General features: G+C 39.8%; 3 pseudogenes; all 3 read right to left on the bottom strand.

Moving 5' to 3' along the window:
• Positions 1–28,678: 28,678 nt before the first annotated feature.
• Positions 28,679–29,610, bottom strand: LOC133240673 (olfactory receptor 5W2-like; annotated as a pseudogene).
• Positions 29,611–35,037: 5,427 nt separating this feature from the next.
• LOC133240250 (olfactory receptor 5W2-like) lies at positions 35,038–40,422 on the bottom strand (annotated as a pseudogene).
• Positions 40,423–66,457: 26,035 nt separating this feature from the next.
• On the bottom strand, positions 66,458–67,403 carry LOC133240672 (olfactory receptor 5W2-like; annotated as a pseudogene).
• Between the last annotated feature and the right edge of the window lie 4,686 nt (positions 67,404–72,089).

Here is a 72,089-nt window from a genome sequence, read left to right as displayed (position 1 = left end):
AGGTGATGGAATTCCAGTTAAACTATTTCAAATCCTGAAAGATGATGCTGTGAAAGTGCTGCACTCAATATGCCAGCAAATTTGGAAAACTCAGCAGTGGCCACAGGACTGGAAAAGGGCAGTTTTCATTCCAATCCCAAAGAAAGGCAATGCCAAAGAATGCCCAAACGACCTCACAGTTGCACTCATCTCACATGCTAGTAAAGTCATGCTCAAAATTCTGCAAGCCAGGCTTCAGCAATACGTGAACTGTGAACTCCCTGATGTTCAAGCTGGTTTTAGAAAAGGCAGAGGAACCAGAGATCAAATTGCCAACATCCGCTGGATCATGGAAAAAACAAGAAAGTTCGAGAAAAACATATATTTCTGCTTCATTGACTATGCCAAAGCCTTTGACTGTGTGGATCACAGTAAACTGTGGGAAATTCTGAAAGAGATGGGAATACCAGACCACCTGACCTGCCTCTTGAGAAACCTGTATGCAGGTCAGGAAGCAACAGATAGAACTGGACATAGAACAACAGACTGGTTCCAAATAGGAAAAGGAGTATGTCCAGGCTGTATATCATCACCCTGCTTATTTAACTTATATGCAGAGTACATCATGAGAAACGCCGGACTGGAAGAAACACAAGCGGGAATCAAGATTGCTGGGAGAAATATCAATAACCTCAGATATGCAGATGACACCACCCTTATGGCAGAAAGTGAAGAGGAACTCAAAAGCCTCTTGATGAAAGTGAAAGTGGAGAGTGAAAAAGTTGGCTTAAAGCTCAACATTCAGAAAACAGAGATCATGGCATCCGGTGCCATCACTTCATGGGAAATAGATGGGGAAACAGGGGAAACAGTGTCAGGCTGTATTTTGGGGGGCTCCCAAATCACTGCAGATGGTGACTGCAGCCATGAAATTAAAAGACGCTTACTCCTTGGAAGGAAAGTTATGACCGACCTAGATAGCATATTCAAAAGCAGAGACATTACTTTGCCAATAAAGGTCCGTCTAGTCAAGGCTATGGTTTTTCCTATGGTCATGTATGGCTGTGACAGTTGGACCGAGAAGAAGGCTGAGCGCCGAAGAATTGATGCTTTTGAACTGTGGTGTTGGAGAAGACTCTTGAGAGTCCCTTGGACTGCAAGGAGGTCGAACCAGTCCATTCTGAAGGAGATCAGCCCTTGGATTCCTTTGGAGGGAATGATGCTGAAGCTGAAACTCCAGCACTTGGCCACCTCATGCGAAGAGTTAACTCATTGGAAAAGACTCTGATGCTGGGAGGGATTGGGGGCAGGAGGAGAAGGGGACGACAGAGGATGAGATGGCTGGATGGCATCACTGACTCGATGGACGTGAGTCTGAGTGAAGTCCGGGAGTTGGTGATGGACAGGGACGCCTGGCGTGCTGCGATTCATGGGTTCGCAGAGTCGGACACGACTGAGCGATGGAAATGAACTGAACTGAACTGAAGAGTCATCAACATTAAGCACAAAATGTTCATAGTGCCTAGGTTTATTCTACTTTAAAAATTGCTATACTGTTATATCTGTCACAAACTTGTCAACAAGAAAGTATCTCTAAACAACAAGGCTAAAAAATGTAACTGTGATATGAGCTTTTAGAGAAACCATTCACAATAATTATACTCTAAAATATCTGTCTATAATTGTCTTGATTGAAGGCAGAAGAGAAGGGGATGACAGAGGATAAGATGGTTGGATGGCATCACTGCTCAAGGGACATGAGTTTGAGTAAGACCCTAGAGTTGGTGATGGACACGGAAGCCTGGCGTCCTGCAGTCCACGGGGTCCCAAAGAGTCAGACACGACTGAGCAACTGAACTGAACAATCGTTTCTCCAGGTTTTTTGGGTACCTGAGTTTCTATCCTTGTGCTAAACTAAGTGACGACAGTGTATTGAATAGCTAGGTCATTTCCAAATAAATTAAAGTTCTGAAACATTCACGACTTGAAAGGACACAGAAACAAAAGAGATTTTTGACTATCCATGAATAGTGTCTGGCACGATCCTGACATGTTCAGTGTAAGAAAGCAATTTTTTTGTGTTGTTTTCTTTTGTTCTTGGGGCCGGGGTGGGGTATTATCACTGATACGTATGTTCGCCAATCTATATAATGCCAATATAAAAGTCAGTTCTGGGTTACTTAAGGGAAATGTCTGACTTGTTATTAAAAGAAGGTATGTGGAATGAAATCGCATTTTATGAAGGAAACCGAAGTAGTTCTGTCCTACAGGTGGCAGTTTCAGGATGGGAGAAGCAAAGGAATGGGTACAGAATGGGATAAGGAGATTGTATGGAAAGTGGACCCCCAGAAAATTGTTGTCTGCCTAGCACAAGTTTCCTTGAGATGTTGAACTGCCGTTGCTAATAGATTTTAATTTTGTTTATCTCTTAAGTGATCTGTTCTAAGATGACCTTTGAAATATTTTGTTAGCTTTGGCTAAGTGGAGAAGTATTGTTTCACGGTGACTTATGTGATCCTACCTGACTGTTCTAAACGCTTTGTATATCTATGCACAAGCCTGTCTAATGATTGACTTCTAGCTAACTTTGGAATGCTTCAGAGGGCCCTGAGATCTCTCAAAGAGAGACATTAAACAACCTGAGTTCATTTGGCATGTGAAACTTCATAGGAAGTGCTCTCAGAAAGAGGGATGAATCTCCCCAAGTTATATTATATGCTGGATATTACAGGAAGGTATAGTTTGAGCCGAGGTAGAAAAGGAGGAGAGCAAGATGGAATTTGTAGTTGGGCAGGGGGTGATAAGTCCCACTGACTACAATCACAAAATGATATGCAATGGCCTTTTTCACAGAAAAGAAATACTCCTACTAGTAGGCTGCTAATATTGAACAGGACCTTAAAGGGCCAAGAAGACTCAGAAAGAAGAACACAGCTGGAGGCATCTTCCTCTCCGACTTCAAACTACATCATGGCCCTGTAGTAACCACCACAGTGAGGAACTGGCAGGAACACAGACACATGGACTCCAGGAAAGAAGAGAGAGCCCAGGAAAGACCTCACATGGAACGTGGTCAGTTCATGAAAATCAAACCAGGAATGAGCCAAGAGGAAAGGACAGTCTTCTGAAGAAACAGGGACAGGAAAACTGGCCACCTACTCGGAAGAACATCCGTGAAGGTTATCCTCTAGGCCATCGAACAGAAATCGAACTGAAAACCCGCCATTTGCACATGGAGCTCTCCTCACCACCCCCCACCCCCCGAGTGCTCTGAGATGGACTTCTGATCAGCGCTCAGCTGGACACAGGAAATGTCTACTTCGTCCTCATTTTCCCCTCTTGCAGCGCCTCCCTGCTGGCGGGCATTGAGGCAACCCCGCTCCTCTCAGCCGGGGCGCAGCCCCGTGACCCCAGAGCCCGAGCCCTGAGGGCCCTGAGGAGACAAAGGTCCCGCCAGGGAAGAGCGGGCAGCCCCGCACTCACAGACCTCAGAGGGCTCACCCACAAGCAGCTCTGACTGGAAGCCCAAACTGAAATGGAGCACAATGGCTCCATGACCCTCCTCAAAACACGGCTAAGGAACAGTCAGAGCCTGGATGGAATGCAGCCATAAAAAGGAACATATTTGGGTCCGTTCTAAGGAAGGGGATGAACTGAGAGCGTATTAAACAGGCAAGTCAGTCAGAAGGAGAAAAACATGGAATCGAGAAGGATGGGTCTGACGAATCTGTTCACATAGCAGCACTGGAGATGCAGACATAGAGGACAGACTTATGCACCAGGGTGGGGAACGAGAGGGAGAGGGTGACATGAATGGAGAGAGCAGCATGGATGCATGTACACCAACATTTGTAAATAGACAACCAGTGGGAATTTGCTGTTATGACTCAGGGAACTCAAACTGAGGCCCTGTAATAACCTAGAGAGGTGGGAATGGATGGGATGTGGGAGGGAGATTCTAGAGTGTGGAGACACATGTACACCATGGTTGGTTCGTGTGGATATATGACAAATCAAACTGATATTGTAAAGCAGTGATCAATCAACTAGAAATAAATAACTGTTAAAAAAAAAAAAGATGCAATGAACAGAAGCACAAACTTTGCAACTAACCGTGGAATTCAATTTAAAAAACTGTACAATTTGAGAAAACAACAAAAAATCTACATGACCTTTGGTCCGCTGATGAGTTCTAACACACACAAAAAAGCCAACTTACCAAATTAGGAATATACATTATTTCAAACATTGACTTTTACAAATTTATCCATTTACTGTGTAAAGGACCTTATTTGAGAGAACCAAAAGACACTGTTAAATGAACCAATGACTGCCCACCCTTGCCAGGCAACAGAGAAAACACCTGCAGGAGTCATCTTACAACAGGAGGTCCTGGTAAGGAACAAGGAACTAACAAGCTCCGACCAACAAATTGCAAATTGAGGTCTAACAGTTGAAGGCCTCTTTTCCTTACACTGTGGCATTCTATGAAGAAATGTGCATGGGTTTTTTTTGTTTGTTTGTTTGTTTTTTGTTTTTCTTTTTTTTAAGAAAAGAGTCTGAAAAATGAGGGAAACAGGAAACCTGGAGGTGCCCCTGTAGTTTGGAGGTCACTTGTAAATGCTGCTGGCCGGGGGGGGGGGGTGCAGATGGGCACAGAGCTGTGCAGGCTTGTCCTTTGCATGGATGTTCTTGTTTGTGGAAATCCAGCTCGGAGCCATCTCCTGATATGTAAGAATTTCCCAGACTAACCTTGAGCTAAGCAATGCATTTTTTCCTAAGGAAATGTTTGTCTTAAGCGATGTTAATATCCTATGTATTTCCACTAGACTCTGGCTTCAGGTCGGTTCCCCCAAAAGGCTCAGAAGCGACTTGAACAAAACAGTATGTTTTACTCCTACCTTGTTCTCCTAATCTATGTTAAGGAAATGATATATTTGCCTGGAATACTGCCTTTCTTCAAGATTCATGTCAATCATTTTTTGGCCCAGGATGACTCACCTGCTGCCAATGTTATCTCAATGCATGTCGTGGGTGAAGGGCCTGGTGCCATTCCCTGAGACAGTGCCTTTCTTTCCTTAGCAGACTGCAAGTGCCTGTATAATATCTGGCTAAAGACCAGCAGGGGGTAGTCTTACTGCCCACCCCACCCCCATCTGAAGACTATGTCAGCAGCTTTCTCTATCTCTGTTATACTTAGTAACACTTGATGACACAAAAGCTCTGAGTGATTAAGTCATATCGAATCTTCATTTCAGATTGAAGATGGATTCCATGGTATTGCCATCTTAAGTCTTTCCATCGCTATGGAATATCTGTCCATGTATTCAGGATATTTTTCAGCCATGGTGTATAATTTCTAGTGTGCCAGTCTTGTCATCCTCGTTACATCCATGCAAAGTATTTTATTCATGTTGACATTATTGAAAGGGAATTTTTTTAAATTCCTTTTCAGATTATTATCTGCTAGTGTATACAGATAAAATTGTGTAATCATTCATGTTTATCAGTTTGGACAGCTTGATAGTTGTCTTTATTTTCTTTACTTTCTCGTACTTTAAGATTACCCTGGCTCAGGTGAGCCGAGGCTGCCCTCTAGTGGCCCTGCTCTGGCTTCTCATTGCAGCAGTTGTGACACAGGGGCTCCACAGCATGTGGGATCTTCCCATAGCGAGGATCACAGCTGCATTTCTGGCACTGGCAGGCGGATTCTTTATGACGGAGCCACCAGGGAAGCCCTCAAGCATCTTTTTGTTTCTAGTTTTCCACACATGTACCTGGGGAGAGAGGCCAGGTTCGAGAGGCTTGGCCGCTGGGGGTCCTCAGCCACAGTTCTGGCTGTGCCATCCATAGCTCTGGGGCCTTTGGCGGGCTCCTCAGCTTCCCTGGGCTGTTTCCTCCCCTCAGAAATGCCCTACTGTTGGACTGTAGCCCACCAAGCTCCTCTGTCCCTGGAATTTCTGAGGCCAGAATACTGGAGGGGGTGCCATTGCCTTCTCTACAAGGTAGCATTTGGAAGATAATTTTCTCCTGGATTGTGGTTCTTGATGAAGGAAGGGGGATCCCTTCCAGGGCTTGAGAGTGGATTCGTGTCTGACATTGGAAATGAATTGTCCGAGGAGAGGAGAGGAAAGGAGTGCCATGCAAGTGACAGACTTCATTGGGAAGGGCTGCTGGGGCAGAGGGCAGGAGGGCGAGGGAAACAGAGAAAACTGCTCTGCCACGTGGCTCACCGTCTCAGGGTTTATGGTCATTGGGTTAGTTTCTGGTTTGTCTCTTGCCAGTCATTCTGAGTTGGGATACTTCCTGGGGGCACATGCATCACTCAGCCGAGATGGATTCCAGCGAGGAAGATCCTGGGAAGTTGCTAGGACCTCTGTACTGTAGTCTCCCATCTCTCCTTGACCTCTCCAGAATCCTGATTGGTGGGAGCTTGTTAGTTCCTTGCTCCTTACCAGGACCTCCTGTTGTAAGATGACTCCTGCAAGTGTTTTCTTTTCTCTGTTGCCTGGCAAGGGTGGGTGGTCACTGGTTCATTTAACAGAGTATCTTTTGGTTCTCTGGAATAAGGTCCTTCACAGAGTAAATGTATAAAATTGTAAAGGGCAATGTTTGAAATAATGCATATTCCTAATTTGGTAAGTTGGCTTTTTTGTTGTGTGTTAGAACTCATCACCAGACCAAAGGTCATGTAGATCTTTTGTTGTTTTCTCAAATTGTATAGTTTTTTAAAAGGAATTCCGGTGTTAGTTGCAAAGTTTGTGCTTCTGTTCATTGCACCTTTTTTGTTTTGTTTATTAAACAGTTATTTATTTCTAGTTGATTGATCACTGCTTTACAATATCGGTTTGATTTGTCATACATCTGCACTAACGAACCATAGGTGTATGTGTGTCCCCTCACTCTGGAATCTCCCTCAAACATCCCATCCATCCCCACCTCTCTAGGTTATTACAGAGCCCCAGTTTGAGTTCCCTGAGTCATAACAGCAAATTCTCACTGGCTGTCTATTTACAAATGTTGGTGTACATGCATCCATGCTGCTCTCTCCATTCATGTCACCCTCTCCCTCTTGTTCCCCACCCTGGTCCGTAAGTCTGTCCTCTATGTCTGCATCTCTGGTGCTGCTATGTCAACAGATTCGTCAGACCCATCCTTCTCGATTCCATGTTTTTCTCTTTCTGACTGACTTGCCTGTTTAATATGCTCTCGGTTCATCCCCTTCCTTAGAACGGACTCAAACGTGTTCCTTTTTATGGCTGCATTCCATCCAGGCTCTGACTGTTCCTTAGCCGTGTTTTGAGGAGGGTCATGGAGCCATTGTGCTCCATTTCAGTTTGGGCTTCCAGTCAGAGCTGCTTGTGGGTGAGCCCTCTGAGGTCTGTGAGTGCGGGGCTGCCCACTCTTCCCTGGCGGGACCTTTGTCTCCTCAGGGCCCTCAGGGCTCGGGCTCTGGGGTCACGGGGCTGCGCCCCGGCTGAGAGGAGCGGGGTTGCCTCAGTGCCCGCCAGCAGGGAGGCGCTGCAAGAGGGGAAAATGAGGACGAAGTAGACGTTTCCTGTGTCCAGCTGAACGCTGACCAGAGGTCCATCTCAGAGCACTCGGGAGGTGGGGGGCGGTGAGGAGAGCTCCATGTGCAAATGGCGGGTTTTCAGTTCGATCAGTTCGATTTCTGTTCGATGGCCTAGAGGATGACCTTCACGAATGTTCTTCCGAGTAGGTGGCCAGTTTTCCTGTCCCTGTTTCTTCAGAAGACTGTCCTTTCCTCTTGGCTCGTTCCTGGTTTGATTTTCATGAACTGACCATGTTCCATGTGGGTTCATTCCTGGGCTCTCTCTTCTTTCCTGGAGTCCATGTGTCTGTGTTCCTGCCAGTTCCTCACTGTGGTGGTTACTACAGGGCCATGATGTAGTTTGAAGTCAGAGAGGAAGATGCCTCCAGCTGTGTTCTTCTCTCTCAGAGTCTTCTTGGCCCTTTAAGGTCCTGTTCAATATTAGCAGTCTACTAGTAGGAGTATTTCTTTTCTGTGAAAAAGGCCATTGCATATCATTTTGTGATTGCAGTCAGTGTGTTTGTTGATGGCTTTGCTTGGAATGGACATTTGAATTCCTCATTGTTCCAGTGTTTTAGCGTGGTGTCGTTTTCTGTTTATTTGTGTTTTCTTTGGTTTCTTTTTCAGTGCTTTCTGGTTTTCTGACTACTGGTCTTTTATGTCCTTGATTAAGTTTGTTGCTAGATGTTTTATTCTTTTGGGTGCAATTATAAGTGGGATTTTCTTAATGTTTGTTTCTGTTTGTTATTAGTGTATAGAAACGCAAGTGATTTTTACATATTGATTGGGATTGTAAGTTGTAGTGTGTGTGTGTATATATATATATATATATATATATATATATATATATAAATGAAAGGAAAGGAAGAATATGGTCATTGTACAGATTTACATCTTAGGGTTCCCTCTTGATAAAAAAAAAAAAAAAAAGAGTTTCACAAGACTCTCATCCTTCTATCTGGTATATACCGAGGATTCCTTTGAAATGAGATTTCTCTTGTAAATGTGACTCACAGAAGAGCTGTCTTGAGCTTGGGTTTCAGAGATGAGCATTTGTCCTCTTAAAAAAAATAGAAAGTTAATTAGGTCCAACTAATTCTCATGCTGAAGAGGTATATTTTGGGGTAGCATTTGCTCCCCTTCACTGTGGATTTATCCCAAATTGCTTACACAGTCATCGCCCGAAGACATCCTGATATTTGAAAGTTTTTAGCTGTTAGAAGTAGAGCTGTGTAGAATTGTGTGATACTTTTTGTCTGGACACTTTTTCAAAGCTGTTTAGTAAGTGCTAGGCGTGTAGTGTTCAGGTCACAGGTGAGCCTTGTTTAGCTGTAGAAAAGTCCAGCTAAATTTCTCTGGCACGTGGGATCTTCCTGGGTAAGGGATCGAACTTGAGTGTCTTGCATCGTCACGCAGATTCTTTACCACTGAGCCACCAGAGAAACCCTGCACCCCCTCCCCCTTTTTTGAGCTTACTGGATCTAATAGGTGTGAAGTGCTACTTCACTGCTGTTTTAGATTGTAATTTCCTAATGATATATGATTTTGAGTATTTTTGATATGCTGATTTACTATCTGTATCTTTTCTTTGGCCAGGAGTTCAGATTTATACACTTTTAATGAGGTTGTTTGTTCCAGATATTTTGGTATATTCGGAGTACGATCCTTTATCATATATGTATTTTGTCAATATATTTTTCTGTGGCTTGCGTTTAAGTTTTGTGAATAAGCTTTTTCACAGTTTAAATTTATAATTTTTTAAAGTTCATGTTATAATTTTTATGTCCTTTTTTGGATAGACTTTAGTGTGTGTTTTTGTTGTTGTTGTTGTTGTTAAAATTCATAAGCAGAGCTAAGGTACTGTAGATACAGTTTTAAGCAAAGCTGAGGTACCATAGATACAATTTTGCCTTTTGTCTGTTGAGAAGTTTGAGTGAGGTTGGTATACATTGTAAAAATTTGACTACATTCATTTGACTGGATATGGCTTCCAATTATTTGTATAATTGGTTTTGGAGATGTCATGAGAAGTCAGTTTCCCCAAGGGAAACTGGGCGGGTTCTGTGAAACATGAACTGTCTTCGATCCCTGGGAATTACTTTCTATTTTTCTGGCTTTGGATTTGATTTGTTTGGATATCTCATACTAGTGGAATCACAGAACGTTTCTCCTTTTTTGGTCTGGTTTATTTCACTTAATATAATGACATAAGGTTCGTCCTCATTGTAGCACTGTCAGAATTACTGACTTTGAAGGGCCAAATCAGATTCCATTGTGTGTCTACCACAGTTTGTTTATGGAATTGGCTGTCCATGGACATTTAGATTGCCTCTGTTTGTTAGCCAGTGTGAATCATGCTGTTGTGAGTATGCCTGCAGAAATATGCATTTTTTTTCAGCCCCCTTTTCCAAACCTTTTGGGTACATAGCATGAATTAGAATTGAAATATCTGTTTGTTCCATGTGTTAGTTTTGGAGTAATTTCTGTAGTGTCTTGTGCAGTGGCAGAACCATTTCAGTTTATCTTTTTGTATGGTAGAATACTGTTCAAGCTTTTGAATATACCCTGTGTTGCATATTCATTCACCCACCGATGGACACTTGAATGGGTTCTACCTTTGGGCTATTGTGAATAAGGTCGCTATGAATATTTGTGTACCAGTTTTTGTTTGAATTATTAACAACTACATAGTACTATGTATGAAAGAAACCACAAGGATCTACTCTATAGTTTCGGAAACTGTATTGAGTATCTTATGATAATGTATAATGGAACAGAATCTCCAAAGGAATATATGAAAGAGACACAATACCATGATAAGTATTGTGCCAACACTGTGTATTTCTACACGCCACAAAAATATTCACATCCGTAAGTATATTTCACTGCTTGGTTGTACAAAAATAGAGAAGTCAAACAGAAAAGAAATAAACTTCCTGTCATTGCTCATCATCATTTATGCACTATTACTACCTGTAGCACTCATTGTATAAATAAGTGCTGGACTAGGAATTGGCATTCGTGTAAATCAAGAGATGGTGAAGGTGTAAGGAAGTTGAACTTACTGATTTCCTTAATGAAGGATTATGGAACTCTATGTACATGAAGTGAATGAAAGTCAAACGGTTTAATTGAGCCACATTCTTCCTAGAGTGATGAGCTTCCACCCCACCCAATGTTAGCTCACAATTAAAAATGAGGGAAAGAGGAAACCTGGAGGTGCCCCTGTAGTTTGGAGGTCACTTGTAAATGCTGCTGGCTGGGGGGTGGGGCAGATGGGCACAGAGCTGTGCAGGCTTGTCCTTTGCATGGATGTTCTTGTTTGTGGAAATCCAGCTTGGAGCCATCTCCTGATGTGTAAGAATTTCCCAGACAAACCTTGAGCTAAGCAATGCATTTTTTCTCAAGGAAATGTTTGTCTTAAGCGATGTTAATATCCTATGTATTTCCGCTAGACTGGCTTCAGGTCGGTTCCCCCAAAAGGCTCAGAAAGCGACTTGAACAAAACAGTATGTTTTCCTCTTACCTTGTTCTCCTAATCTATGTTAAGGAAATGATATATTTGCCTGGAAATCTGCCTTTCTTCAAGATTCATGTCAATCATTTTGGGATGACTCACCTGCTGCCCATGTTATCTCAATGCATGTCGTGGGTGAGGGGGCCTGGTGCCATGCTCTGAGACAGTGCCTTTCTTTCCTTCGCAGACTGCTAGTGGCTGTATAACATCTGGTTAAAGACCAGCAGGGGGTACTCTTACTGCCCCCCCACCCCCACCCCGCAGCAAGTCTATGTCAGCAGATTTCTCTATCTCTTTTATACTTTAATAAACACTTGATGACACAAAAGCTCTGAGCGATCAAGTCATATCGAATCTTCATTTCAGATTGAAGATGCATTCCATGGTATTGCCATCTTAAGTCTTTCCATGGCTATGGAATATCTGTCCATGTATTCAGGATATTTTTCAGCCATGCTGTACAATTTCCAGTGTGTCAGTCTTGTCATCCTCGTTACATCCATGGCAAAGCATTTTATTCATGTTGACATTATTGAAAGGGAATTTTTTAAAATTCCTTTTCAGATTATTATCTGCTAGTGTATACAGATAAAACTGTGTAATCATTCATTTTTATCACTTTGGACAGCTTGATAGTTGTGTTTACTTTCTTTCCTTTCTCGTACTTTAAGATTATCCTGGCACATATATGTACTGCCTCACCCCTAATCTCAGTCATGTGTTCAAAGAACTTCTGTCCTTTTATTTATTTATTTTTTGTAACATTGAATTCGTTTTGACTATGCTGGGTCTTTGTTGCTAGGTGGAAGTTGCTAGGACCTCTGGACTGCAGTCTCCCATCTCTTGTTGACCTCTTGTTGACCTCTCCAGAATCCTGGTTGGTGGGAGCTTGTTAGTTCCATGTTCCTTACCAGGACCTCCTGTTGTAAGATGACTCCTGCGAGTGTTCTCTCTTCTCTGTTGCCTGGCAAGGGTGGGTGGTCACTGGTTCATTTAACAGAGTGTCTTTTGGTTCTCTGGAATAATGTACTTCACAGAGTAAATGTATGAAATTGTAAAAGTCAATGTTTGAAATAATGTATATTCCTAATTTGGTAAGTTGGCTTTTTTGTTGTGTGTTAGAACTCATCACCAGACCAAAGGTCATGTAGATCTTTTGTTGTTTTCTCAAATTGTATAGTTTTTTAAATGGAATTCTGGTGTTAGTTGCAAAGTTTGTGCTTCTGTTCATTTCTTTCTTTCTTTCTTTCTTTTTTTAATAAACAGTTATTTATTTCTAGTTGATTGATCACTGCTTTACAATATCACTTTGATTTGTCATACATCCACACTAATGAACCATAGGTGTACGTGTGTCCCCTCCCTCTGGTATCTCCCTCCCACATCCCATCCATCCCCACCTCTCTAGGTTATTACAGAGCCCGAGTTTGAGTTCCCTGAGTCCTAACTGTAAATTCCCACTGGTTGTCTATTTACAAATGTTGGTGTACATGCATCCATGCTGCTCTCTCCATTCATGTCACCCTCTCCCTCTCGTTCCCCACCCTGGTCCAGTCTGTCCTCTATGTCTGCATCTCCGGTGCTGCTATGTCAACAGATTCGTCAGACCCATCCTTCTCGATTCCATGTTTTTCTCTTTCTGACTGACTTGCCTGTTTAATATGCTCTCGGTTCATCCCCTTCCTTAGAACGGACTCAAATGTGTTCCTTTTTATGGCTGCATTCCATCCAGGCTCTGACTGTTTCTTAGCAGTGTTTTGAGGAAGGTCATGGAGCCATTGTGCTCCATTTCAGTTTGGGCTTCCAGTCTGAGTGCTCACAGCCGAGCTGCTTGTGGGTGAGCCCTCTGAGGTCTGTGAGTGCAGGGCTGCCCGCTCTTTCCTGGCGGGAGCTTTGTCTCCTCAGGGCCCTCAGGGCTCAGGCTCTGGGGTCACGGGGCTGTGTCCCGACTGAGAGGAGCGGGGTTGCCTCAGTGCTCGCCAGCAGGGAGGCGCTGCAAGAGGGGAAAATGAGGACGAAGTAGACGTTTCCTGTGTCCAGCTGAGTGCTGACCGGAGGTCCATCTCAGAGCGCTTGGGGGGTGAGTGGGGGTGGGTTGGGGAGAGCTCCATGTGCAAATGGCGGGTTTTCAGTTCGATTTCTGTTCGATGGCCTAGAGGATGACCTTCATGGGTGTTCTTCCGAGTAGGTGGCCAGTTTTCCTGTCCCTGTTTCTTCAGAAGACTGTCCTTTCCTCTTGGCTCGTTCTTGGTTTGATTTTCATGAACTGACCACGTCCATATGGGTTCATTCCTGGGCTCTCTCTTCTTTTCTGGAGTCCATGTGTCTGTGTTCCTGCCAGTTCCTCACTGTGGTGGTTACTACAGGGCCATGCTGTAGTTTTAAATCGGAGAGGAAGATGCCTCCAGCTGTGTTCTTCTCTCTCAGAGTCTTCTTGGCCCTTTAAGGTCCTGTTCAATATTAGCAGCCTACTAGTAGGAGTATTTCTCTTTCTGTGAAAAAGGCCATTGAATATCATTTTGTGATTGCAGTCAGTGTATTTGTTGATGGCTTTGTTTGGAATGGACATTTGAATTCCTCAGTTTTCCAGTGTTTGAGCGTGGTGTCGTTTTCTCTTTATTTGTATTTTCTTTGGTTTCTTTATCAGTGCTTTCTAGTTTTCTGACTACTGGTCTTTTATGTCCTTGATTAAGTTTGTTGCTAAATGTTTTATTCTTTTGCATGCAGTTATAAGTGGGATTTTCTTAATGTTTGTTTCTGTTTGTTATTAGTGTATAGAAACGCAAGTGATTTTTACATATTGATTGGGATTGTAAGTTGTAGTAGTTTCTATGATTGTAAATTGATCGGAAATTATTCAACTTTACTGAATGTAGTCTAACAACTCTTTGTGAAATTATGGGGAAAATTTTATTTGTAAAATCTGTTTGTAGACTTCCCACAGTACTTCTTCATTCCATGTGGACTCCTTCAAGGACAGTGGAGCATCACAGCTTCCCTTGAACTTCTCCTGGGTGAGTCTGAACTCTATAAAAAATTTTCATGCCTGTCTAATCTGATTTTCTTTTATGGTATTGACTTGTTTGTTTTGAAACATAATTTCCATTCTGGGTAAAATGTACAAAAAACTCCTAGCAAAGGGAAAAAGTGCTCGCATTTGCCACATCATCTAAAACACTCTATGTGTTTTATCCAAAATGGGTGGATTCTCCTGCAGGACCTGCACATAATCTCCAAAATCAGGACATCATATGGTTTCTACAGTATAATGTAATTCACAGCCCCACTTCCCTTTCAGCAATTGTTCAATTGTAGGAATATATCTTTTCTTACCATTTTTTTTTTTTTTTTAGAATGTTACTGAGATGTTCATTGATTTGGACAAACTTGATGGACTTAAAGCAGACGGTGAATATGGGATCTGCGTGGCCTTTTCTATATGGATATTTTTCACTAAAGATGGTTTTAATGTTTATTCATGTTATAAAATATGTGAATCCTGCATTCTTTTTTTTCTCCATAGTAATTAAAAATAAATAACATGCCATTTACCATTTAGATATTTGTAAGCATACAGTGTTGTAGTATGAACTACCTTTCCTTGTTTTGCAAACCAGCTTAATAATGTGTACCTTGTGCGTGCTTTGAAGAAACTCAGGAAACTGAGTCAGTGACTGAAATGGCCCAAGATATCACCTTAGATACCATCTTCATCTAAAACCAAATCAGGGGCTTCCTGGTGGTCCAGTAGCTAAGACTGGACACTCCCAAAGAAGGTGGCCCAGGTTCAATCCCTGATCCGAGAACTAGATCTCCCATGCCACAAGGAAGAGTTGCATGCTTTAGCTAAATATGTGGCTGGCCTCAACGAAGGTCGATCTGGTGCAGCCAAATACAAAAAAAAAAAAAAACAAAACAAAACAAAACAAACAAACAAACAAAAAACGACATTATTAAAAAAAATCAAACCAAAGGAAAGGAAGGGTATGATTGTTGTACAGATTTACATCTTAGCTTTCCCTATTGATAAAAAAAAAAGAGAGAGAGAGTTTCACAAGACTCATCCTTCTATCTGGTATGTACAGAGGATTCCTTTGAAATGAGATTTCTCTTGTAAATGTGACTCACAGAAGAGCCATCTTGAACTTGGGTTTCAGAGATGAGCATGTGTCCTCTCAAAAAAAAAAAAAAAAGAAAATTAATTAGGTCCAACTAATTCTCATGCTGAAGAGGTATATTTTGGGGTAGCATTTGGTCCCCTTCACTTTGGATGTATCCCAATTTGCTTACACAGTCATCGCCCAAAGACATCCTGATATTTGAAAGATTTTAGCTGTTAGAAGTAGAGCTGTGTAGAATTGTGTGATACTTTTTGTCTGGACACTTTTTCAAAGCTGTTTAGTAAGTGTTAGGCGTGTAGTGTTCAGGTCACAGGCCTTGTTTAGCTGTGGAAAAATCCAGCTAAGTTTCTCTGGCACGTGGGATCTTCCTGGGTAAGGGATGGAACTAGAGTGTCTTGCATCATCATGCAGATTCTTTACCACTGAGCCACCAGAGAAGCCCCGCACCCCCTTCCCGCTTTTTTGAGCTTACTGGATCTAATAGGTGTGCAGTGCTACTTCACTGCTGTTTTAGATTGTAATTTCCTAATGATATATGATTTTGAGTATTTTTGATATGCTGATTTACTATCTGTGTCTTTTCTTTGGCAATGAGTTCAGATTTATACACTTTTAATAGGTTGTTTGTTCCAGACATTTTGGTATATTTGGAGTACGATCCTTTATCATATATGTATTTTGTCAATATATTTTTCTGTGGCTTGTGTTTAAGTTTTGTGAATAAGGTTTTTCACAGTTTAAATTTATAACTTTTTAAAGTTTATGTTATAATTTTTATGTCCTTTTTTGGATAGAATTTAGTGTTTTGTTTTGTTTTTGGTTAAATTTCATAAGCAGAGCTACGGTACTGTAGATACAGTTTTAAGCAAAGCTGAGGTACCATAGATACAATTTTGCCTTTTGTCTGTTGAGAAGTTTGAGTGAGGTTGGTATAAACTGTAAAATTATGTCTACATTCATTTGACTGGATATGGCTTCCAATTATTTGTATAATTGGTTTTGGAGATGTCATGAGAAGTCAGTTTCCCCAAGGGAAACTGGGCGGGTTCTGTGAAACATGATCTGTCTTTGATCCCTGGGAATTATTTTCTGTTTTTCTGGCTTTGGATTTGACTTGTTTGGATATCTCATACTAGTGGAATCACAGAATGTTTCTCCTTTTTTGGTCTGGTTTATTTCACTTAATATAATGACCATAAGGTTTGTCTTCATTGTAGCATTGTCAGAATTACCGACTTTGAAGGGCCAAATCAGATTCCATTGTGTGTCTACAACAGTTTGTTTGTAGAATTGGCTGTCCATGGACACTTAGATTGCCTCTGTTTGTTGGCCAGTGTGAATCATGCTGTTGTGAGTATGCCTGCAGAAATATGCATTTTTTTCAGCCCCCTTTTACAAACCTTTTGGGTACATAGCATGAATTAGATTTGAAATATCTGTTTGTTCCATGTGTTCGTTTTGGAGTAATTTCTGTAGTGTCTTGCACTGTGGAAGAACCATTTCAGTTTATCTTTTTGTATGGTAGAATACTGTTCAAGCTTTTGAATATTCCCTGTGTTGCACATTCATTCACCCACCGATGGACACTTGAATGGGTTCTACCTTTGGGCTATTGTGAATAAGGTCACTATGAATATTTGTGTACCAGTTTTTGTTTGAATTATTAACAACTACATAATACTATGTATGAAATAAACCACAAAGACCTACTCTATAGTTTTGAAAACTGTATTGAATATCTTATGATAACGTATAATGGAACAGAATCTCCAAAGGAATATATGAAAGAGACACAATACCATGATAATTATTGTGTGAATACTATGTATTTCTACACGCCACTAAAATATTCACATCCGTAAGTATATTTCACTGCTTGGTTGTATAAAAATAGAGAAGTCAAACAGAAAAGAAATAAACTTTCTGTCATTGCTCATCATCATTTATGCACTATTACTACCTGTAGCACTCATTGTATAAATAAGTGCTGGACTAGGAATTGACATTCATGTAAATCAAGAGATGGTGAAAGTGTAAGGAAGTATAACTTACTGATTTCCTTAACAAAGGATTATGGAACTCTATGTACATGAAGTAAATGAAAGTCAAATGGTTTAATTGAGCCACATTCTTCCTAGAGTGATGAGCTTCCACCCCACCCAATGTTAGCTCACAATTAAATCCTGCAGTCATTTGGCCTCAGTGTCTGCTTCCTGCCATCCAGAAAGAAAAAGTGAGGAGGTCCTGACAGAATCTTTGCTATTTTTCTTTTTTGGATTTGTATTTTATTGCAGGGCTTGGGAAAAAGAAGGCCTAGCCTGTTTTCAGAGTTGCATCCCAAAACTTGCTCTGGCATGTTACATATGTTGACAAACTGCTGATCCTGTTCAACAAAGGACAGTGATCTGCACTTCAGTATCTGTTGCTTGAGCTGGAATAGTAGGCATCCCTTTAAGTGCACTCCTTCATGCTGAAGCAGGTCTACCTGAAGCAGTAGCATAAAATGAACACATTGATCATATAGACATCACATCCCATGAATTTGTAAGAATTTTTCAGGTATACCCATCATCATTGGAGGAACTGACTTGTCCCAGTAACAGCTGGAGTATCCAGTATAACAAAAGTTCCTTGACTAAATAATATACTTACGGGTACTTCTTCCAGTGTTCTTTCTCCTACTTCGGTCATGAGCAGGAGAAGCTGATGGCAGTGGTTCTTGAAATGTATATCGATTCCTAGGTGGCACAGTCAATAAATAATCTGCCTACCAGTGCAGAATATGGAAGTGATGTGCGTTTGATCCCTGGGTTGGGAAGATAACAATTCATACACTCGTTTTATGTGAACAAGTTTTATACTCATGAGTGTTTTTCTTCTGTATACAGAATATATAGGTGAACTATAAAGAAAGCTGAGCGCAGAAGAATGGATGGTTTTGAACTGTGGTGTTGGAGAAGACTCTTGAGAGTCCCTTGGACTGCAAGGAAATCCAGCCAGTCCATTCTAAAGGAAATCCATTCTGAGTGTTCATCGGAAGGACTGATGTTGAAGCTGAAACTCCAGTTTTTGGAGAGCTGACTCATTTGAAATGACCCTGAGGTTGGGAAAGATTGAAGACAGGAGGAGAAGGGGACAACAGCAGATGAGATGGATAGATGGCACCAGCGACCCAATGATCACGAGTTTGGGTAAACTCTGGGAGTTGGTGATGGACAGGGAGGCCTGGCATGCTGTGGTTCAATGGGGGTCACAAAAAGTCAGACACGACCAAGCGAATGAACAGAACTGAACTGAGCTGAACAGAAAAACAAATGCTGTTCAAGGACACTGAAAGAACCCTGATGTTGAAAATCAGATCTGTATTGTGAGCAATGCTTAGAAATCCATGAGTTGACACATAGAATTACGCCTATCATCCTTGTAGTTCCCTCAGTGAAATATGTTGCGAAATGCTCTTCCTTTGTGGTATAGATTCATGAAGAAGCTAAATAGCGTGAATCCTTTACATTGACAACTGTGAATTTAATTCTCCTGTGAATTCTATGTGACAACCACACATACCAACATGATTTATTAGTATTATATCAATATTTTTAGTCCTACTATATTTCAACCAAAAAGTCACTATACAATGGTACATGAAGTCAAGAAACAAAATCAGGGCAAATACTAAATATTCCATCCTTTGAGAAAGGGAGTGAAAAAATAATGTGCTTTGCCTATTGCATTTTTATGTATTAGATCCTTAAGTATTTTATTCACCACACCCAATGAATGGTTCACAAATGTTTCAGAGAGGAAAGGATTATTTCTCTTTAACAATGAGGTGTTCAACTGCTCTCAAAGCAAATACCAGACGGTAATCACCATGAAAGACAAAGTTGATTATTCATATTTATATTACTCATTCGTTAGCTTGCCAAAGGTTCTAGATTTGTTACCACATTTTTTAAAAATAATATTCACATGTGAAAGTGAAAGTGGCTCAGTGGTGCCTGACTCTTTGTGACCCCATGGAGTATACAGTCCATGGCATTCTCTAGGCCAGAATACTGGAGTGGGTAGCTTGTCCCTTCTCCAGGAAATCTTCCCGACCCAGGAATCAAACCGGAGTCTCGTGCATTCAGAAAAGTCATGTCCTTTGAATTTTCATTTTACTGTATAGGATCACAGCAATGGGATTACATAAAATTGTTTAGTTTCCTTTACGTTTCTCCTGTTTGATATAGATGTCAGCCTTTGGTTCTATCACTAGCATTGCAAATAAAAAGAAAAAAAATTAGTGCTCCAGTAATGTTTTTACTGTTAGCAATAAGTATAGCATAATGTGTGACCTAGCAACAGCTAATGAGCCTAGGACTTTCTGGAACTTTCTTGGATCTTGCGGGAAAACACCCTGTGTGTGCCCCTCGATACTGGGCCTAGAGACCAAAATGTACATGAAAGGAAATACTGGAGCTGACCAGAGTAATGCACCGAAACATGTCTGACACAGTGCCACAGCCTGCTCCTTCATGGGCAATGCCACTATAACCTAGGAATGTCATTACAAGGTTCACAAATGGCATGTGAGATGCTCAGCCCTGACACTGATCTCAGCCCTGACCCTGAGTTTTGGTCCTCTGAGCAGATCTGGACGTCTCCCTTTGTAGAAGCTAACCTGTTCCTACCAAATACATGCTTGCAAACACACACCAGTTGGCTGCCTCTCCTTCCACAAGGGAGGCTTCATTTACCCGCATTCTGTGAACTTCGCTTCCCAGCTGACAGACAAACCAATTATTGTACGTATTTTCTCAGGGGTGTTTCCCCGGGGCTGGGGCCGAGGTAAGGGACCCAAACTCATAAGGAAAGGCAAAACCACATCCACACGTCTTTGCTCTGTAGGAGAGATCTAGTGTACCTAAGTCTGTCAGGAAGTTTTCGACACGAACACAGACACTCTGTGTGCATGTTGCTGCATACCCGAAATAGGGCCACAAGGAGCCTCATGCTCTCCATGCGGCGCGGAAGCTGTGCGGTCAAGCAGCAGCTGGAGAATCCAACCAATTGCTCTTTTTTTTTTTTTTTTTTTTTAACCTCTGACAGAGCTCGCATTGCTGTAGCCCTTGGCAGTTTGGAAACACTGGACCCTAACCCCTCTCAAAGTAGGCCTGGGTTCTAGTTCGAATAGAAAGGTAATAGCGGAGCTGAGGACAGAAACGCACCAGTCATTTATCACTTGCTCCCACAGCCTGCTACTTCAAGTACACTAACACTAGAAGCTAGGAATATCTTTCCAAGGTGCGCAAAGGACAGGGGAGGACCTCGACCCTGAATCTAGTTTTTCAGTCCCCTGAGCAGATCTGAGGTTCTCCCATTGTAGAAGCTAACCCATTCCTTCCAAATACAGGCTTCCTAACACAGACTGGCTGGCTGCCTGTACTTGCCCGATGGAAGCTTGCTTGTCCCGCCTCCTAAGAACTCCGATTCCCAGCCTGGGGGAAAAGCGGTCCTTGGAGATCTTTTCTCAGGGGCTGTTTCCACAGAGCTGGGGCGGAGCCCAGAGACCCACATGCACATGGGAAGGCAAAACCATGTGTACAAGTCTTTGCTCTCTAGGAGAGCTCTAATGAACCTCACTCTGTCAGGAACCTTCTTGATTACTACGGAGACACCCCTGTGTGTGAAGCTGTGTACCCAACATGGGGGCACAGAGAGCCTGATTCTCTCTGTGCAGCTTTGACGCTGTCGTTCAGAAAACAGCTGGAGAATCCATACAATGATCTTCCTTACCGCTGAGAGAATTCTCATTGCTGTAGCCCTTGGCAGTTTGTAGAAATCCGCACCCAAACCCTTCTCCAAGTAGGCCTGGGTCCTAGTTCGGAGGAACATGCAATGGCTCTGGTGTCACACACTCTGGCAGCCTGCTCCTCCAGGGACAGTAAGGCCTCTTTTTCCCTGCAGGAGTCTCGCTTGCCTTGTCTCCTGTGAGCTGCGTTTCCCAGCCTGGGGGAAAAGCGGTTCCTGGAGATCTTTTCTCAGGGGCTGTTTCCCCAGAGCTGGGGGGAACCTTGAGGTCCCAACTCACAGGTGAAAGAAAACCAAAGGACAGGTCTATGCTCTGTAGGAGAGCTCTAGTGAACCTCATCTGTCAGGAACACTCTTGGCTCCTATAGAGACACCTCTGTGCCTGAAGCTACACACCCAACATAGGGGCACAGGGAGCCTGATTCTCTCTGTGGGGTGCTGATGCTTGTGGGAAAGAACCTGCTTGAGAATCCATCCGCTTATGCTTCCCTCGCCTTGACAGAGGTCTCATGACTGTAGCCCTTGGCAGTTTGGAAAGAAGCAGACCCTTACCCTTCACCAAGTAGGCCCTGTCCTAGTTTGAATGGAAAGGCAATTGCTGAGCTGAGGCCAGTAAGGCGCCAGTCAAGTCTGACATATTCCGGAAGCCTGCTCTTTCATACAGCAGAGAATCTAGATTAACGCTAGAATCTAGGAATGTCTTTGCAAGGCTGGCAAAGGGCAGTCCGGAATCTGGACCCTACCTCTGGAATTTCTGTCTTCTGAGCAGTTCTGAAGGTCTCCTTTTGCAGAAGCTAACCTATTCCTTCCAAATAGAGGCTTCCAAACAGGCCGGTTGGCTGCCTCTTCTTGCCCGAAGGAGGCTTGCTTCCCCCGCCTCCTGCAACCTCCGCTTCCCAGCCTGGGGGAAAAGCGGTCCTTGGAGATCTTTTCTCAGGGGCTGTTTCCACGGAGCTGGAGCTGAGCCCAGAGACCCACATGCACAGGGGAAAGCAAACCCACATGGACAAGTCTTTGCACTTTAGGAGAGCTCTAGTGAACCTCAATTCTCAGGAACATTCTTGGCTCCTATAGAGACACCTCTGTGTGTGAAGCTACACACCCAACATAGGGGCACAGGGAGCCTGATTCTCTTGGTGGGGTGCTGATACTTTGTGGCAAAGCACCTTCTGGAGAATCCATCCGCATAGGCTTCCCTCACCTTGACAGAGGTCTCATAGCCGTAGTCCTTCGCAGTTTGGTAAGAAACAGACCCTTACACTTCACCAAGTAGGCCGTTGTCCTAGTTTGAATGGAAAGGCAATAGCTGAGCTGAGGCCAATAAGGCACCAGTCAAATCTGACATATTCCCGAAGCCTGCTCCTTCACAGACAATAACGCTAGAATCTAAGAATGTCTTTGCAAGGCTGCCAAAGGGCAGTCAGGAACCTGGACCCTGCCTCTGGAATTTCCGTCTTCTCAGCAGATCTGGAAGTCTCCTATTGGAGAAGCTAACCTATTCTTTCCAAATAGAGGTTTGCAAACACAGGCCGGTTGGCTGCCTCTTCTTGCCCGAAGGAGGCTTGCTTGTCCCGCCTCCTGTGAACTACGCTTCCCAGCCTGGGGGAAAAGCAGTTCTTGGACATCTTTTCTCAGGGGCTGTTTCCAAGGAGCTGAGGCCAAGCCCGGAGACCCACAAGCACAGGGGAAGGCAAACCCACATGCACAAGTCTTTGCTCTCTAGGAGAGCTCTAGTGAACCTCACTCTGTCAGCAAAGTTCTTGGTTCCTATGGAGACACCTTTGTGTGCGAATCTGTGTACCCAACATAGGGGCACAGAGAGCCTGATTCTCTCTGTGCAGCTTTGAAGCTGTCGTTCAGAAAATGGCTTGAGAATCCATACAATGCTCTCCCTTACCGCTGAGAGAATTCTCATTGCTGTAACGCTTGGCAGTTTGTAGAAATCCACACCCAAACCCTTCTCCAAGTAGGCCTGAGTCCTAGTTCCAATGCAAAGGCCATAGTAGAACTGAGGCCATTAAGGCACCAGTCAGGTCTCAAAAACTCTGACAGCCTGCTCCTTCATGGACAGTAAGGCCTCTTCTTCCCTGCAGGAAGCTCGCTTGCCTTGCCTACTGTGAACTGCACCTCCCTGCCTGGGGAAAATGCGGTTCCTGGAGATCTTTTCTCAGGGGCTGTTTCTGGGAGTTGGGGTGGAGCTTGGGAACCCACACTCACAGGTGAAGGCAAAACCACATGGATAGGTCTATGGTCTGTAGGAAAGCTCTAGTTAACCTCAGTCTGTCAGGAAAATTCTTGGCTCCTATGGAGACACCTCTGTGTTAGAAGCTACATACTCAACATAGGGGCACAGAGAGCCTGATTCTCTCCGTGGGGTGTTGAAATGCGCGACCAAGCACCTGCTTGAGAAACCATCCCTTACTCTTCCCTTACCTCTGACAGAGGTCTCATTGCTGTAGCCCTTGGCAGTTTGGAAAGAAGCAGACCCTTGCCCTTCCCCAAGAAGGTCTTTGTCCTAGTATGAATGGAAAGGCAATATCTCAGCTGAAGCCAGTAATGCACCAGTCATATTGACATATTCCCAAAGCTTAATCCTTCATGTACAATAATTCTAGAATCTAGGAATATCTTTGCAATGCTGGCAAAGAGCAGGTGAGAATCAATCCAGACTCTGGAATTTCCATCTTCTGAGCAGATTTAGAGGTCTCCTTTTGGAGAAGCTAACCCATTACTTCCAAATAGAGGCTTCCAAACATAGTCCAATTGGGTGCCTCTTCTTGCCCGCAGGAGGCTCGCTTTCTTCGCCTCCTGTGAAGTGCACTTCCCAGGCTGGGTGAAAATGCGGTTCCTGGAGATCTTTTCTCAGAGGCTGTTTCCCCAGAGCTGGGGCTGAGCTCGGGGAACCATACTGACAGGGAAAGGCAAAACCACATGGAGAAGTCTTTGCTCTGTAGGAGAGCTCTAGTGAAGCTCAGTCTGTGAGGAACATTCTTGGCTCCTCTGGAGACACCTCTGTGTGTGAAGCTGCATACCAAACATATTGGCACAGAGAACCTGATTCTCTCTGTGCAGCTTTGAAGCTCTTGTTCAAGCCACAGCCTGAGAGTCCATACAATGCTCTCCCTCCCTTGAGATAGTTCTCATTGCTGGAGCCTTTGGCAGTTTGTAAAAATCTGCACCAATATCTTTCTCTAAGTAGGCCTGGGTCATAGTTCCAATGCAAAGGCCATAGAAGAACTGAGGCCAGTAAGGCACCGAGGACAGAGCAGCCTCTCGGCCGGACATGTTGATGTGGTTTGGGGCCTTCCCCTGTGTGTTTGAAATCCCTAGCACTGCCCCAGCTCAGGGGAACCAGCCCCTGAGCAAAGACCTCCAGGAAGCACTTTGCGCCCAGGCAGGGAAGCCCAGTTCACAGCACGCGGGGAAGCGAGCCTACTTTCAGGAGAAGAGGCAGCCTGCCGGTGGGTGCTTGCAAGCCTTTATTGGGAAGGACCGAGTGAGCTTCCACAATGGCGGAGCTCCAGATCTGCTCCCAGGTGTGATAGCACAGAACCCCGGCCCAGAGAATGCTCTGCCCTGGGCGAGCCTCACCAACACATGCCTAGCTTCTAGCGTTCCTGCCTGGGAAGGAGCAGGCTGCTGGAGTGTGGGAGACGGGACTGGTGCCTGACTGGCCTCAGCTTAGCTATTGCCTTTCCATTTAAACTAGGACCCATGCCTACTTGGACAAGGGTAAGGGTCTGCTTCTTTTCAAAATGGCAAAAATGGATTCATGTAACTTACATTTCAGGTTGAGTACGTGAAAGTCACTCAGTCATGTCCAATTCTTTGCAACCCCATGGACTATACATTGCATGGAATTCTCAAGGCCAGAATACTGAAGTGGGTAGCCTTTCCCTTTTTCAGGGGATCTTCCCAATCGAGGGAATGAATCCAGGTTGCCTGCATTTCAGGTGGATTCTTTACCAGCTGAACCACAAGGGAAGCCCTAGAATACTGTAGTGGGTAGCCTATCCCTTCTCCATGGTATCCTCCCAACCCAGGAATCTAACTAGGGTCTTCTGCACTGCAAGTGGATTTTTTACCAGCTAAGATAATCAGTCTATATGTTCAGATCAATTCTTTGATTGAATGTGAAGTGACTTTTTTTTTTTTTCATATTGTTTCCAATGGTATGGATGGATTTACACAACAGTAAAGTCATATTTTATAGAGGCAGATCATATCACCTGAAAAGAACCTTAGAGGTAATCTAGCTTAAATCGCTCTTCTACACAGGGTGATGTGAAGAATAGAAAGCAAGAGTGAGGTATTTAGAGTGGTGTTCCTGCCTGGTTCATAGCATGGTTCTAACTAAAGAGAAAGCCATCCAGGGAAGTTAAAGATTTCTGCCTCTAGCTTTAACCCAGATCCTCCTACTTTTTGGTGTATTGAACATTACTGCTGTTCTATTTGTAACGAGTGTACTTGTACAGCCTATAACAAGTATGAGTGTGTCTGTCCTCTGCATTAGACAGACATTTACCAAATCTAACATTGCCTTGCCATGTTTCAGTTCAGTTCATTTCAGTCACTCAGTCATGTCCGACTCTTTGCAACCCCATGGACTACAGCATGCCAGGCTTCCCTGCCCATCACCAACTCCTGGAGCTTGCTCAAACTCATGCCATTGAGTCAGTGATTGCCATGTTTATGCTAAAGTATTTCAGTGGCAAGGATGAAGAAAGAGGTCAAGATATAGGAATTTGACTGTAATATTAAAACATTACATTTGTCATTGATAATGTCATTGTGCATTTGTACAATGATATTTTCCATGAGTCATTGGTGCACATATGAGGAGAATATGATGTGAAGACATTAAAATGGTAAAGAATGAAGAATACTGAAATTGACAGGCTAGAATAAATTTTATGTTGTATTGTTCCTTTTTTTTTTCAGATTAATATTAGGAAAGAAGAATCATTTTCCCCAAATTCCTATCTGACATAGAAATTATCTTTAAAAATTTCCATAATTTCTCATTAATTTCTTCAACTCAAGGAGAGGAAGCCTACAATCAATTGAATCAGTTCTATTTTTGAAAATCCATTTAATGGGCTTAAATTTTTCTTCTCTTTACATATTACTCACAAGATACAATAAAATGGGCTAGTATTCATATTGAATCAATTTTTAAATACTTATATAAAACTGATTATATATATGAAGATGGATTAATTAGATCCATGTTTATTAATCTCTGAATTAATGGTAATCCATTGACATCCATTTTGATTAGCTATATTTCTGATCATGTTTGCTGTCATATTGCTGCCTTGCTGTTGCAACAAGTCAAAAGAAGTTTGAGTGAATGTATGCCAGGAGTATGCATATTTAAGTCTTTTATATTATTCAAGAATTTAGAGTTTTTCTTAACATGTCATAGTGAAAGTGAAGTCACTCAGTCATGTCTGACTCTTTGCGTCCCCATGGACTGTAGCCTACCAGGCCCCTCTGTCCATGGGATTTTCCAGGCAGTAGTACTGGAGTGGATTGCCTTTTCCTTCTCCAGGGGATCTTCCTGACCCAGAGATCGAACCCGGGTCTCCCACATTGTAGACAGATGCTTTACTGTCTGAGTCACCAGGGAACAGAGGAATTATGTAGGCTTTATTTTCCATTCTAAAATATTGTCACATAAGAAGATTTTACAATGGCAGGTAGAAAATTGAAGACCATCAGAAGCTTTAATTTTATAATTGTAATGGATAAATATCAGTCTCTTTCAGTACATTATGGTATTTAAAATACATTGTCACATCTTAGCTTTCTCAACAAACTAATTTAGTGCTTTAGCCTTCAGGACATCAGATCAAAGGCAGATGCAATAGTCAAATAGCAAGAACTTAGAGTTTATTCTTTCTAGTGAAGTTAAAAAGCATGTCTTTATAAGTATATTATCTTAATGTCCAAAACCATTTTATGCACCTTCCAAACAAACCTGTGTATATGTGTTCAATATGTTAACTGTGTTCTGATATACATTTTAAGCTAGTTATCAAACCCTCATTTAATTTTGTGTCAAGGAAAGTGAAAGTGAAGTCATTCAGTTGTGTCTGACTCTTTGTGACCCCATGGACTGGAGCCTACCAGGCTCCTTAGTCCATGGAATTTTCCAGTTAAGAATACTGGAGTGGATTGTCATTTCCTTCTCCAGGGGATCTTCCCAACCCAGGGATCAAACCCGTGTCTCCTGCATTGAAGGCAGACACTTTACCATCTTGAGCCACCAGGATGCCCAATTTTGTATTGACATATAATTGACATACAATTAGCAGTGAAAAAGTGTTGTCTTCTATTTTTAGTTTATTACATATTTGTTTATTTCATCTTCCAGGCAACATGTAGTGGTTTATTTACATAATGCAATGCTCATACCTTAGCAAAGAACTCTGATAAACAGGATGATATAATCTTTTAAAACTGTGTTTTTTTTTTTTTTCATGAACCACAAGAGACAAAGAGGGTATTTAACCAGAGCTAAGAATAAGAAGAAAAAGGAAGGAGATTGGTGTGCAGAGAGTTACAGAAGAATCGAGAGTTGGTAATGAAGCACCATTATGTACTTTACCATGATTGTGTCCACTGTCCCTTACCTTTTTTACTGTTTTGTTTTTTTAGCTGTATTCAGATAAAATAGACAAATAACATGCATATGGTACAGGGCATGAAGATTTAATGTATGTTTACATTGTGAAATAATTACTACTATAAAGTTAGTTAACACATTCATCAATTTACATAGCTATCACTTTGAGTGTGCAGACCATGAAAACCAAACAGTTAAGGTCTACTCTCTCAGCAAATTTCAATCTTATAATACACAACTGTTAACTAGAGTCACAGTGCATACTGGACCCCCAGAATTTATCATCGAGTAACAGAAAGACTGTGAACTTTGACCAACATCACCCATTGCTCCCACCTTTCAGCCTGTAGCAACAGCCAATCTATTCTCTATTTCTATGTGTTTGACCAATTAGATTCTACATGCATATGAGACCGTACAGTACTTGTCTTCTTCTGTATGAATTATTTCATTTAGCACATGCCCCTTGTGGTTCTTCCCTGTTGTACCCAATATGACTTCTAACAGGCATGGACTCATACACTTCAGGATCTGAGTAACTGCCAGATCCTCTGCCTGATATTTTTTCATCTCCCAAATTGAATCCTTTTCTGATTTGACTGAGTATCCAAAGATGTCCTTCCTTTAGACTGGTTTTAGATATTTTTAATCTTGAATAATAGACCACTATGTGTTATCTCATGATGAATTTCAGGCTTATTATGAATTACTTGACTGTTCAGTTAATACATTATTAATACTAGCTTATATTTAGTAGTATTTAAACTACAAGATATGTTGTAGTACATAAAGAACTGCAAAGCACAAAGATCAATGAATAAAACGCACTATAAATCTTAGTGTAATAGTGCTTGAAAAAAACTGAACAAAAACTAACATATTGAAAAAGTCAGAAAAAATTTTCCCAGAAACTAATGCCATATACAAATTCTGGAAATAAAAAGAAGCATGACAGGTAGGGGAAATAGCAATACACTTCAATAGAAATTATATTTCTCATGTAACCTACCATTTAATTTTAATAAACCATCAATCACCATATATGTATGGATGTGTATATGTGCACATATACAAAATATAAATTTTTAAAACCATTTATTCTTCAATTTTTTCAGGGTCTGTTTCACATCCTTATTCCTTAGGCTATAAATCAGAGGGTTTAACATGGGAATCACAAGGGTATAAAACAAAGAGGTAATTTTGTCTTCATCTAGAGAGTAGGAAGAACTCAGCCTGAAATACATGAAGAGCATTAGTCCCTGGAAAATGGCCACAGAAGTTAGGTGAGAGATGCAGGTAGAGAAAGCTTTGAACCCCCCTTTGGCAGAGTGGTCTTCAAGACTGATAGGATGATATAACAATAAGAGACAAGGACTCCTGAAATTGTACTCAGTTCAATGAAGCCAAAAGCAGTAAATATTAGTAACTCATTGACCTGTGTATCTGAGCAAGATAGCAATAGGAAAGGAGCAACATCACAAAAAAAGTGGTTAATCTCATTTGACCCACAGAAGCATAAGCGGAATGCTAATGTCGTGTGTATCAGAGCATCTGCCATTCCCACCAAGTAAACCCCAGCCACGAGCAGGGAGCACACCCCGCTGGACATGCTGACCGCATAGAGCAAGGGGCTGCTGATGGCTTTGTACCAGTCATAGGCCATCAATGCCAGCAGGAGACACTCACAATCTATAAAGGTATAGAGCACCAGTAATTGCAGAGCACAGCCATAGAAGGGAATTGATTTGTTCTTAGCAAATAGGTCCACCAGCATCTTGGGGCCAACTGCTGTGGAAATGCTGAGGTCACTGAAGGAGAGGTGACTGAGGAAAAAGTACATGGGTGTGTGCAGCTGGGGATCCATTCTGATCAGGGTTATCATTCCAAGGTTTGCCAGAAGAATAATGAGATAAACAAGGAGAAATATGGTAAATAGGATCACTTTGTTCACAGCATTATCAGTAATTCCCAAGAAAATGAATTCAGTCATGAAGGAGCAATTCCCTCTATCCATCCTTCTTTCTGATGTAAACTTTTGAGAAAATGATCAAGAAATGTACACTTGCATGTGTAACACTTTTTAGCATCTACAAAATGTCATAAGACAGAATATATTTTTCCAAAACTGTCTTTTTATACTTAGAAAATTATTCAGTCATGCACCCAGTCTTTAAAGAGGCATAGCTATCTATTCTGCAATAATAAAGTATCTGAGAAAGACCTTTGAGAAATTGGATGCAAATCTAGATGTCATTCATAAGATTTGTTACTTTCTACAAGCTCTTCTCTGAGTGTTAGTTTCTTCATCCCAGGGAATAGATTTAGAGAAATTTAACTCCTTACATCTTGAGAAAAACCTAGAAGACACCACTGTTAGAGAGGCCAGACTGTAAGACATAGGACTGAGCATTTATGAGGGCTGAAAATAGTCACTTAGATACAAAAAAACAATAACAATTTTTATGTTTCTCAAAAAAGCATTATTGGTTTCAGAGAATTTGACTCAGTTCCAGAACAGTGAGTATATAAATGACTATTAATAAAAATAATTATATTACTTGTTTTAGTTTATGTTATGTTCAGTATTTGCTGAGACATGAATTAAGTATTATTGACCTGGTATTCTAGAAATTTATTCTCAATTTCCCACAATGCTCATTACCTCTTTGTGTAGTGGTAGTTGTCGAAAGGTGAATCTCTTAATGAGTCGAAAAAAAGAGCTAAAAGGAAGTGAAAACAACAGAATTTATTGTATGTTTAGCATTGTTTTAGATTTTAAATGGCCTATTAGTTACTAAATTGGAAATAAGATGAGGGACAATGATGTTTCTAAACTGCATAGACTTTTCTGTTTGTAATATATGTGTATGTGTATACATGTTAATGTTTGTAAGAATAGAATGTAAGCAATGAACTTTTTTCCCTCAGAACTAAGTAAACACGGCATGTGGTTCACATGGAGATGAATTTGTACATGTTTTTATTTGTATTGTGGTACCTCTTCTATTTTAATAAAACAAAACATGCTTTAAATTCATGTATACATTTTTCCAAAGATAAAAAGAGTAAATATTCCCTGTGAATAAAGAGCAAAATAAAACAAATAAACAGTTGCATTGTGTATATTAACAAGTTCAGATTCTTGTGATTCTGAGATTGAAATATTTCTAACCATTAATTTCTGATTTTAATGAGTAAGCTGGCACAAAATCGTTCATTTACAATTTGTTTCCTCAAAATGGTAAGTATTTTCTTCTATATTCTTTAAGTTAAGAACTGGAAACCTACCTAAGATGAACAGGTCTTGGCTAGTTGAACAATAAGCAGATGACCTCTTATTTTACCAGGTACATTGGGACTGAAATCTCTGTGTTCCTGCCCCTCGGCTTTGATGTTATGCAAACATTTAATTAATTATATTTCTGCTTCGGTATTTCCCGCTGAGAATTCAGAAGCTACTTAGCACAGGCTGAATTTTCATGCCTTCCTACTGTCATCAAATTGATCTATAGTAAAAAGAAAACTGCATTTTTTTTTTTTGTATGATGTGATTCACAGTTATCCTGAAATGGTTTTGTCCTTCTTTAGAGTAAACATACTGGAACTCAAAAAGATCCTCCCTTCATTATTTCCATTTCCTTAGATTTGTTCATAGTGTTTTAGAGTCTCCTTCACATCTCATTTAAGGATCTTACCACACTTGGTCCATGTTTTCTTTTTTACTAAAATGTAATGGTACATCATAAAATTCACCCTTCTAATGTATACAGTTCTTTGTTTTTCACTATGTTTTCAAGGTTCTTAGATTATCATCAGTATTTATTTCCACAACATTTTCATCACTATGAAAAGATTTCCATATTTATTAGTTGTCACTTTCCATTCCTTCCTCCCTAAGCCCTGGCAACCACTAATTTACTTTCTGATTCTTTGCACTTTCCAATTCCTGGCCTCCTTTTAAACAGAATTATGTAACATGCTTTTTTGTTTGTTTGTTTGTTTTGTTGTTATTCTTTTCATCAGCCTTCTTGTCATCAATTAAATATTTTCAAGGTTTATCTATACTGCATGCATTGCATATTCATCATTCTTTGAATTTTTGCCATACTTCATCTGTTTTGACAAATAAAATTAGCAGAAATATCGTAAGTCATTTCTGGATCTTGTCTTGAAGAAGACAGTGTGTGAAAGCTATGAATTACCATGAAATTCCAACTAGCCATCTGATTTTACAATGTGGCACATTCTGAGATTACATGAACTGAAAGGGGAGAATTTGGGTTAATCTTTATAGACATTTTCATCTAGTGTCAATTATTAAAGAACTCGCAACCTAGACCATCTTTCCACTGAATATTTCATGCAATCTCAGTAAACATGTGAAAGAACAAAATAAGGAGTCAGTCATCATCCTCTTAAGTTATTTAGTTTTGAAATGCAATTTATGTAGGAAGAGATAACTAGAACAGTGTACAAAAACAAATCAGAGAAACAAGCTTTTGAATATACATAAATTAATGTATATTCAAGGGTTTCCCAGGTGGCTCAGTAGAAAAGAATCTGACTGTCTAGCAGGAGATGTGAGTTCAATCCCTGGGTTGGGAAGATCCCCTGGAGTAGGAAATGGCAACTCACTCCAGTATTCTTGCCTGGAAAATTTCTTGGGCAGAGGAGCCTGGCAGGTTACCATCCACGGGGTGGCAAAAAGTCAGACATGACTGAGCACTCATGGTCAGTGGTCATTCTCTTAAGTTATCTAGTTATGAAATGCAGTTTATGTAGCAAGAGATATGTGGGACAGTGTGTAAAAATAAATCAAAGAAGAAAATTTTTGAATATATACATGAATCATGTATATTCAAAGATTGAGGAAAAATGTTTGAAAACCATATACATAGATAGATAGATGTAGATATGACAAATGACTTGTAGCCAAAGTATATGAAGAATCTTCACAGACAGTAAGACAACAAACAACCTAATAAAATTTGAACAAAGAATTTGAACAAATTAAGTCTCATCAAGATGATATATACAAAGAAACCCACTTCAGACCTAGAGACACATACAGATGGAACATGAGGGGATGTAAGGAGATATTCCATGCAAATGAAAATCAAAAGAAAGCTGGAAAAGCAATACTCTTATCAGTCAAGATAGACTTTTAAAATAACAAATGTTAAAAGAGACAAGGAAAGACACTACACAATGACCAAGGGATCAATCCATGAAGAAGACATAACAATTGTAAATATATATGCATCCAACAGAGGAACACTTCAATATACAAGGCAAGTGCTAATATCTCTAAAAGGGGAAATTGGCAGTAACATAAAAATAGTGGGGAACTTTAGCACTCAAATTATACCAATGGACAAATAACTCAGGCAGAAAATTAGTAAGTAAACCAATTCTTAAATGACACAATAGACCAGATAGATTTGACATTTGTAGGACATTCCATCTGAAAGAAGCAGAATACACTTTCATCTCAAGTAAACATGGAACATTTTCCACAATAGATCATATCATGGGTCACAAACCAAGAATTGGTAAATTTTTAAAAATTGAAATAATAACAAGCATCTGTTTCCAAAGACAATATGATAAATCCATTACAAGATAAAGCTGTAAAAAACACAAACATATGCAGGCTGAACAATATGTGACTAAACAACCAACAGATCACTGAAGAAAACAAAGAGGAAAAAAAAAAAACAAAAAAAAAACCTAGAGACAAATGACAATCAAAACATGACAATCCAAAACCTAAGTTGCTTGGCAAAAGCAGTTTTAAGAAGGAGGTTTATTTCAATACAGTTTTACCTCAGGAAACAAGAAAAATCACAAATAAACAACCTCACATTACATCTAAAGCAACTAGAGAAAAAATAAACAAAACCTGAAGTTAATAGAAGGAACCAAAACATAAAGATCAGAGCATAAATAAATGAAAAATATAAGGAAAATAATAGCAAAGATCAGTGAAACTAAAAATTGGTTCTTTGAGAATATAAAGTTGATAAACCTTCGGTCAGATTCATCAAGAGAAGAAAAGAGAAGACCCAAGTCAATGAAATTAGAAATGAAAGATGAGAAGTAACAACTGACATTACAGATATTTTCCATCAGTCACTGATGATGTGTAAGAGGGATGTGCTATGGAAAGAAGAAGGAAAGTTAGTGATGAGGACTGAAGTAGACAGCCTAGAATACATTAGAGTCTTTTGATATGCTGTTCCCTATTTTTGTGGAATTTCAAGAATTTTTGTGGAATAGAAGAGTATCTCCATGCCATTGCCACAACTTGGATTTGAATTGTGAATTTCCTAAAAAAATACTCAGTTCTTCTTTAAGTTATCCGATTCCAGACATGGAAGCCTATTTTAATCAAATGTTGTCTGCTGCAATACTATTTTTGACTTCCATTTAAGGGGGTTATTTTTTTTTCTTTTATTCATATCATATTTGTTAATTCCAATAAAATGGACCAATATGTAGGTCAAATCAGTCTTTAGATGCTGTAATATACATCTGACATTTGAATGGAGACAAATTAACTAGATTACATGTTTATTTACTATCAATATCTGCCAATCCACTGATGCCCTGTTTGTCTTAGACTTTAATTTTCAGACAATATTTTTTATTAGGCTGTGTTTTATGAGCAACAGTTCCAAAAGAGTTTGGTGAATTGATAAAATATGGTAGGAATAGAAACGTTTTATATAAAATAAGAATTTTATAAGTTTTTAGCTTTTTCCACAATGAAAAGTTTTCCTAACATGCCATAATGTCTCAAAAATGCCCTTAAATTTTTTATCCCATGATAATTTTGTGGATCATTTATTACTAAACTGCTTGGTTCATTAATGTCTACTACTAGTATCAGCTTAAATTAATTAGTATAGAATCTGTAAGATGTACTATAAAATATAAAAAACCTGAGTTCTGAAAGATCGCTCAGTAAATCTTTGATTTACTTTATGACAAAACCTTTAAGACATTGCATAATGTTTTAGTGAGACTGAAATAATGTTTGAATGACAAATGAAGCAAAAATTAGCATAAGTAGAAAAGTCAAAAGATTTTTCAAAAACGGTAAGTGCCATATATAAACCCTGCCCACATACTAAGCATGATATCTGAGGAAACCAACAGTGAAGATGTGCTTAGTCACTCAGTCGTATCTGACTCTTTGTGACTCCATGGATTGTAGCCCACCAGGCTCTTCTCTCTATAGAGATTCTCCAGGCAAGAATATTAGAGCGGGTTGCCATTTCCTCTTCCAGTCTTAACAGTGGAGTTTAATGCAAATAATTATTCACTTAGGAATTCAAGAAAATTGTTTCTCATGTGTCATGCCATAAAATTTTAATTACACAATTATTATATGTGTGTGGTTGTGTGCACATATGCATAATACAAATATTTAAAAATATAGTTAGGCTTCCAATTTTACTAAGGCCTCTTTTACATCCTTGTTCCATAGGCTAAATATCAGAGGATTTAGCAGGAGAATCACAAGAGTGTAAAATAAAGAGTTCACTTTGTTTTCATCTAGAGAGTAGGATGAACTTGGCCTGAAATACATAAGGAGCATGCTGCTGCTGCTAAGTCGCTTCAGTCGTGTCTGACTCTGTGCGACCCCATAGACAGCAGCCCACCAGGCCCCGCCGTCCCTGAGATTCTCCAGGCAAGAACACTGGAGTGGGTTGCCATTTCCTCCACTAATGCATGACAGTGAAAAGTGAAAGTTAAGTCACCCAGTCGCCTCCGACTCCCAGTGACCCCATGGACTGCAGCCTACCAGGCTCCTCCGTCCATGGGATTTTCCAGGCAAGAGTACTGAAGTGGGGTGCCATTGCCTTCTCCCACATAAAGAGCATAGTTCCCTGGAAAATTGACATTGCAGTTAACTCAAAGGTGCAGGCGGTAAAACCTTTGACTCTCCCCTCAGCAGAGTGGATCTTCAAGACTGAAAGGAGGATATAAAAATAAGAGCAAGGACTCCTGAAATAGTACTCAGTTCAATAAAACCCAAAGCAGGGAATATCACTAATTCATTGACCTGTGTATCTGAGCAGGACAGGGGAAAAAAAAAAAAAGCAGAGGTAAATCACAGAAAAAGTGGTTAATCACATTTGACCCACAGAAACGTAAATGGAGTGCTAATGCTGTGTGTATCTGAGAAACTGCTATCCCCACCAGGAAAACCCCAGGCATAAGCAGGGAGCACACCCCGCTGGACATGCAGACCACATAGAGCAAGGGGCTGCTGACGGTCTTGTACTGGTCATAGGCCATCAGTGCAAGCAGGAGACACTCAGAATCGGCAAAGATACAGAAGACCAGAATTGCAGAGCACAGCCATAGAAAGAGATTGACTTTTTCTTGGCAAATAGGAAGAATTATCAATAACCTCAGATATGCGGATAATACCACCCTTATGGCAGAAAGTGAAGAAGAACTAAAGAGCCTCTTGAGGAAAGTGAAAGATGAGAGTGAAAAAGTTGGCTTAAAATTCAACATTCAGATAACTAACATTATGGCATCTGGCCCCATCACTTCATGGCAAATATATGGGGAAACAGTGGTAATGGTGGCTGACTTTATTTTGGGGGGCTCCAGAATCTCTGCAGATGGTGCCTTCAGCCAAGAAATTAAAAGACGCTTTCTCCTTGGAAGAAAAGCTCTGATCAACCTAGACAGCATATTAAAGAGCACAGACATTACTTTGCCAAAAAAGATCCATCTAGTCAAGGCTATGGTTTTTCTGATAGTCATGTATGGATGTGAGATTTGGACTATAAAGAAAGCTGAGCACGAAAGCATTGATGCTTTTAACTGTGGTGTTGGAGAAGACTCTTGTGAGCCCCTTGGACTGCATGGAGATGCAACCAGTCCATCCTAAAGGAGATCAGTCCTGAGTGTTCATTGGAAGGACTGATGCTGAAGCTGAAACTCCAATACTTTGGCCACATTACATGAAGAACTGACTCATTGAAAAAGACTCTGATGCTGGGAAAGATTAAAGGCAAGAGGAGAAAAGATGACAGAGGATGAGATGTTGGATGGCACCACTGACTCGATGAACATATGTTTGGGTAAACACTGGGAGTTGGTGATGGACAGGGAGGCCTGGCATGCTGCAGTCCTTGGGGTCACAAAGAGTTGGACATGACTGAGTGGCTGAACTGAACTGAACTGGCAAATAGGTCCACCAGCATCTTGGGGCCAATGGCTGTGGAACAGCAGAGGTCAGAGAAAGAGAGGTGACAGAGGAGAAAATACAAGGGTATATGCAACTAGAGATCCATCCTAATTAAAATAATCATTCCAAGATTTGCCAGAATGTTAATAAGATAAACAACAAAAAACATCATAAATAGGGTCACTTTAATCCCAGACTTATCAGTAATTCCCCTAAATATGAATTCAGTTAAGGAAGAGCAATTTTCTCTTTCCATTCTTTGGGGTTGTTGTCTAAAGTTTTGAAGAAATTATGGAGAAAATCATATATATATGTGAACCACTTCTGGACATTCACAGCATATTTATAAGAAAAGACATAACTTATTTGTTCTATTTTCTTTTTACATTCAGAAAAGTCTCGATTAAATGGCACTCTTTAAAGAGATGTTGCTATCTATCTGATAATTATAAAAATGTCTGAGATAGGCAGTTGAAAAACTTCTGTATGAATCTTTATGCCATTCCTGAAATATGATACTATCTATAAGCTCTTTATTAATAACCTCAGATATGCAGATAACACCACCCTTATGGCAGAAAGCAAAGAAGCACTAAAGAGCCTTTTGATGAAAGTGAAAGAGTTGGCTTAAAATTCAACATTCAAAAAACTAAGATCATGGCATCCTGTCTCAACACTTCATTGCAAATAGATGTGGAAACAATGGAGATGGTGACAGACTTTATTTTTTTGTGCTCCAAAATCACTGTGGAGAGTGACTGCAGTCATGAAATTAAAAGACACTTGCCCCTTGGAAGAAAAGCTATGACCAACCTAGACACCATATTAAAAAGCAGAGACATTACTTTGTTAACAAATGTCCATCTAGTAAAAGCTATGGTTTTTCCAGTAGTCATGTATGGATATGAGAGTTGGACAAAAAGAAAGCTGAGCATGAAAGAATTGATGCTTTTGAACTGTGGCATTGGAGAAGATTCTTGAGAGTTCCTTGGACAGCAAGGAGATCCAACCAGTCAATCCTACAGGAAATCGGTCCTGAATGTTCATTGGAAGAACTGATGCTGAAGTGAAGCTCTAATAGTTTGGCCACCTGATGCGAAGAACTGACTCATTGAAAAAGACTCAGATGCTGGGAAAGATTAAAGGCAGAAGGAGAAGGGGACTATAGAGGATGAGATGGTTGGATGACATCACCAAATAGATGGACATGAGTTTGAGCAAGATTCGGGAGTTGGTGATGGACAGGGAAGCTACAGTCCATGGAGTCCCAAAGAGTCAGACACATTTGAGTAACTGAACTGAACTGAATTTTGGAATAGTGTTTATGTAGTAAACGATTGGCCTTCCCTGGTGACACAGATGGTAAAGAATTCTCCTGCAATGCGGGAGAGCTGGGTTCAATCTCTAGGTCTGGAAAATTCCCTGTAGAAGGGAATGGCAACCCACTCCAGTATATTGGCCTGGGAAATCCCATGGACAGATGAGCCTGGGGGGCTACAGTTATGGGTCACAAAGATTCAGACATAACTGAGCAAATTTCATTCACTCACAACAAAAAACAAGTATAATCGGAGAGAAGTATTTCCAAAAAATAGGAAGTATTTCAAAACTATTTATCCATATATATGACAAAGAATTCGTATCCACAATACACTAATAGCTTTCCTCATTGGGAAAAGAAAAGACTTAAACAAAAAATGACCCCCCCAAAAAAATAAAAATTAACAGAAATTGTCAAAAAGAAGATACATAAGCAACAAGTTAATGCATGATAGTTTACTCGGAACCATTAGTTATTAAGGCAATGAGGATAAAGCCACAACACAATAACATAAAATAATGTCAAATGGACTGAAATTAATATTCTGAGCATAACAAATTCCCTAATTCATCGAAAATATCATTTGAGAACTAACAGGGACAGGTTTTCTTATCAGTTTGGGTGTTTTTCTTTGTTCTTTTCATTTGTTTTTTTTTTTTTTCTACTTTTATTTTCTACAAATCTGGGAAATCGTTTAGCTTAATTCCATATAATTATTTCATATTTAATTTTGGAAATGTGATTCTTTTTTTTTTTTTGAAATGTGATTTTTAATTGCAACTTTTGATGCCTTTTTATATGTCATTGTTATCCTTGGTTGTGAGGATCTCAACACTGAAACACCAGTTGTACTCCTTTGGAGCTATTGGTGAGGCAAAGTTCAAACCAAAACTAATTGCTAATGTTTTCCCAGGAAAATCAAGAAATTGATACATTTATGTTTCAGAAGAATTTTACTATCATTCTACTTCTCTGTTACACATATTACATATGTGGAATTGTTCTTGGTCACCTAATTATGGTGGTTAGTCACTCAGTTGTGTCCAACTCTTTGCTATCCTGTGGTCTCTATTTGCCAGACTCATCTGTCCATGGGATTCTCCAGGCAAGAATACTTTAGTGGGTTGCCATTCCCTTCTCCAGGGGATCTTCCTAACTCAGGGGTCAAACCTGGGTCTCCTGTATTACAGGAAAATTCTTTACTGTCTGAGCCACCAAGGAAGCTCTAATTATACTCCAATCCAAATGTTTCCCTCAGGAATCCCTGTCTTCTGGGATGCAACTACTTCTTGCAACAACTATTTGTTCAGCCAGAACCCAGCTTTAGCTTCTTAACAGGGCTGCTCCTCAAACACATGTAGATTAACATCCTTTCAATATTCCCCCAACTAGGGATTGGGGGCAGGAGGAGAAAGGGACAACAGAGGATGAGATGGCTGGATGGCATCACTGACTTGTTGGACTTGAGTCTCAGTGAACTCCGGGAGTTGGTGATGGACAGGGAGGCCTGGCGTGCTGTGATTCATAGGGTCACAAAGAGTTGGACACGACTAAGCGACTGATCTGATCTGAACAATTTAACTGAGTGTGGGTAACTACTGTTGGGAAGCGTAGTGCAAAATAGCCATAAAAGGAGAAAGTCCTTGGGAAAATGGCAAAGGGCCAGAAGTACTCGGCTTTGCCCTGCGGACAGAAAAACATCTCCTGCCTTTGGTTATGCTCAGCGCCAAGAGTTAATAATAAATAGGGATGTCACTTGTGAGAGCGGGTTGTGGGATAAGCCCATGAGTCATTTAGAGTGCGCTGTTCTTGAAATATTTTTACTGATTATGTGTTAACTCTGCATGCGCTCTGCTGACTGTATACTTTAAGCTCTTTGTTCCTGCTTCTATAAGAAAGCTTGACTGCAGAAATAAACTTGTCAGTCCTTGCAAGAGACTGTCCGAGTGTCATTCTTTCAGGTTTGTCATTTCCAAGTCCCGGGGAGAAAAACCCCAAGAAATGGCACCCGAACAGGGACTTGAGAGGAAGGCTAAACAAAGCGATGAGCCCCTGCAGAAAGAGGTAAGCAGGATGGGACAACATAGCAGTAAAATTCCTTTCATTTCTATAATGCATCATTTTTTGAAACAAAACAGTATTAATGTTTCCAGAGATCAATTGAACGACTGCTATCATATTTTACTGGAACAATTCATGGTTCCCAGAAGAGGGGACACTCAATCTAGACATATAGAAAAGGGTTAAAAATAATGTTTTGCGAGCATGTCAGCAAGGGTTACCTGGTCACTCATACAGGCTATCATAGAACAAATTGAAGGACATAACGTTGATTTGGAAGTAAAAACTATTCAATCTTTACATGAATATGAGCTTAAGGAACAAGATATGCAAGGTGCTTTGAAATATAAGAATGTTATGCTCAATCAGACACAATCCTTAGAAAAACAACTTAGAGACATATGTATACAGGATATGTCAAAACTGAAGCCACTTAGAACGGAGGTCATTTCATTCAACGGACAGCCCAAATCTAAGGTTTTTCCTTCTGCTCCACCTTTAACAGCAATTGCTAACTTTGCTCATACTAATCATTTCACTCCTCCTCGGGAGATGCCTGCTTGCACTTTCGCTTTTCCAATGCAATTTAATCAACCTGCCCAAGGCCAAAATACTTGGGCTAATCTAGATTTTGGCATGTTGTCTAGCTTTAAGAAAGCATGCACTGTGTATGGACCTACTTCTCCTTACTGTATAGAATTTCTCAGAGGATGGGCTAACCGTTGGATACCATATAATTTTTTTTTTCAAGTAGCAAAGATGGTTTTAAATCCTCAACAATTACTGCAATGGCAAATGTGGGTTAATGATGAGGCCCGACAACTGATGATTGACAAGCAATCTCATGGTAACCCTGCCAGTTTAACCTATGATATACTCACTGGAAACAAGAGCCATAGCCAATATGATTGCACAACTAGCTAATATTACCCTTGAGATGTTACATCTCATTACAGAAACTGCCTGCAGGGCATAAGCAAAGGTTGATAGCACTAACTCTGATGGTTCATTTGTTAAGATTATTCAAGGACATGAGGAGGAATATTCTCAATTTATAGGAAAATTAAAGGATGCAATTGAAAAATCTATTAAGGATGTGACTTTACAAAATATTATTTTAAAACAACTTGTTTTGAAAATGCTAATGAGGAATGTCAATCCATGCTTAGACCTATTCTAGAGACTAGCTCTCTTATGGAATATTTGAAAGCATATAGGAACATCGGATCTATGTCCCATAGAGCAAAACTGGCAACATTGGGAACCTTTAATGTACAAAAGCCTGCTAATACCAAATGTTTTAACTGTGAGAAGCCCGGCCATATGAAAAAACAATGTCACCTGCCAACACAGGCCAAAAAAATAATACTACTTCTAATAGGAAGAGACCCCCCCCAGGAGTATGTCCAAGATGTAAAAGGGGGTTTCACTGGCTGAATGAATGTCATTCTAAATTTGATAAGGATGGAAACACTTTGAACCCCGATGCACAGCAAAAACAACAGGGGAACTAATAAAGGGGCCATCCTCTAGCCCCACTACAAAAGGAGAACCTAATGATATGACGCTACAAGCAACTACATCTAAGAGTGTTTGCATTGATATGGAACTAATAGAATTATACAACCCCCACAAAATTCCCACTGGATATTATGGCCAATTTCACCTGGGACAATGGGACTAATTTTGGGACGTAATAACTGCACAATGAGAGGTTTAATGGTATTAACCGATGTTATGGACGAAGATTATGAAGGGGAAATACATGTTATGGTAAATGTTGTGAAAATGGGAAATGCATACTTAAAAAAGGAGAACATTTTGCACAATTATTACTTTTGCCATATGTTAAACCAATGAAGGCATCTAATAAAGTTCAGTAGGGAGGCTTTGGCAGTACCAACCTTACTGCTGCACTATCCACCTTATTAAAGGAACATCAGAAACCCATGCTTACTTTACACATACGGGGAAAGAATTTCACAGGCATGTTAAATACTGGAGCTAACATTTCAATCATTAGAGCTGCAGAATGGCCCCTCGATTGGAGTAAGGTTATGGCTCCTTCTAGACTATTAGGGATGGGTGAAGCTAATGCCACACAAACTTTTGTCAGTGCATCCTATTTACAAATGTATGGCCCTAATCAAATTGTAGCTTATCTTAAACCATATATTACTAATATCCCTATCAATTTATGGGGACAGGATTTTCTTGAACAAACAAAAGTCACAATTTCTTTAAATGAACCTTTTAATGCGGGCCATCGAGTTAACACCGCTGTCCCTCGATTGGGAATCTGATACCCCAGTATGGACACCTCAGTGGCCCCTAACTAAAGAAAAATTGGCAACTCTTACACAATTAGTTAATGAATAATTACAGAAAGCTCATATAGAACCTTCATTTTCACCCGTGGAATTCCCCTGTTTTTGTAATAAAAAAGAAATCAGGAAAATGGCGAATGTTGATAGATTTAAGAAATGTTAATAATACCATGTCACCTATGAGGCCCTTACAACCCAGATTGCCCTCCCCTTCTATGGTACCAAAAGGATGGTCTGTAGTTATTATTGACTTACAAGACTGCTTTTTTTTTTTTTTTTTTTTACTATACCTTTGCACCCTAAAGATAGAAAACGTTTTGCCTTTTCAGTTCCTTCTATAAATCACATGGCTCTGTTAAAAGATTTCAATGGAAGGTACTACCTCAGGGAAGGATGAACTCCCCTACCATTTGCCAATATCTCATATCTGTTTTATTACAATCCATTAGAGATAAATAGCTTACTACATTTATAATTCATTACATGGATGATATACTTCTTTCTATGGAATCTGAATTCTGTTTGCAACAGTTATATAATGAAGTTACTACTACTTTTCAAAATCATAGCCTGCTTGTAGCACCAAGTAAAATTCAATGGAAATCAGCCTTTAATTATTTAGGACATGTTATGGAAGAATCTAAAATCAAACCTCAAAAAACTCAAATTTCTGTGCAGTCTCTATGCACGCTGAATGATTTTCAAAAATTGCTAGGAGATATTAATTGGCTGCAGCCATCTGTCAGCATCACCACCTATGCCTTACAAAATCTATTTAAAATTTTAAAGGGATCCCCCAACCCTAATAGCCCTAGGCAGATAACAAAAGAGGCCAAAGAAGAACTGGCCTTAATGGAGAAATGCATTCAACAATCTTTTTCAACTCGGCTAGATTATGATCAACCAGTTTCTTTAGATATATTCCCCACTGAACATCCACCCACTGCAATTATAGCTCAACATAGCCCAATAGAATGGGTATATTTATACACTAAACAGTCTAAAAAAATTGTAACATATATTGAGAAAATAGGGCACTTAATTGTGTCAGGAAGAAGCCATATACAAACTTTGACTGGATTTGATCCATATGCAATACATGTTGCCTTGACAAAAAAGGAATTACAAATTGCCTTACAGTATAACCTGACCATGCAAATGGCATTAGGTGATTTTCAGAATGTTATCTCATTTCATTTACCGAAAGGAAAATTATAGGACTTTCTACAATGTACTAAATTCATTATAACTAATATCATTGCATCCCAGCCTATTTCCAATGCACCCACCTATTTCATTGATGGCAACAAGAAAGGCATAACACGGATTGTCAGCCCTAATATCAAAGAGAAATTACCCACTACCTATTCTTCAATACAAAGAATCAAATTGTATGCTTTATATCCTCTTTTGTCACTTCAACCACTATCCTTCAACGTATATACTGATTCCAAATACCTTGCTTCCCTTTTTCCTGATTTTGTTACCGCCTTTTTATACAACCTAGATGAAGAATTATATACTCTCTTTTCACAGACTCAGGCTTTAATTCATTCACTTATGGAACCTTTCTTTGTTGCACATATACATGCTCATTCAAGTTTACCTGGCCCTCTGATCGCAAGAAATGATGCTGTTGACAGCCTCATAGCTCCCATTTTTACATCTGCCAATGACGAACGTACTAATCTTCATACCAATGCTAACAGATTGCACTCTAAATACCATATTCCTTTCACTGAAACACGGCATAGTATTAAAACCTGTGATGTCTGTGCCCCTCTGCACTTATGAACTACGATTTCAGGAGTTAATCTCCGGGGGCAACACCCTAATTCCCTTTAGCAATCTGACTTCACTCACTGCTCCTTAAAGAAAATTTTCTTTACTTTCTATCTCAATAGATACATTTTCCAACTTTATCTGGATAGTACCTGTCTCTTCAGAATCCAATAAACACGCCATTTCCGCACTCTTACTCACCTTCCCCATTACGGGGATTCCTTCTGTCTTGAAAACAGACAATGGACCTGCATTCACCTCACATTTGTTTCGTTCATTTTTATCAGAATGGAACATCACACACATTACAGGAATACCCTATAATCCTCAAAGTCAAGCCATTATTGAAACAGCCCACTGCCCCCTAAAAACTCATTTATTAAAACAGAAAGGGGGAATATGGAAGAGGAGATACACTTCTTATCCCATTAACCCTCAATTACTATTATCTTTAACTCTTTATTCCCTGAATTTTTTAAACTTAACAAAAAATAATTCTGATACTCGTGCAGATAGACATTTTGCAGAAGACAAAAACAGCAAATTAGAAATCAATACACCAATATGGTATAAGCAATTTAATCAGTGGCTGCCAGGAATATTAAGACTCCTAGGCAAGGGTTATGGTCTTGTTATTGAAGATGAAGAGGAAATCTGGGTTCCCCTTCACCATGTCTGCTACCGAGAAGGACCTCAAGACCGGACTCCCTCAGGAAGTGACGTAGTTGACACAAAGGGTCTGGTCAATGACCCTGGAGGAGCCAATGAGGAAACGCCATTGTCTGAATCCTTACCCAACATGGGCTCAAATGAAAACATCACTCGTCAGGCTGAGCAGACACTGAAGAGTACTGGAACTCCTATAACTCCAGATAAACTGTTTCTGGCAATGTAAACTGCTCTGAAGAGCAGGAGGAACATCATAATTGCTCCTGGTTTAATAGATCAAGCATTGGAAGCTTTCATAAATCTAAGACAAGTTTCTGGACCAATAAGGACATATTGCTGAATTGGTATAATGGGGGCTTATCACCCCCATGGCCCAGGATTGTCGTCCCCATTGTGGGGCCAAATCAATGGCACACTTGGAAAATTCCAGCAGCTTTAGAGCACTTTGCTAATGTTTATGGGACTATGGATGTGTTTCGTCCTTTTAATTATACCTTCCTATACAATAGTACTGGCTATATTCAATCGTGTGTTCACCTTCTGTACTTGTTTATTGTAGGGCATTTTGATATTGACTTACCGGCCAAGATTGTCAATTGTACTGCATGTGCATTGTATACCGGCCTTAATCACCCCATTTCATATCACAATGCTAGCATTGCGCTAGTTAAACAAAGATCTGAGTTATGGCTTCCTGTAAACTTAACTGAGCCTTGGACTGATTCTGTATTTCTTTCTGTACTGTTGAAAACTGGGTTTAGGCGATCTAAGCACATCCTTGGGTGGATTATTGCAGGCATCTTAAGCCTTATCTCCATTGTGACTGTAGGAACTTTGTCTGGTATGGCTTTACATAATTCTATACAAAATTATGATTTTATCACTGCTTGGCACAAAGACTCATGATCTGTGGACTCTACAAGCTCAAATAGATCAGCAATTACAACACAAATTAATGAGTAACAAATCGTGGTTATCTACTTAGGAGATCAAATGCAGCAACTGACTTTCCGAACACGTATACGCTGTCACTGGAATTTTACATTCTTTTTGTCTGACTAACATGCCCTATAATAGCACTGAATATCCTTGGAATAAGCTTAAGGCACATTTGCAGGATCTCACAAGTAACTCAAATTTAGACATCAATTTGTTGAAACAACAAGTTGCTAATTTTCAAGTTAGGGTACCTAGGGAATTGTATAGCACTCAATTCTATGATACTTTAACCAAAACCCTATCGTCTCTAGACCCTAGAGCTTGGCTTTCAAGAAGCAATATTTTTATATATGTATTAATCACCCTGCTCTTTTTGTCATTGATTATAGGATACAGAAGTCTCAACTCAAGACTCCATGCCTCCCACAATGGAGTTCAACTAGCAGCCACCGTGCTTAATTTAAAAACAAAAGGAGGATATGTTGGGAAGCATAGTGCAAAATAGCCGTAAAAGGAGAAAGTCCTTGGGAAAATGGCAAAGGGCCAGAAGTACTCGGCTTTGCACTGCGGACAGAAAAACATCTCCTGCCTTTGGTTATGCTCGGCACTAAGAGTTAATAATAAATAAGGATGTTACTTGTGAGAGTGGGTTGTGGGATAAGCCCATGAGTCATTTAGAGCACGCTGTCCTTGAAATGTTTTTACTGATTATGTGTTAACTCGGCATGCGCTCTGCTGGCCGTATACTTTAAGCTCTTTGTTCCTGCTTCTGTAAAAAAACTTGACTGCAGAAATAAACTTGTCAGTCCTTGCAAGAGACTGTCCGAGTGTCATTCTTTCAGGTTCGTCATTTCCAAGTCCCGGGGAGAAAAACCCCAACAACTACCTTGTTATTACAAGCTGGGTAACCTAAGAGGGGAAAATCTTCCAATGGGATTTGTGTTTCATTAAAAATGGAGAGCTTGAATAACTATAAAACATCTTTTAAAGAGAAAGTATAGACTAAGCAAGTGAGAGAAAGGATCTATATTTAGTTTTCCTGGTGCTTTGAAGACACTAAAACAATTTTAGGCAGACACATACTACCCAGACGATCTTCTTCAAAATACGGTTGTCTCTTCTTCCAACCTATTATGACATGGAGTTCATTGCATGGTATGGTATTGAAGTATTTTATAGCTTCCAGGTGCTGTGAAAATGAGGGGAGAACCAGTGGGTGGATAAAGATAGTGTTGTTCTACAAGCAGGGTGGCACTTTTAGTAACATAAAGATTAATAATGTACTGAGATACTCTAGAAAATATGCACTTATATCCATTACATAAGTGAAGTTGCTCAGTCGTGTCCGACTCTTTGCGACCCCATGGATGGTAGCCTACCAGGCTGCACTGTCCACGGGATTTTCTATACAAGAATACTGGAGTAGGCTGCCATTTCCTTCTCCAGGGGATCTTCCCAACCCAGGGATCAAACCCGGGTCTCCTGCATTGCAGACACATTGTTTACTGTCTGAGCCACCAGGGAAGCCCCTTACATAAACATATAATATCCATTATATAAACATATAAAAGGGGGAGGAGCTAAGATGGTGGAGGAGTAGGACGGGAAGAACACTTTCTCCCCCACAAATTTATCAAAAGTACATTTAAACGCTGAGTAAATTCCACAAAACAACTTCTGAATGCTGGCAGAGGACATCAGGCACCCAGAAAAGCAACCCAAGTCTTCGAAAGGAGGTAGGAAAAAATATAAAAGACAAAAAAAGAGACAAAAGAGGGAGGGACGGAGTTCCATCCTGGGAAGGGAGTCTTAAAAAGAGAGAAGTTTCCAAACACCAGGAAACCTTCTCACTGCCAAATCTGTTCTGAGCCTTGGAAGCACAGAGGGCAACATAACAGGGAGGAAAAATAAATAAACAATTAAAATCCGCATATTGCAAGCCCTAAGGTAACTCCCTCAGCGGAGAAGCAGCGCAGACACCTGCACACGCCACTAGCAAGCGGGGGCTGGGCAGGGAGGCACGGCGCGGGCTGCATTGCTTAGAGTAAAGATCTGGCCTGAATACCCCGAGCACTATCTGAGGGAAATAATTTGGGCTAGCAAACCAGACTGTGGGATATCTACCACGCGAAAATCCAGCCCTAACCTAAGATACCACCAGGCCCACGCACGGAACAAAGGACTGAACAGAGATAGCCAGTGGCAGACCATCCCCCTCTGGTGACAGGCAGCCAGAGCCGGAAGGGGACAATCGCAGCCCCAGAGAGACATTATCTATAAAACTGTAAGCAGGCTTCTTTGCTAGCTAAAACTTCTTGGGGGTCTGGACGGTCAACATCTGCCTGAGAAGGTGCGCCGGTTGCACACCCAGATAACCGAGTGGCGGGGAGGCGATAAGTCGCAGCAATCACGCGAGCCAAACACTTCATCACCTGAGCTGCTCGGATCTGGGAAGGGCACAAAACGCAGGCCCAACCGAGTTTGCACCTCTGAGGACTACCCAAGTGCCTGAACCTGAGCGGCTTGGACGTGGGAAGTGCAGGCAGCCCAGGGCCGGCCACGGATGGTTCCCGGTGGAGCAACCTAGAGCCGGAGCATCCTGGGCAGGGAGGCTACACGTGCCATGAACGGGGGCAGACCCAGTGTGGCTGAGGCACTGCGAGCACACGCCAGTGTTATTTGTTTGCAGCATCCCTCCCTACCTCCCCACAGCGCGACTGAACAAGTGAGCCTAAAAAAAAACAAGAAAAAGTGTCCTCCAACGTCCCCTTTGTGTCAGGGCGGAAACCAGACACTGAAGAGACCAGCAAACAGAAGAAGCTATAACAGAGGGAACCACCTTGGAAGCTACAGGCAATAGATTAAAACCCTGTGGTTAGTACCAACTACATAGGAAGGGGCCTATAGATCTTGAGAAATATAAGTCAGACCAAGGAACTAGCCAAAAATGAACTGAACCCACACTACTCACAACAAAACCAGAGAAAAGTCCTAGATATATTTTTACTATTTTTACGATCATTCTTTCTTTCTTTATTTTTATTTTTTTAATTTTTTAAAAAAATTTTAAGTCCTCGATTATTCCTTTAATTTCTGCTTTTATAACCGATTATTTTGCAAAAAAAAAAGACCCTATTTTTTTAAAGCAAACTTCATATATTTTTTTTTATAGTTTTTTTGACCTTGTTTTTTTTTTTTTTCCTTCTTTTCTTTAACATTGTATTTTTGAATTCCAAACTCTACTCTAAATTTTTAATTTTACTTTTTGGTATTTGTTATCAATTTTGTACCTGTATTTTCTTTATAATTTTTGCGACCTTGTTTGTTTTTGTTTCTTCATTTTTTCTCTATTTCTTTTCCTTCTTCTTTTCTTTAACATCGTATTTTTGAAATTCCAAACTCTACTCTAGATTTTTAATTTTTGCTTTTATGTATTTGTTACCAATTTTTTACCTTTAAGGACCCAATCTTTAGTACCCATTTCTCACTAGGGAGCAAGATTACTGGCTTGACTGCTCTCTCTCCCTTTGGACACTCCTTTTTCTCCACCAGGTCACCTGTGTCTCCTCCCTAACCCCTCTCTAATCTACCCAATTCTGTGAATTTCTGTGTGTTCCATACGGTGGAGAACACTTAGGGAACTGATTACTGGCTGGATCTGTCTCCCTCCTTTTCATTCCCCATTTTTATCCTCCTGGCCACCTCTGTCACCTTCCTCCTTCTTCTCTTCTCTGTATAACTCCGTGAACAACTCTGAGCAGTCCAGTTGTGGAGTGCACATAAGGAAGAGATTACTGGCTAGCCCACCCTCTCCTCTATTGATTCCACCTCATCTCATTTGGGTCACCTCTAACTCCCTCCTCCCTCTTCTCTTCTCCATGTAACGCTGTGAACCTCTCTGGGTGACTCGCATGGTAGAGAAACTTTTCATCTTTAACGTAGATGTTTTATCAATGGTGCTGTATAGAAGGAGAAGCTTTGAAACTACTGTAAAAATAAGACCGATAACTGGAAACAGGAGGCTTAAGTCCTAACCCTGACTCCAGGGAACTCCTGACTCCAAGGAACATTAATTGACAGGAGCTCATCAAATGCCTCCATACTTGCACTGAAACCAAGCACCACAAAAGGACCAACAAGTTTCAGGGCAAGACATACCAAGCAAATTCTCCAGCAACAAGGAACAGAGCCCTGAGCTCCAAGATACAGGAAGCCCAAAGTCACCCCAAAACCATAGACATCCCATAACACATTACTGGACATTTCATTGCACTCCAGAGAGAAGAAATACAGCTCCACCCACCAGAACACCAACACAAGCTTCCCTAACCAGGAAACCTTGACAAGCCACCTGTACAAACTCACACAGAGTGAGGAAATGCCACAATAAAGAGAACTCCACAAACTGCCAGAATACAGAAAGGACACCCCAAACTCAGCAATTTAAACAAGATGAAGAGACAGAGGAATACCCAGCAGATAAAGGAACAGGATAAATGCCCACCAAACCAAACAAAAGAGGAAGAGATAGGGAATCTACCTGATAAAGAATTCCGAATAATGATAGTGAAATTGATCAAAAATCTTGAAATCAAAATGGAATCACAGATAAATAACCTGGAGACAAGGATTGAGAAGATGCAAGAAAGGTTTAACAAGGACCTAGAAGAAGTAAAAGAGAGTCAATATATAATGAATAATGCAATAAATGAAATTAAAAACACTCTGGAGGCAACAAATAGTAGAATAATAGAGGCAGAAGATAGGATTAGTGAATTAGAAAATAGAATGGTAGAAATAAATGAATCAGAGATGATAAAAGAAAAATGAATTAAAAGAAATGAGGACAATCTCAGAGACCACCAGGACAATATTAAACGCTACAGCATTCGAATCATAGGGGTCCCAGAAGAAGAAGACAAAAAGAAAGACCATGAGAAAATACTTGAAGAGATAATAGTTGAAAACTTCCCTAAAATGAGGAAGGAAATAATCACCCAAGTCCAAGAAACTCAGAGAGTCCCAAACAGGATAAACCCAAGGTGAAACACCCCAAGACACATATTAATCAAATTAACAAAGATCAAACACAAAGAACAAATATTAAAAGCAGCAAGGGGAAAACAATAAATAACACACAAGGGAATTCCCATAAGGATAACAGCTGATCTTTCAATAGAAACTCTTCAAGCCAGGAGGGAATGGCAAGACATACTTAAAGTGATGAAAGAAAATAACCTACAGCCCAGATTATTGTACCCAGCAAGGATCTCATTCAAGTATGAAGGAGAAATCAAAAACTTTTCAGACAAGCAAAAGCTGAGAGAATTAAGCACCACCAAACCAGCTCACCAACAAATACTAAAGGATATTCTCTAGACAGGAAACACAAAAATGGTGTATAAAATCGAACCCAAAACAATAAAGTAAATGGCAACAGGATCATACTTATCAATAATTACCTTAAACGTAAATGGGTTGAATGCCCCAACCAGAAGACAAAGACTGGCTGAATGGATACAAAAGCAAGACCCCTACATATGTTGTCTACAAGAGACCCACCTCAAAACGGGACACATACAGACTGAAAGTGAAGGGCTGGAAAAAGATTTTCCATGCAAATAGGGACCAAAAGAAAGCAGGAGTAGCAATACTTATATCAGATAAAACAGACTTTAAAACAAAGGCTGTGAAAAGAGACAAAGATGGTCACTACATAATGATCAAAGGATCAATCCAAGAAGAAGATATAACAATTACAAATATATATGCACCCAACACGGGAGCGCCACAATATGTAAGACAAATGCTAATAAGTATGAATGGAGAAATTAACAATAACACAATAATAGTGGGAGACTTTAATATCCCACTCACACCTATGGATAGATCAACTAAACAGAAAATTAACAAGGAAAAACAAACTTTAAATGATACAATAGACCAGTTAGACCTAATTGATATCTATAGGACATTTCACCCCAAAACAATGAATTTCACCTTTTTCTCAAGCACACATGGAACCTTCTCCAGGATAGATCACATCCTGGCCCATAAATATAGCCTTGGTTAATTCAAAAAAATAGAAACCATTCCAAGCATCTTCTCTGACCACAATGCAGTAAGATTAGATCTCAATTACCGGAGAAAAACTATTAAAAATTCCAACATATGGAGGCTGAACAACACGCTGCTGAATAACCAACAAATCACAGAACAAATCAAAAAAGAAATCAAAATTTGCATAGAAACTAATGAAAATGAAAACACAACAACCCAAATCCTATAGGACACTTTAAAAGCAGTCCTAAGGGGAAAGTTCACAGCAATACAGGCATACCTCAAGAAACAAGAAAAAAGTTAAATAAATAACCTAATCCTACACCTAAAGCAACTAGAAAAGGAAGAAATGAAGAACCCCAGGGGTAGTAGAAGGAAAGAAATCTTAAAAATTAGGGCAGAAATAAATGCAAAAGAAACAAAAGAGACCATAGCAAAAATCAACAAAGCCAAAAGCTGGTTCTTTGAAAGGATAAATAAAATTGACAAACCATTAGCCAGACTCATCAAGAAACAAAGGGAGAAAAATCAAATCAATAAAATTAGAAATGAAACTGGAGAGATCACAACAGACAACACAGAAATAGAAAGGATCATAAGAGACTACTATCAACAATTATATGCCAATAAAATGGACAACGTGGAAGAAATGGACAAATTCTTAGAAAAGTACAACTTTCCAAAACTGGACCAGGAAGAAATAGAAAATCTTAACAGACCCATCACAAGCACGGAAATTGAAACTGTAATCAAAAATCTTCCAGTAAACAAAAGCTCAGGACCAGACGGCTTCACAGCTGAATTCTACCAAAAATTTAGAGGAGAGCTAACACCTATCCTGCTCAAACTCTTCCAGAAAATTGCAGAGGGAGGTAAACTTCCAAACTCATTCTATGAGGCCATCATCACCCTAATACCAAAACCTGACAAAGGTGCCACAAAAAAAGAAAACTACAGGCCAATATCACTGATGGACATAGATGCAAAAATCCTTAACAAAATTCTAGCAATCAGAATCCAGGCTCTCGTTCTTCCTGTCAGAGGCCGGAAGTGTGGGGCCTCGCTAGCGCTCGCTCTGCTGTCTACGGTGGCGCCTCTGGGCCCCAGGTATCCGTCTCGGCTCCTCGGGTCGAGCTTCGCCTGGCCTCCCCTGGAACGAGGTGATGGCGGACTCTAAGGAGGCCGGGGCCGAGGCTCCGCCGGCCGGGGCCGCTGCTCGGGGAGGGCTCAGCCTCCTGTCCCACGGGGAGTCTGAGGAACCTTCTGCACAGGGATCAGTTTTATTTCTCGGAGGCAATGAAGTGCAGAGCCGAGCTGTGGTGAAATACTCTTCTGCCCCTCCTTGGATGGCATTTGCACGCCTTGAAGAGAAAACAGACTTGAAACTCCCACCTGCCAACTGGTTACGAGAGAGTGCCAAGATAGGACCGGCAGGAACTACCATTCTTGGCAATAGTAGGAAAAGCAAGCCATTTTATTTAAAAAAAAAAAAAAAAAAAGAATCCAACAACACATTAAAAAGATCATACACCATGACCAAGTGGGCTTTATCCCAGGGATGCAAGGATTCTTCAATACCCACAAATCAATCAATGTAATATACCACATTAACAAATTGAAAAATAAAAACCATATGATTATCTCAATAGATGCAGAGAAAGCCTTTGACAAAATTCAACATCCATTTATGATGAAAACTCTCCAGAAAGCAGGAATAGAAGGAACATACCTCAACATAATAAAAGCTATATATGAAAAACCCACAGCAAACATTATCCTCAATGGTGAAAAATTGAAAGCATTTCCTCTGAAGTCAGGAACAAGACAAGGGTGCCCACTTTCACCATTACTATTCAACATAGTTTTGGAAGTTTTGGCCACAGCAATCAGAGCAGAAAAAGAAGTAAAAGTATTCCAAATTGGAAAAAAAGAAGTAAAACTCTCACTATTTGCAGATGACATGATCCTCTACATAGAAAACCCTAAAGACTCCACCAGAAAATTACTATAATCAATGATTATAGTAAAGTTGCAGGATATAAAATCAACACTCAGAAATCCCTTGCATTCCTATACACTAATAATGAGAAAACAGAAAGAGAAATTAAGGAAACAATTCCATTCACCATTGCAATGGAAAGAATAAAATACTTAGGAATATATCTACCTAAAGAAACTGAAGACCTATATATAGAAAACTATAAAGCACTGGTGAAAGAAATCAAAGAGGGCACTAATAGATGGAGAAATATACCATGTTCATGGATTGAAAGAATCAATATAGTGAAAATGAGTATACTACCCAAAGCAATTTATAGATTCAATGCAATCCCTATCAAGCTACCAAAGGTATTCTTCACAGAGCTAGAACAAATAATTTCACAATTTGTATGGAAATACAAAAAACCTCGAATAGCCAAAGCTATCTTGAGAAAGAAGAATGGAACTGGAGGAATCAACCTACCTGACTTCAGGCTCTACTACAAAGCCACAGTTATCAAGACAGTATGGTACTGGCACAAAGACAGAAATATAGATCAATGGAACAAAATAGAAAGCCCAGAGATAAATCCACGCACATATGGACACCTTATCTTTGACAAAGGAGGCAAGAATATACAATGGATTAAAGACAATCTCTTTAACAAGTGGTGCTGGGAAATCTGGTCAACCACTTGTAAAAGAATGAAACTAGAACACTTTCTAACACCATACACAAAAATAAACTCAAAATGGATTAAAGATCTCAACGTAAGACCAGAAACTATAAAACGCCTAGAGGAGAACATAGGCAAAACACTCCAACATACATCACAGCAGGATCCTCTATGACCCATCTCCCAGAATATTGGAAATAAAAGCAAAAATAAACAAATGGGACCTAATTAAACTTAAAAGCTTCTGCACAACAAAGGAAACTATCAGCAAGGTGAAAAGGCAGCCTTCAGAATGGGAGAAAATAATAACAAATGAAGCAACTGACAAACAACTAATCTCAAAAATATACTAGCAACTCCTACAGCTCAACTCCAGAAAAATAAATGACTCAATCAAAAAATGGGCCAAAGACCTAAATAGACATTTCTCCAAAGAAGACATACAGATGGCTAACAAACACATGAAAAGATGCTTAACATAAATCATTATCAGAGAAATGCAAATCAAAACCACTATGAGGTACTATTTCACGCCAGTCAGAATGGCTGCAATCCATAAGTCTACAAGCAATAAATGCATGCTGGAGAGGGTGTGGAGAAAAGGGAACTCTCTTACATTGTTGGTGGGAATGCAAACTAGTACAGCCACTATGGAGAACAGTGTGGAGATTCCTTAAAAAACTGGAAATAGAACTGCCTTATGATCCAGCAATCCCACTGCTCGGCATACACACTGAGGAAATCAGAAGGGAAAGAGACACGTGTACCCCAATGTTCATCGCAGCACTGTTTATAATAGCCAGGACATGGAAGCAACCTAGATGCCCATCAGCAGATGAATGGCTAAGAAATCTGTGGTACATATACACAATGGAGTATTACTCAGCCATTAAAAAGAATACATTTGAATCAGTTCTAATGAGATGGATGAAACTGGAACCTATTATACAGAGTGAAGTAAGCCAGAAAGAAAAACACCAATACAGTATACTAACGCATATATATGGAATTTAGGAAGATGGTAACAATAACCCTGTGTACGAGACAGCAAAAGAGACACTGATGTATAGATCAGTCTTATGGACTCTGTGGGAGAGGGAGAGGGAGAGGGTGGGGAGATTTGGGAGAATGGCATTGAAACATGTATAATAACATGTATGAAATGAGTCGCCAGTCCAGGTTCGATGCATGATACTGGATGCTTGGGGCTGGTGCACTGGGATGACCCAGAGGGAGGGTATGGGGAGGGAGGAAGGAGGAGGGTTCAGGATGGGGAACACAGGTATACCTGTGGCGGATTCATTTCTATATTTGGCAAAACTAATACAATATTGTAAAGTTTAAAAAAAAATTAAAAAAAAAAAAGAATACACAGAAGAACTGTACAAAAAAGATCTTCATGACCCAGATAATCACGATGGTGTGATTACTCACCTAGAGCCAGACATCCTGGAATATGAAGTCAAGTGGGCCTTAGAAAGCATCACTACGAACAAAGCTAGTGGAGGTGATGGCATTCCAGTTGAGCTATTTCTAATCCTGCAAGATGATGCTGTGAAAGTGCTGCACTCAATATGCCAGCAAATTTGGAAAACTCAGCAGTGGCCACAGGACTGGAAAAGGTCAGTTTTCATTCCAATCCCAAAAAAAGGCAATGCTAAAGAATGTTCAAACTACTGCACAATTGCACTCATCTCAAATGCTAGTAAAGTAATGCTCAAAACCGTGAACTTCTAGATGTTCAAGCTGGTTTTAGAAAAGGCAGAGGAACCAGAGATCAAATTGCCAACATCCGCTGGATCATGGAAAAAGCAAGAGAGTTCCAGAAAAACATATATTTCTGCTTTATTGACTATGCCAAAGCCTTTGACTGTGTGGATCACAATCAACTGTGGAAAATTCTGAAAGAAATGGGAATACCAGACCACCTGACCTGCCTCTTGAGAAACCTGTATGCAGGTCAGGAAGCAACAGTTAGAACTGGACATGGAACAACAGACTGGTTCCAAATAGGAAAAGGAGTACGTCAAGACTGCATATTGTCACCCTGCTTATTTAACTGATATGCAGAGTACATCATGAGAAATGTTGGCCTGGAAGAAACACAAGCTGGAATCAAGATTGCCAGGAGAAATAACAATAACCTCAGATATGCAGATGACACCACCCTTATGGCAGGAAGTGAAGAGGAACTAAAAAGCCTCTTGATGAAAGGGAAAGAGGAGAGTGAAAACCTGGCTTAAAGCTCAACATTCAGAAAACGAAGATCATGGCATCTGGTCCCATCACTTCATGTGAAATAGTTGGGGAAACAGTGGAAACAGTGTCAGAATTTATTTTGGGGGGAGTCCAAAATCACTGCAGATGGTAATTGCAGCCATGAATTTAAAAGATGCTTACTCCTTGGAAGGAAAATTATGACCAACCTAGATAGCATATTGAAAAGCAGAGACATTACTTTGCCAACAAAGGTCCGTCTAGTCAAGGCTATGGTTTTTCCAGTGGTCATTTATGGATGTGAGAGTTGGACTAAAATAAAGGATGTGAGAGTTGGACTAAAAGAAAGCTGAGCACTGAAGAAATGATGCTTTTGAACTGTGGTGGAGAAGACTCTTGAGAGTCCCTTGGACTACAAGGAGATCCAACCAGTCCATCCTAAAGGGGATCAGTCTTGGGTGTTCTTTGGCAGGACTGATGCTGAAGCTGAAACTCCAATACTTTGGCCACCTCATGCAAAGAGTTGACTCATTGGAAAAGACCCTGATGCTGGGAGGGATTGGGGGAAAGAGGAGAAGGAGACGACAGAGGATGACATGGCTGGATGGCATCATCACCTCAATGGACATGGGTTTGAGTGAACTCCAGAAGTTGGTGATGGACAGGGAGGCCTGGTGTGCTGCAACTCATGGGTTCACAAAGAGTTGGACACGACTGAGTGACTGAACTAACTAAATAAAGACCTGTCCCACCAGGCTGCCTCGAGCACGGAGTGCCTTACTCTACTCTGAACTCCTTCAGGGAGTGTTGAAGGTCAACAGCTGCAAGAGTGCAGGGTTCAGTCTCTGCAGAGGCAGATGACAAATGCCCTTGTTCAATCGTCGGCAACGATCTCAGCAAGTGCCAACTTGTAGTCGACAGTAGTCATTTCCTCTTAAATTTTGTAACGTGTTGTTTCTTGCATTTCATGTTGTAGAAAAGAAATATGAATTTTGTTGCTTTATATAATTGTTTATTCTTGAGTTATTTTAGGGATTTTTCTTTATTGTTTTAATTTCAAATAGAATACATGTAGGTATAAACATTTTAAGTACTCTTGCCTGGAAAATCCCATGGACAAAGGAGCCTGGTAGGCTGCAGTCCATGGGGTCGCTAAGTTGGGCACGACTGAGCAACTTCACTTTCACTTTTCACTTTCATGCATTGGAGAAGGAAATGGCAACCCATTCCAGTGTTCTTGCCGGGAGAATCTCAGGGACAGAGGAGCCTGGTGGGCTGCCATCTATGGGGTCACACAAAGATGGACACGACTGAAGAGACTTAGCAGCAGGTATAAACATTTTAAAGTTAATTTGGTCTAAATTAGAGATAAATTTAATCAGAAAGACATGAAATCTAAATTTAAAAAGCAAAGTTTTATTGATGTTCATAAGGCTAGATTTGAATAAAATAAAAGCAAACCATATTTTTGAAGAGGAAAAATAAATAAAATCACATGTGTACACTGAACATTCATTTTGTACCATAGGACTTTAGATTAAAAAAAATACAAATAAGATGTCTTACCATTTCTCATTGCATCTTCTTTGCTTAATGAAAATCAGAGTCTAATATGCTTACAGAAATTTTCAACTAAAAAAGTATACTGCAAGAACATTTTCAGAAATGAAAATATAACCAGACCCCCCCAAAAAATAATTTGTTGTTTTTTGGCAATTTTACCCACATCCATCACAAATTAATGTTCAATACCATATATCACTTAGCTTGTTTATTTTTGAGGTATATACCGGGGAAATCATATTGCCTTTACACTATTATGTCTGGCTTCTTTCACTCAGTATTATGTTTGTGAAATTTCTCCATATGTTGTTGTATGCAGAGGTAGTTCTTTCATCTACACTGCAGTCTACTTTTTCAACATACAAACTTACCATAAAGTCATTTATCTAATCCAGAGCAGGAGTCAGTAAACTTGATCCATGACATTTTACCTAAGCTGAGACATACCATTTATATGTGTATTACAGATGATTGTTTTTGGGATATAGCAAAAAACTGTTCAGGTGTGGCTAAGATTTTATGGCCTACAAACCCTAAAATATACAGTAAAGAAAAGCTTGTCACGTCCTATATTAATGTACTGGGAAAAAATTTAGTTATTTTCAGTGTTATAGCATTTCAAAGGAGAAGGCAATGGCACCCCACTTCAGTACTCTTGCTTGGAAAATCCCATGGATGGAGGAGCCTGGTGGGCTGCAGTCCATGGGGTCGCTACGAGTCTGGCACGACTGAGCGACTTCACTTTCACACATTGGAGAAGGAAATGGCAACCCACTCCGTTGTTCTTGCCTGGAGAGTCCTGGGGATGGCGAAGCCTGGTGGGCTGCTGTCTATGGGGTCGCACAGAGTCGGACACGACTGAAGAGACTTAGCAGCAGCAGCAGCATTTCAAATACTACTATGGTGAATATTTCTGTACATGTCTTTTGAAGATATTCATTCTTCCCTCTTGGATATATGGTATTTTTGGCCTTAGGACACTTGTACAGCCAGCTATAGAAGACTCAGCCATGGAGTTTTACCAAGTGCAGTGGCAATTTTCCATCTACTATCAATATGTGAAGGCCATGGCACTTCACAACTTCACCAGTAGTTGATATTTCAATTGCTTATGATACAGTATGACTTTACTTTTTGTTTCAGTTTTATTTGCTTGAGCACTAATAAGGTTGAATATATACTTCTATGAGGAATCTATGAGATTCTGAATTTGACAGGACACACAATTGTTTGTGTGAACATGAAGTGCTGAAGTGACTCATTTTTCTTCCATTTTTTCAAATCTGTTCCAATAATAGGGATGTCTTTACACAGAAGTAGAGTCATATTTTATAGAGGCAGGTTTTATCATCTGGAAAGGACCTTACAGGTAATCTGGCTGAAGTTCCCATTTTACACTGGGGGATCTGAGGGATAAAAAGGAAGAGTGATGAGTTCCATATACAGTGGCATCACTATCTGGTCCAGAGCATGCTTCTAACTAGGGAGAGAGATTTCTGGTGAGGTTAAACGTCACTCCCTTCAGCTTAAACAGAAACCCTCTTATGTATTGGTTTATTGAACATTACTACTGCTCTCTTTCTATCAAATGTAGTTATATAGCCTATGACCCCTATGCCTCTCTGTCTTCTCTGTGTTATATAGGTAACTGAGTCTATCATCATGCCACATTTATTGTTAAGAATTTAAATTCAAGGATGAAGAAAAGGATTATAGAATGGAAAGCTTATTATAATATTGACAGATTATCCACTGTTACTGATAATACTGCACTTGAACAAATATATTTTCCATCAAGATTAGTGATATGTCAGAGGGATGTAATGTGGAAAAAAGGAAAGTTAGTGATGAAGACTGAAGTAGACTGGCTAGAATATATCAGAGCCTTTTGATATGTTGCTCCCTATTTCTGAAAATTTTCATTATAGTAGAATCTTTACACATCATGTCCAAACTTCTATTTGAGTTATGAATTCCCTAAAAAAATATTCCCATAATTTCTTCTTTAACCTCTGTAATTCCAGACATGAAAGCCAGATATTATCTGGATGTTGTTTGCTGCAATTCTATTTTTGGCTATCAATTAATGGGCTCAAATTTTCTTTCTTCTTCATATCACTTACATTAGATCCAATAAAATGGACCAACATGTAAATCATATCAGTCTTTAGATAATGTAACAAATATATGTCATATGAATGGAGATGGATTAATTAGATAATATGTTACATCACAATCCACTGTTGCCCTATTTTTCTTAGACTTTAATTTTCAGACAGTGCTTTGATCAAGCTGCTTTTTATAAGCAACAGTTCCAAAAGAGTTTGATAAAATGATAAAATATGCTAGGATTAGAAACCTATAAGTGTTTTATCTAAAATAAGAATACTTTGCAGTATTTTTCCACCATGAGAATTTTTCCTAATATGCCATGTATGTGTGTGGGCTCAGTCATGTTTGACTCTTGGCAACTTTATAGACTATAGCCTGCCAGACTCCTCTTTTCATGGATTTTTCTGACCAAAAATCTGGTGAGGGTTGTAATTTCCTCCTCCAGGGGGAATTCCTGACCCAGGGATCAAACCCATATTTCCTGCATCTCCTGTGTTGACAGGCAGATTCTTTACAACTGAGACATCTGGGAAGCCCAATATGCCATAAAGTCTCACAAATGACATTTTAAATAAGATGTCATGGAACATGAAACATGGAGTTTGATTCCTGGATTGAGAAGATGCCCTAGAGGAGAGCATGGCAACCCACTCCAGTTCTTGCTTGGAGAATCTCATGGACAGAAGAGCCTGGATTTCTACAGTCCACTGGGTTGCAAAGAGTCAGACATAACTGAAACTGAAGTAACAACATACAAACACGGATATATTAACATACACATATATATGATTTATGAGCATTCTTTGATAAAGGATTAAACATTCCATCTCCGTTATTCAAACACTGATTATTGTCTGGTGACATAAAGTTGTAAAATAAGCAAATATGTAATAAATAGATAATAGAAAACATTTTTAGTGTTTTTTAGTGCTAATTATATCACAGTTACACAAAATTAACTGAGAGTTTAGTATGTACCATATATATTTGTGTATATATATGTATGTGCATATATATGCATATGGGCTTCCCTGGTAGCTCAGCTGGTAAAGAATCCGCCTGCAATGCGGGAGACCCTGATTTGACTCCCGCGTCAGGAAGTTCTCCTGAAGAGGGGATAGGCTACCGACCCCTGTATTCTTGTGCTTCCCTGGCGGCTTAGATGGTAAAGAATCTGCCTGCAATGTGGGAAACCTGGGTTTGATGCTAGGTTGGGTAATCCCCTAGAGGAGTGTCGGGAGCTGCGTTAGTCATTACTGACAAAATAGAGGCACAGCCCCAGACCCTCTCCTCATTCCTCAGGCACGGACCCGGGATGAATGAGTTAGGCCTTGTAATTCTGACTTGTTTTTTCCTCTCCTTGCAGTTGAGTTGACTGCAAAGGAATATTAAGGTGCTTATTGTTCATGAGAGGAGCATGAGAAGGCACAAAGCCTTCTGCAGCTGTGCTTAGAGAATAATTCATGAAGTTAATCACTGACATTTGTTTAAGGATTTTACAAAAGAGTGTTCCAGGATGAGTACAGAGGCCGCAGCTTGGGAGGCCTCTGGGAGGGGAATGGGAAGGATTGCTATCTGAAGCCTATTTGTGAGGAAAATGTTTATGGCAAATGAGTTTACTGAATTTAGGGCTTACAAATAAGTAAAATAGTTAGAAGTTAAAGATTTAAGGAATGTTGTAAAGTTAGCATATTTTACTATAGCTTATAAAAGTTAGGAATTTTTAGAGACCCTATAGCTAGAAGATCATGGCATCCGGTCCCACCACTTCATGGGAAATAGATGAGGAAACAGTGGAAACAGTGTCAGACTTTATTTTTCTGGGCTCCAAAATCACTACAGATGGTGACTGCAGCCATGAAATTAAAAGACGCTTACCCCTTGGAAGGAAAGTTATGACCAACCTAGATAGCATATTCAAAAGCAGAGACATTACATTGCCAACAAAGGTTCGTCTAGTCAAGGCTATGGTTTTTCCTGTGGTCATGTATGGATGTGAGAGTTGGACTGTGAAGAAGGTTGAGCACCGAAGAATTGATGATTTTGAACTGTGGTGTTGGAGAAGACTCTTGAGAGTCTCTTGGACTGCAAGGAGATCCAACCAGTCCATTGTGAAGGAGATCAGCCTTGGGATTTCTTTGGAAGGAATGATGCTAAAGTTGAAACTCCAGTACTTTAGCCACCTCATGCGAAGAGCTGACTCCTTGGAAAAGACTCTGATGCTGGGAGGGATTGGGGGCAGGAGGAGAAGGGGACGACAGAGGATGAGATGGCTGGATGGCATCACTGACTCTATGGATGTGAGTCTGAGTGAACTCCAGGAGTTGGTGATGGACAGGGAGGCCTGGCGTGCTGCAATTCATGGGGTCGCAAGGAGCCAGACATGCCTGAGTGACTGATCTGATCTGATTTGATAACTAGAACCCTTGTTAAGAGATAGTGAGCTCAGGATGTTAGGGGCAAATAGGATTTAGGAAGATAAGTAGTAAACTGAGGAATGTAGTATGAGTTACAATGTAATCACAAGTTAACTATAGGACACATTAGAGGAGATAGATAATAGATGATAAGGCTGATTCCCAGAGAATCAATGAAGCAGGAACTCTGTTTGAACAGCAACTATGATTTATGGAGATAATAAACCTGGGAGAGGGAAAACTGAAAATGTCAAACCTCTGACCTAATGTTTTTGTAAAAGTATAAAAGAGAATCTTAAACTTGAAATAAATAGGCTGTCCAAGAAAACTGAGAGGCTGTCTCATTCACCGACACCATTCATCTCTTCAGGTTGAATCCCTGGCTGCTATAGCTGGACTCCAGCAGAGGAGGCCATGGCAACCGACTCCAGTATTCTTGCCTGGAGAATCCCCATGGGCTGAGGAGCCTGGTGGGCTACAGTCCATGGAGTAGCAAAGAGTCAGACATGACTGAGCAACTAAGTACAGCACAGCACATATATGTATGCATATACATATATATGTGTGTGTGTGTGTGTGTGTGTATTTCATTTAAATAGTTTTAGACATTTTGTTTTTGGACTTACAGCCCTCAATTTTTATTTCATGATGACTTTAAGTCTTTTTTTTTTAATTTTATTTTACTTTTAAACTTTACATAATTGTATTAGTTTTGCCAAATATCAAAATGAATCCGCCACAGGTATACATGTGTTCCCCATCCTGAACCCTCCTCCCTCCCCATACCATCCCTCTGGGTCGTCCCAGTGCACTAGCCCCAAGCATCCAGTATCGTGCATCGAACCTGGACTGGCAACTCGTTTCTTACATGATATTTTACATGTTTCAATGTCATTCTCCCAAATCTTCCCACCCTCTCCCTCTCCCACAGAGTCCATAAGACTGTTCTATACATCAGTGTCTCTTTTGCTGTCTCGTACACCGGGTTATTGTTACCATCTTTCTAAATTCCATATATATGCGTTAGTATACTGTATTTATGTTTTTCCTTCTGGCTTACTTCACTCTGTATAATAGGCTCCAGTTTCATCCACCTCATTAGAACTGATTCAAATGTATTCTTTTTAATGGCTGAGTAATACTCCATTGTGTATATGTACCACAGATTTCTTAGCCATTCATCTGCTGATGGACATCTAGGTTGCTTCCATGTCCTGGCTATTATAAACAGTGCTGCGATGAACATTGGGGTACACGTGTCTCTTTCCCTGCTGGTTTCCTCAGTGTGTATGCCGAGCAGTGGGATTGCTGGATCATAAGGCAGTTCTATTTCCAGTATTTTAAGGAATCTCCACACTGTTCTCCATAGTGGCTGTACTAGTTTGCATTCCCACCAACAGTGTAAGAGGGTTCCCTTTTCTCCACACCCTCCCCAGCATTTATTATTTGTAGATTTTTGGATCACAGCCATTCTGACTGGTGTGAAATGGTACCTCATAGTGGTTTTGATTTGCATTTCTCTGATAATGAGTGATGTTGAGCATCTTTTCATGTGTTTGTTAGCCATCTGTATGTCTTCTTTGGAGAAATGTCTATTTAGTTCTTTGTCCCATTTTTTTATTGGGTCGTTTATTTTTCTGGAGTTGAGCTGTAGGAGTTGCTTGTATATTTTTGAGATTAGTTGTTTGTCAGTTGCTTCATTTACTATTATTTTCTCCCATTCTGAAGGCTGTCTTTTCACCTTGCTAATAGTTTCCTTTGATGTGCAGAAGCTTTTAAGGTTAAATAGGTCCCATTTGTTTATTTTTGCTTTTATTTCCAATATTCTGGGAGGTGGGTCATAGAGGATCCTGCTGTGATGTATGTCAGAGAGTGTTTTGCCTATGTTCTCCTCTAGGCGTTTTATAGTTTCTGGTCTTATGTTGAGATCTTTAATCCATTTTGAGTTTATTTTTGTGTATGGTGTTAGAAAGTGTTCTAGTTTCCTTCTTTTACAAGTGGGTGACCAGATTTCCCAGCACCACTTGTTAAAGAGATTGTCTTTAATCCATTGTATATTCTTGCCTCCTTTGTCAAAGATAAGGTGTCCATATGTGCGTGGATATATCTCTGGGCTTTCTATTTTATTCCATTGATCAATATTTCTGTCTTTGTGCCAGTACCATACTGTCTTGATAACTGTGGCTTTGTAGTAGAGCCTGAAGTCAGGTAGGTTGATTCCTCCAGTTCCATTCTTCTTTCTCAAGATAGCTTTGGCTATTCAAGGTTTTTTGTATTTCCATACAAATTGTGAAATTATTTGTTCTAGCTCTGTGAAGAATACTGTTGGTAGCTTGATAGGGATTGCGTTGAATCTATAAATTGCTTTGGGTAGTATACTCATTTTCACTATATTGATTCTTCCAATCCATGAATATGGTATATTTCTCCATCTATTAGTGTCCTCTTTTATTTCTTTCACCAGCATTTTATAGTTTTCTATATATAGGTCTTTAGTTTCTTTAGGTAGATATATTCCTAAGTATTTTATTCTTTCCATTGCAATGGTGAATGGAATTGTTTCCTTAATTTCTCTTTCTGTTTTCTCATTATTAGTGTATAGGAATGCAAGGGATTTCTGTGTGTTGATTTTATATCCTGCAACTTTACTAATACCAAAACCTGACAAAGATCCCACAAAAAAAGAAAACTACAGGCCAATATCACTGATGAACATAGATGCAAAAATCCTTAACAAAATTCTAGCAATCAGAATCCAACAACACATTAAAAAGATCATACACCATGATCAAGTGGGCTTTATCCCAGGGATGCAAGGATTCTTCAATATCCGCAAATCTATCAATGTAATACACCACATTAACAAATTGAAAAATAAAAACCATATGATTATCTCAATAGATGCAGAGAAAGCCTTTGACAAAATTCAACATCCATTTATGATGAAAACTCTCCAGAAAGCAGGAATAGAAGGAACATACCTCAACCTCAGCAGAAAAAGAAATAAAAGAAATCCAAATTGGAAAAGAAGCAGTAAAACTCTCACTATTTGCAGATGACATGATCCTCTACATAGAAAACCCTAAAGACTTTAAGTCTTATTATGAATTACTTCAATGTTTAGTTCCTTAATGTTCAATATTAACACTAACAACTTTTAGTATAGAATCTACAAGACTACAAGATGTACTATAACATATAAAGGAAATAAGTGCCGAAAATGCTCAGTAAATGCACAATAAGTTCTAGGGAAATTGAAATAACATTTGAATGAAAAAGTGAAACAAAAGTTGGCATAATTAGAAAACTCAAAAGTTTTTAAAAAACAGTTAGTACCACATTTAAATTCTGGGCACACACTTAGCAGACTTGTGAGGGGAACTGTAATATATTTTAGGATCCAAATACTTCTTTATTTAGGAATCTGAAAATTTTATATTTCTAATGTGTTATGTCATATAATTTTTTAATTAAACAGTACTATATATGTGTGTGGATGTGTACACATACATATGATATAAATATTTAAAAATTCAATTTAGTTTTCAGTTTTACTAGGGCCTGTTTCACATCTTCATTCCTTAGGCTGTAAATCAGAGGGTTTAACATGGGAATCATAAGGGTGTAAAACTAAGAGGACATTTTTTCTTGATCTAAAGAGTAGGAAGAACTTGGCCTGAAATATATGAAGAGCATAGTTTCCTGGAAGATTACCACAGCAGTTAGGTAGAAGGTACAGGTGGAAAAAGCTTTGAGCCTCCCCTCAGCAGAGTGGACCTTCAAGACTGAAAGGATAATATAACAATAAGAGGCATGAACTCCTGAAATGGCACTCAGTTCAATGAAGCCAAAAATGGTGAATATCACTAACTCATTGACCTGTGTATCTGAACAAGATAGCAATAGGAGAGAAGGAACATCACAAAAAAAGTGCTTACTCTCATTTGACCCACAGAAACATAAGCGGAATGCTAATGTCATGTGTATCAGAGCATCTGCCATTCCCACCAAGTAAACCCAAGCCATGAGCAGGGAGCACACACCTCTGTGTGTGTGTGGACATGCTGACTGCATACAGCAAGGGGCTGCTGATGGTCTTGGGCCAGTCATAGGCCATAACTGCCCGCAGGAGACACTCACGATCTGCAAAGATACAGAAGACCAAGAATTGCAGAGCACAGCCATGGAAAGAGATTGACTTGTTCTTGGCAAATAGGTCCATCAGCATCTCGGGGCCAATGGCTGTAGAACTGTAGAGGTCACAGAAGGAGAGGTGGCTGAGAAAAAAGTACATGGGTGTGTGCAGCTGGGGATCCATCCTAATCAGGGTTATCATTCCAAGATTTGCCAGAAGATTGAGGATATAAACAAGGAGAAACATTGTAAATGGGATCACTTTGTTCTCAGTGTTATCAGTAATTCCCAAGGAAATAAATTTGGTCAAGGAAGAACAATTCCTTCTATTCATTCTTCTTTGTTCTTGCATAAACTTCTGAGAATATGATCAAGACAATGACACTTGCATGTTGTAACACTTGTGCACATCTTTAAAATAAAGCAGAACGTTGTTTTCTGTAATAATCTTTTTATAGTCAGGAAATTTTCTAGCCATGCCCTCCCTCTTTAGAGAGGCATAGCTGTCTATTCTGCAGTAATTAAAATTATCTGAAAAAGACCTTTGAGAAAATTTGATGTAAATCTTGATGTCGTTTATGAAGTACATTACTTCCTATCAGCTCTTCACTGAGCCTTATCTTTTTTTTTTTTAATGTCAGGGCGTAGATCTGAATGAATTTACATTTCTTCACTGGTTCAAAACCATACGGAAGAGACACTACTGTTGGAGAGAGCATATTCTAAGACATAAGGAAGCCATTTCCTATGCTTGAATATATTCAATTGGGTACAAAAGTGATTACAATCCATGTTTCTCAAAAAAATATGATTAGTTGAAGAATCTTCATTTAGTTCCAGAAGTAATTAGTATATCACTGACTAGTATTAATGAAAAATAATTTTGTTACCTGTTTTAGTTTATCTTGTGTGTAGTATTTGGTGAGATATGAAGTAAGAAAATTATTACTTCTTCTATTCTAGAAATTATTATTTCTCTTTCACATTGTTCATTATTTCTTTGTAGCATGGTTGTTGTCAAAGAAAACTGTCTTAACCAGTGAAAGAAAAAAAACTAAAAGGGAGTGAAGACAACAGAATGTACCATATACGTTTGAATTAATTCATATTTTAAGTTTTTTTTTATTATGAAACAGAAATGAGATGAAGGACAGTACATGCTTTTAAAATACATATACTGCTGTCTATACTATATGTGTGTATTTATTTTCAAGCCTGTGTTTATATTTTAATGTATACAAGAATAGAATGTATTTAATGGATATTTTTTCCCTTCAAGCCCAAGTAAACATGACATATGGTTCACAAGGAGATGAATTTGTACATGTTTTTATTTTTGTTGTGGTATCTGCAGTATTCTTTCAATAAAATAAAACAAAACTTACCTTAAATTCTTGTGTACACTTTCCCAATAATAAAAGAAGTAAAGGCTTTTTTGTGACCCAATAGCAAATACAACAAATAAAATGCTATATTGTGGATATTAACCTATTCAGACAGATTCTTCTGGGAATCTGAGATTCTGAGAAGAAAAGATTATTTCTAGTCATTAAATACTGGTTTAATAAGTAAGCTAGCATAGAATTATTCATTTACATTTTTTCCTCAAAAACTTAAGTATTTTCTCCTATATTCTTTTATTTATTTATTAATTATTATTTTTACTTTATAATATTGTATTGGTTTTGCTATACATCAACATGAATCCGCCTGTTCCCCATCCTGAGCTCCCTTCCCACCTCCCTCCCCATACCATCCCTCTGGGTCATCCCAGTGTACCAGCCCCAAGCTTCCTGTATCCTGCATTGAACCTGGACTGGCGATTCATTTCTTATATGATATTATACATATTTTAATGCCATTCTCCCAAATCATACCCTCCTACCTCTCCCACAGAGCCCAAAAGACTGTTCTATACATCTGTGTCTCTTTTGCAGTCTCGCATACAGGGTTGTCATTACTATCTTTCTAAATTCCATATATATGCGTTAGTATACTGTATTGGTGTTTTTCTTTTCTTCGTCTTCTTTTTTTTTTTCAATGTCTTTGCTTTTTAATGTGCTGTCTAGGTTGGTCATAGCTTTTTTTCCAAGGAACATTCTTTCTGGCTTACTTCACTCTGTGTAATAGGCTCCAGTTTCATCCACCTCATTAGAACTGATTCAAATGTATTCTTTTTAATGGCTGAGTAATACTCCATTGTGTATATGTACCACAGATTTCTTAGCCATTCATCTGCTGATGGACATCTAGGTTGCTTCCATGTCCTGGCTATTATAAACAGTGCTGCGATGAACATTGGGGTACACGTGTCTCTTTCCCTTCTGATTTCCTCAGTGTGTATGCCCAGCAGTGGGATTGCTGGATCATAAGGCAGTTCTATTTCCAGTTTTTAAAGGAATCTCCACACTGTTCTCCATAGTGGCTGTACTAGTTTGCATTCCCACCAACGGTGTAAGATGGTTCCCTTTCCCCCATATCCTCTCCAGCATTTATTGCTTGTAGACTTTTGGATTGCAGCCATTCTGACTAGCGTGAAATGGTACCTCATAGTGGTTTTGATTTGCATTTCTCTGATAATGAGTGATGTTGAGCATCTTTTCACGTGTTTGTTAGCCATCTGTATGTCTTCTTTGGAGAAATGTCTATTTAGTTCTTTGTCCCATTTTTTGATTGGGTCATTTATTTTTCTGGAATTGAGCTGCAGGAGTTGCAAGTTAGAATTTGGAAACCTACCTGAGATGAACAGGTCTTAGGTAGCTGAACAATAGGTAGAGGGCCTTTTATTTTACTAGGAACAATATGACTTAAATCACTAAAGCTATTACCCTTAGGTGTTGGTGTTACTTGGAGAATGAAATGTCAACCCACTCCAGAATTCTTGCCTAGAGAATCCTGTGTACAGAGGAGCCTGGTGGGCTGCTGTCCATAGGGTTGCACAGAGTCGAACACGACTGAAGCGACTTAGCATGCATTGGAGAAGGAAATGGCAACCCACTACAGTATTCTTGCCTGGAGAATCCCAAGGATGGTGGAGCCTGGTGGGCTGCAGTCTATGGGGTGGCACAAAGTCGGATACGACTGAAGCAACTTAGCAGTAGTAGCAGCAGCAGCAGCTGGTGTTATTAAAAACACTCCATTAATTACTTTCCTACTTCTGTATATTCCCCTGTGAATTCACAACTTGTCAAATGCTGAGCTTTCATGCTCCACTCTTGTTACCAAATTGATCTCTGGTAGAAAGAGCACTGCAGGTTGTTTATATTGTGTGCTTCACAGTTACCCTGAAACTATCTCCTCCTTCTCTAGTTAAAGAGGAAACTTAAGGACACTCAAAAAGATCACCCTCTTCATCATTTCCAGTTCCTCTGTGTTTTTGAAACATTCTCCCTCTACACCTCATTTAGGAATAATACTGCATTTCGGTTGTATTTTCTTTCATACTGAAATATAATGCCTGAATCATAATATTCATCATTTTAATAAGTAGAGTTTTTTGGTTTTTAATATATTTTCCAGGTAGTTCAGTCATCACCACTATCTACTTCCAGGACTTTTTCATCAGTTCAATAAAAAGCTCATACATATTAGCTATCACTCCCCCTTCCTCCCTCCCTGAGCCCTGGAAACCATTCATCTATTTTTGATTCCATGTGGTTTCCTGTTCTTTGCCTTGCCCATAAACAGAATCATGCAGTATGTTTGAGTACCTACATTTATTATTTTAATTTGGATAATATAAAATATCACCCAATGAGATTTATGTTTCATTAAAAATAGATATCTTAAAATAATTGAAAGCATGCCTTAAGAAGAAAATGTCTTCCTTAGATACAATTAAAAGAAAAAAATCTATATTTGTTTTTTTCTGGTGCCCCTGGTGACAGTAAAATTCTGTAGGCAAATGTCTACCAAGACATTACTTTTACAGAACATAGTTGTCTGTTCCTCAAACATGGAGTATTGTGATACAGAGTTCACTGCACTGTAGGGTACCAAAGTTCATTATGTCTCCCTGCCACAGGGAGAATGACTATAGGAGTTAGTAGGGGCATAAAGACAGGGTAGTTCTACAAGCAGGGCATCACTTCAGGTAATGTAAAGATTCATTATACATTGAGATACTCCAAGAACTTATGCACCACATCAATATCAAAATATATATAATGCATACTTCTTTTGCACAAGAGACTGTTAGATTAAAAAAAAAAAGTAACAATCTGACAGCGAACATACTTTGTGGAAACTCATTTTTAGAGTATGCTGTATCAAGAAAACTTTCATCTACAAAAGTATACTGAAAATAAATTGTCAGGAATGAAAAGATCACTTTTCCCAGAAAAAGACAAAAGACAAAAACATTATTAAGATCTCATAAATCATCTCCATATCCATCAAAAATTGATGTCCAGTATGGACTTCAGGGAGATCCAACCAGTCCGTCCTAAAGGAGATCAGTCCTGGGTGTTCATTGGAAGGACTGATGTTGAAGTTGAAATTCCAATCCTTTGGCCACCTGATGCGAAGAGCTGACTCATTGGAAAAGACCCTGATGCTGGGAAAGATTGGGAGCAGGTGGAGAAGGGGACAGCAGAGGATGAGATGGCTGGATGGCATCACCAATTCAATGAACATGGGTTTGGGTGGACTCTGGGGGTTGGTGATGGACAGGGAGGCCTGGCATGCTGTGCTTCATGGGGTCACAAAGGGTTGGACATGACTGAGCAACTGAACTGAACTGAACTGACTGAACTGATAATGCTTTAATTTGGATATTTTGAGTTATATAGTAGTAAAATCATATAGCTTTTACATCTTTATGTACAACTTCTGTCATTCATTTTTTTTGGTATATGAAATTTCTCTATACTTATGTATGCCAAGATAGTTTATTCATCCTAATAGTTGTTTAATTTTCCTAGGTACAAACTAACATACAGTTATCTATCTAATCTACAGGAGCAGTCAGTATACTTGATCTATGAAGTTTCACTGGAGCTGGACAAACTATTGATTTATGTAT

The sequence above is a fragment of the Bos javanicus genome, chromosome 28, assembly GCF_032452875.1.
Source record: "Bos javanicus breed banteng chromosome 28, ARS-OSU_banteng_1.0, whole genome shotgun sequence".
In the NCBI taxonomy this organism is placed as follows: domain Eukaryota; kingdom Metazoa; phylum Chordata; class Mammalia; order Artiodactyla; family Bovidae; genus Bos; species Bos javanicus.
Note: the sequence above shows the minus strand (reverse complement) of the source record. Positions and strands in the feature narration are given on the sequence as shown.